The sequence below is a fragment of the Heteronotia binoei genome, unplaced genomic scaffold, assembly GCF_032191835.1.
Source record: "Heteronotia binoei isolate CCM8104 ecotype False Entrance Well unplaced genomic scaffold, APGP_CSIRO_Hbin_v1 ptg001786l, whole genome shotgun sequence".
NCBI classification, from domain to species: domain Eukaryota; kingdom Metazoa; phylum Chordata; class Lepidosauria; order Squamata; family Gekkonidae; genus Heteronotia; species Heteronotia binoei.
The window spans coordinates 1-54,730 of NW_026800403.1; the positions used below are offsets into that span (position 1 = coordinate 1).

At 49.2% G+C, this 54,730-nt stretch overlaps 1 protein-coding gene across 1 annotated transcript; it reads left to right on the forward strand.

The window, feature by feature from the left end:
- Positions 1 to 5,164: 5,164 nt before the first annotated feature.
- Positions 5,165 to 49,417, forward strand: LOC132565873 (signal-regulatory protein beta-1-like; the record flags this gene model as incomplete). The annotated part of the gene is made up of 6 exons (XM_060230535.1): positions 5,165 to 5,506; positions 13,762 to 14,076; positions 23,305 to 23,646; positions 43,969 to 44,082; positions 48,058 to 48,079; positions 49,272 to 49,417. Coding segments are annotated over 6 exons (1,281 nt in total), but the record flags the coding sequence as incomplete, so codon positions are not given.
- Positions 49,418 to 54,730: the final 5,313 nt, after the last annotated feature.

Below are 54,730 nucleotides of genomic sequence, written 5' to 3' on the forward strand. Positions count from 1 at the left end.
TGATCAGGCAGGCAAAAAGGGACTATGAGGAGCATATTGCAAAAAACATAAAGACCAACAATAAAACTTTCTTCAAATATATTAGAAGTAGGAAACCAGCCAGGGAGGCAGTGGGGCCCTTGGATGACCATGGGGTAAAAGGATTACTGAAGGAGGATAGGGAAATGGCTGAAAAGCTAAATGAATTTTTTGCCTCCGTCTTCACTGTAGAAGACGAGAACTTTTTGCCCGCCCCAGAACCACTAATTTTGGAAGGGGTGTTGAAAGACCTGAGTCAGATTGAGGTGACAAATGAGGAGGTCCTACAACTGATAGACAAATTAAAAACTAATAAGTCACCGGGTCCGGATGGCATACATCCGAGAGTTCTGAAGGAACTCAAAGTTGAACTTGTGGATCTTCTAACAAAAATCTGTAATCTTTCATTGAAATCTGCCTCCATTCCTGAGGACTGGAAGGTAGCAAATGTCACCCCCATCTTTAAAAAAGGTTCCAGAGGAGATCCGGGAAACTACAGGCCAGTCAGTCTGACTTCAATACCGGGAAAGTTGGTAGAAACCATTATCAAGGACAGAATGAGTAGGCACATTGATGAACACGGGTTATTGAGGAAGACTCAGCATGGGTTTTGCAAGGGAAGATCTTGCCTCACTAACCTGTTGCATTTCTTTGAGGGGGTGAACAAACATGTGGACAAAGGAGACCCGATAGATGTTGTTTACCTTGACTTCCAGAAAGCTTTTGATAAAGTTCCTCATCAAAGGCTCCTTAGAAAGCTTGAGAATCATGGAGTAAAAGGACAGGTCCTCTTGTGGATCAAAAACTGGCTGAGTAATAGGAAGCAGAGAGTGAGTATAAATGGGCAGTCTTCGCAGTGGAGGACGGTAAGCAGTGGGGTGCCGCAGGGCTCGGTACTGGGTCCCATGCTTTTTAACTTGTTCATAAATGATTTAGAGTTCGGAGTGAGCAGTGAAGTGGCCAAGTTTGCGGATGACACTAAATTGTTCAGGGTGGTGAGAACCAGAGAGGATTGTGAGGAACTCCAAAGGGATCTGTTGAGGCTGGGTGAGTGGGCGTCAACGTGGCAGATGCGGTTCAATGTGGCCAAGTGCAAAGTAATGCACATTGGGGCTAAGAATCCCAGCTACAAATACAAGTTGATGGGGTGTGAACTGGCAGAGACTGATCAAGAGAGAGATCTTGGGGTCATGATAGATAACTCACTGAAAGTGTCAAGACAGTGTGCGTTTGCAATAAAAAAGGCCAATGCCATGCTGGGAATTATTAGGAAGGGAATTGAAAACAAATCAGCCAGTATCATAATGCCCCTGTATAAATCGATGGTGCGGTCTCATTTGGAGTACTGTGTGCAGTTCTGGTCGCCGCACCTCAAAAAGGATATTATAGCTTTAGAGAAGGTGCAGAGAAGGGCAACTAGAATGATTAAAGGGCTGGAGCACTTTCCCTATGAAGAAAGGTTGAAACGCTTGGGACTCTTTAGCTTGGAGAAACGTCGACTGCGGGGTGACATGATAGAGGTTTACAAGATAATGCATGGAATGGAGAAAGTAGAGAAAGAAGTACTTTTCTCCCTTTCTCACAATACAAGAACTCGTGGGCATTCGATGAAATTGCTGAGCAGACAGGTTAAGACGGATAAAAGGAAGTACTTCTTCACCCAAAGGGTGATTAACATGTGGAATTCACTGCCACAGGAGGTGGCGGCGGCCACAAGTATAGCCACCTTCAAGAGGGGTTTAGATAAAAATATGGAGCACAGGTCCATCAGTGGCTATTAGCCACAGTGTATGGAGCACAGGTCCATCAGTGGCTATTAGCCACAGTGTATGTGTGTATATAACATTTTTTGCCACTGTGTGACACAGAGTGTTGGACTTGATGGGCCGTTGGCCTGATCCAACATGGCTTCTCTTATGTTCTTATGTTCTTAAGTGGAGGAGGGGGGAATCAAACCCGGTTCTCCCAGATAACAGAGCTATGGCTGACCCAAGGCCATTCCAGCAGCTGCAAGTGGAGGAGTGGGGAATCAAACCCGGTTCTCCCAGATAAGAGAGCTATGGCTGACCCAAGGCCATTCCAGCAGCTGCAAGTGGAGGAGGGGGGAATCAAACCCGGTTCTCCCAGATAACAGAGCTATGGCTGACCCAAGGCCATTCCAGCAGCTGCAAGTGGAGGAGTGGGGAATCAAACCCGGTTCTCCCAGATAAGAGAGCTCTGGCTGACCCAAGGCCATTCCAGCAGCTGCAAGGGGAGGAGTGGGGAATCAAACCCGGTTCTCCCAGATAAGAGAGCTATGGCTGACCCAAGGCCATTCCAGCAGCTGCAAGGGGAGGAGTGGGGAATCCAACCCGGTTCTCCCAGATAAGAGAGCTATGGCTGACCCCAGGCCATTCCAGCAGCTGCAAGGGGAGGAGTGGGGAATCAAACCCGGTTCTCCCAGATAACAGAGCTATGGCTGACCCCAGGCCATTCCAGCAGCTGCAAGGGGAGGAGTGGGGAATCCAACCCGGTTCTCCCAGATAAGAGAGCTATGGCTGACCCCAGGCCATTCCAGCAGCTGCAAGGGGAGGAGTGGGGAATCAAGCCCGGTGCTCCCAGATAAGAGTCCGCGCACTTAACTACTACACCAAACTGGCCTGGAAGAACACTTGGAATACTTCCCTAAGCCTGGAATTAGTTAGCCAATCCTTCTGGAGCTTAGAGGGCTCTTCGAACACGGCCTACTGTAAGCTCCAGGAGGATTGGCTACATCAGGGGGGCGCAGCCTAATATGCAGAGCAGCCCCTGCTAGGCAAAAAAGAGCCCTGGGCAGAAGTCTCCCCCTTCCGCCATAACAAGTGCCACTAGTCTCACAGGTGTGACCTGTGATGGCCACCCTCTGTTGTGTGTGAGTGGGGGGCCCAGCCGGGGCTGTTAGTGGCTTGGTGTGGAAAGTAGAGCTCTCGGGATGCATATTGAATTAGCACCTAACCCTTGGTGAACGACCTGGTCCAATCTGCCCTCACGGTAACGCTGAAACGATAACGCCGTCTAGGAGAGCGCACTCATGAACTTACGCGCGGCTGCCTTCTGCTGCATCACAGCGTCGGTCCATCGCAGTCGGTATAGTCTACGCCGCCGGTGGCCAAACTCGCTTAACGTAAGAGCCGCATAGAGTAGGCAGATGATACAACAAGAAATTTCTAAAATTTTGGGATACGACTTTAAGAAAGTTGCAGAGACTTTTCTGCTGGGATTACAAATGGAAAAATTTCCAAAAGAACTCTAATTTGGTACTTGCTCTCAGCTGCTAGGACATTATATGCGCAGTTCTGGAAGCAAGAAAAAATACCAGAGAAATGGGATTGGATTGTGTAAGTTTTATTGTGGAGTGAGATGGACAAATTAACAAGAACTTTAAGAGACTATAATTTGGATGTGTTTAAAAAGGAGTGGAAGAAATTTAGAGGATATATAGAGAAAGAGTGGAATGTAAAAAGACATTGGACAATTTTTTAACAAGAATATGGGAAAAGAAAGATATTGAACTTTGATTGGCTAAGGGTACCTTTATAACTGAATTTAAATATATAACCTCGGCGGGAGTCTAGTAACGGAGGGAGGGGGGATTGGAAAATATCATATGGGTTAGAGATAGTAATGATATAATTAGATATTGTTACCATATGTTATTAATAAAATTGTTTAAAACTCAGAGCCGCATAGAGTAAATGTCAGATGTTTGAGAGCCACAAGACATGAACGTCAGATGTTTAATTGCAGGGAAAGGAAGGAAGGCAAATAGATGGGGGAGGGATGGAAAGAAAATAACTTTAATTTTAAATGCATTCTCCAAGCTGCCAGCTGGCTTGGCTGGGGACATGATTTAAAGAGAAAAATGCCTTCTCCATACTGGGGCTGTGGGGGCTTTGAGAGCCACGCAATTTGTGTAGAAGAGCCACATGTGGCTTCCGAGCCACAGTTTGGCTACCCCTGGTCTACACAGTCTGGCAGCCCCTCTCTGAGGTCTGTCTCGGTCAGAGATCTTTCACATCGCTTGTTGCCTGGTCCTTTTAACTGGAGATGCCAGAGATTGAACCTGGGACCTTCTGCATGCCGAGCAGAGGCTCTTCCACTGAGCCATGGCTCCCCCTCCTGGCTCTCCAGGGTCTCAGGCTGAGGTCTTTCCCATCACCTCCCACCTGGTCCTTTTAACTGGAGATGCCGGGGATTGAACCTGGGACCTTCTGCATGCCAAGTAGAGGCTCTTCCACTGAGCCACGGCTCCCCCTCCTGGCTCTCCAGGGTCTCAGGCTGAGGTCTTTCCCATCACCTCCTGCCTGGTCCTTTTAACTGGAGATGCCAGGGATTGAACCTGGGACTTTCTGCATGCCAAGCAGAGGCTCGACCACTGAGCCAGGATCTCAGGTCAAGGTCCTTCCCGTCACCTCCTGCCTGGTCTTTTAACTGGAGATGCTGGGGACTGAACCTGGGACCTTCTGCATGCCAAGCAAAGGCTCTGCCACTGAGCCAGGGTCACAGATCAAGGTCTTTCTTATCACCCCCCACCTGGTTCTTTTAACTGGAGATGCCGGGGACTGAACCTGGGACCTTCTGCATGCCAAGCAGAGGCTCTGCCACTGAGCCAGGGTCACAGGTCAAGGTCTTTCTTATCACCTCCCACCTGGTTCTTTTAACTGGAGATGTCGGGGATTGAACCTGGGACCTTCTGCATGCCAAGCAGAGGCTCTGCCACTGAGCCAGGGTCAAAGGTCAAGGTCTTTCTTATCACCTCCCACCTGGTTCTTTTAACTGGAGATGTCAGGGATTGAACCTGGGACCTTCTGCATGCCAAGCAGATGCTCGACCCCTGAGTTACAGCCACTCCCCAACAAAACTGCTTTAGATTAGGCCGTCGGTCCATCAAGGTCGGTATTGTCTACTCAGACTGGCAGCAGCTCTCCAGGGTCTCAGGCAGAGAAGGGTCTTTCACATCACCTTCTCCTCGCTCCTTTGAAGTGGAGATGGTGGGGATGGAGCCTGGGACCTTCTGCCTGCCAAGCAGACGATCTTCCACCAAGCCGCAGCACCTCTTCCATTGAGAGAGCATTCGTGCCCCATTTGGGGGAGCAAACAGGTAACCAATTCTCCATTTTGGTTGCAGGTGCCAGAGCCCAGGAGCTGGCGGTGCTACAGACCGAGGGACCCTTGAGGCTGACCGCAGGAGAGACCCTCGACCTCAACTGCACGTTGATTGGCTATGGCCCACCAGGGGGCGTCCGATGGTACAAGGGCTCCGACAGAAGCCAGCCTCCCGTTTACTACGATAAAGCAGCACTCCCTCCCCGAGTGACCAGGGTCTTTCCTGGGTCAGACACGGACTACAGCATCCGCATCACCAACATCCAGCCGGAGGACGCCGGGACCTACTACTGTGCGAAATACAAGGCGGGAGTCCAGGAGACGGAATATAAGTCGGGAAAGGGCACTGAGGTTTCGGTGATCGGTGAGTACCATCCAGACCCCGCTGGTGACGGAATGGGCACAGGGCAAGTAGTCCGTGCGCCGTTTCCCTCTCTGAGATGGGCCTTTGAGGGATCTGAACTCTGGATGTGCTGAAGGGCCTTGGGGGAAGGGTCAGCCCTTTTGGTTCAGCAGTTAGAGCCACTAACTGGAAGACAAAGAAAGACTTTTTTTTCCTTCTAAAGGGAAGCCCAGGTATTTTTCTCCTCACCCCTCCTAGACAGCTACTCCTTTATTTGTTTATTTATTTATTTAGATTCCCCACTCCTCCACTTACAGCTGCCGGAATGGCCTTGGGTTAGCCATAGCTCTCACAGAGCTGTCCTTGAAAGGGCAGCCGCTGTGAGAGCTCTCTTAGCCCCATCCACCTCACAGGGTGTCTGTTGTGGGGGAGGAAGATACAGGACATTGTAAGCCGCTCTGAGTCTCTGATTCAGAGAGAAGGCGGGGTATAAATCTGCAGTCGTGTTCTTTCCCACTCCTTCGCTTGCAGCTGCTAGGATGGCCTTGGGTCAGCCATAGCTCTTGCAGAGTTGTCCTTGAAAGGGCAGCTGCTGTAAGAGCTCTCTCAGCCCCACTTACCTCACAGGGTGTCTGTTGTGGGGGAGGAAGGGAAAGGAGATTGTAGGCCGCTCTCTGTCCTTGAAAGGGTAGCTGCTGTAAGAGCTCTCTCAACCCCACTAACCTCACAGGGTGTCTATTGTAGGAGGGAGAAGATATAGGGGATTGTAAGCTGCTCTCTCTGATTCAGAGGGAAGGAAGGGTATAAATCTGCAGTCTTCTTCTTCCCCACTCCTTCGCTTGCAGCAGCTTGGATGGTCTTGGGTCAGCCATAGCTCTTGCAGAGTTGTCCTTGAAAGGGCAGCTGTTGTGAAAGCCCTCTCCAGCCCCACCCACCTCACAGGGTGTCTGTTGTGGGGGAGGAAGGGAAAGGAGATTGTAGGCCGCTCTCTGTCCTTGAAAGGGTAGCTGCTGTAAGAGCTCTCTCAACCCCACTAACCTCACAGGGTGTCTGTTGTAGGAGGGAGAAGATATAGGGGATTGTAAGCCGCTCTCTCTGATTCAGAGGGAAGGAAGGGTATAAATCTGCAGTCTTCTTCTTCCCCACTCCTTTGCTTGCAGCAGCTAGGATGGCCTTGGGTCAGCCATAGCTCTTGCAGAGTTGTCCTTGAAAGGGCAGCTGCTGTGAGAGCCCTCTCCAGCCCCACCCATCTCACAGGGTGTCTGTTGTGGGGGAGGAAGGGAAGGGAGATTGTAGGCCGCTCTCTGTCCTTGAAAGGGTAGCTGCTGTAAGAGCTCTCTCAACCCCACTAACCTCACAGGCTGTCTGTTGTAGGAGGGAGAAGATATAGGGGATTGTAAGCCGCTCTCTCTGATTCAGAGGGAAGGAAGGGTATAAATCTGCAGTCTTCTTCTTCACCACTCCTTCGCTTGCAGCAGCTAGGATGGCCTTGGGTCAGCCATAGCTCTTGCAGAGTTGTCCTTGAAAGGGCAGCTTCTGGGAGAGCTCTCTCAGGCCCACCCACTCTTGCTCTTTTCTACTGCTGCAGACAGGCTAATGGGGTTACCCATCTAAATTAATGAAGTATGAAACTCTCTCACCTAATGTGACCTTAATGAAAGCTTCAATTGGCTTTTGGAAACATTTGTGAAAGAGGAACCTTATTCCTGGCTTGGGGAAGTATTCCAAGAGGCCTGTGTTCTTCCAGGCCAGTTTGGTGTAGTGGTGAAGTGTTCGGACTCTTATCTGGGAGGAACCAGGTTTGATTCCCCACTCCTCCCCTTGCAGCTGCTGGAATGGCCTTGGGTCAGCCATAGCTCTCTTATCTGGGAGAACCGGGTTTGATTCCCCACTCCTCCACTTGCAGCTGCTGGAATGGCCTTGGGTCAGCCATAGCTCTCTTATCTGGGAGAACCGGGTTTGATTCCCCCCTCCTCCACTTGCACCTGCTGGAATGGCCTTGGGTCAACCAGAGCTCTCCTATCTGGGAGAACCGGGTTTGATTCCCCCCTCCTCCACTTGCAGCTGCTGGAATGGCCTTGGGTCAGCCAGAGCTCTCTCATCTGGGAGAACCGGGTTTGATTCCCCCCTCCTCCCCTTGCAGCTGCTGGAATGGCCTTGGGTCAGCCAGAGCTCTCTTATCTGGGAGAACCGGGTTTGATTCCCCACTCCTCCCCTTGCAGCTGCTGGAATGGCCTTGGGTCAGCCACAGCTCTCTTATCTGGGAGAACCAGGTTTGATTCCCCACTCCTCCACTTGCACCTGCTGGAATGGCCTTGGGTCAGCCATAGCTCTTGCAGGAGTTGTCCTCGAAAGGGCAGCTGCTGCGAGAGCTCTCTCAGCCCCACCCACCTCACAGGGTGTCTGCTGTGGGGGGAGAAAATATAGACAATTGGAGCCGCTCTGAGATTCGGAGTGGAGGGCGGGATGTAAATCCAGTATCATCTTCTTCTACTACTACTAATCATCTGAGGGGCCAGTCAGGGGGAAAGTTCTGCACAGATGCTTCATAGAGCGGAAGGGTTGGATCCAATATAAATGTCACCTTGTTGGGCCAGGCCATGTGTGCCATAAAATGCAACCCAAGGTACTGGAAATATAAACGTTATAAAGATGCTTTTAGATGCTGAATGGCAATAGCAGACGGGATTGGGTTAGGTGTGATATGCAGAGGGGAAGGTAGGTATAGATATACCAGCAATGGTAATGAGACAGGAAACCTAGGTCTCAGTTCGGTCCAGGAGGATTCCGTCCAGGAGGATGCAGAGAATAAATGGAAAGGAGTCGAAAGAAGTGAGCGGTGACTCATGAAAGCTCATAGCCTACCACAAATTTTGTTAGTCTATAAGGCGCTGCAGGGCTCATACTTTTTCTACTGCTATTAGAAACCGCAGCATTCAAAAACCAAGTGGAGGAACATTTTAACCTTCCAGAACGTTCAGCTGCTGTTCTCGTACAAAGGAATTTCAGGAGGAGATAAGAGAGATTGCTGAATTGCAACCAGGGCCGCCCCTAGGGTGCGCGGCGCTCCAGGCAGACTCGCCGTGCCCTGCTCCCTCCGCAGCACCACCCTGCAACCCTGTGCCCCACCACCCCTCCCCTCCCCTTTGCCCGCATGTGCCATAGAATCATAGAGTTGGAAGGGACCTCCAGGGCCATCCAGTCCAACCTCCTGCCCAATGCAGGGAACTCACAAACACCCCCCCCCTCCTAAATTCACAGGATCTTCCCCCTCCCCTCTCCTCTCTATTTGTGGCGCTGCAGTGTCCAGAGAGGGAAGTACACTCGGTGAGTCCCAGGACTGTGGGGGCAAATCCCACATTCCATGCAAAGCCATAGAATAGAGCCCAGACTTTGCTACTTTAATAAATGTGCCAGCCTTGGGAGCAGTGTTCCCTGTAAGCTGAGTTAGTGTGAGCTAGCTCACAGTTTTTTAGCCTCTGGCTCACGCTTTTTTTTTTTTTTTTGTCTTAGCTCAGGAAAAGTGGCCCCAGAGCAAACCGATTTATGGCGTAGTTTATATTTTTAATGCCGGTAGCTGACAAAGCAGAATTTTTGCTCACAGGACTCCATAGGCGTAGTGGTTAAGTGTGCAGACTCTTATCTGGGAGAACCGGGTTTGATTCCCCACTCCTCCACTTGCACCTGCTGGAATGGCCTTGGGTCAGCCATAGCTCTGGCAGGGGTTGTCCTTGAAAGGGCAGCTGCTGGGAGAGCCCTCTCAGCCCCACCCACCTCACAGGGTGTCTGTTGTGGGGGAGAAAGGGAAAGGGGATTGTGAGCCGCTCTGAGACTCTTCGGAGTGGAGGGCGGGATATAAATCCAATATCTTCATCTACCTCACAGGGTGTTTGTTGTGGGGGAGGAAGGGAAAGGAGATTGTGAGCCGCTCTGAGACTCTTCGGAGTGGAGGGCGGGATATAAATCCAATATCTTCATCTACCTCACAGGGTGTTTGTTGTGGGGGAGGAAGGGAAAGGAGATTGTGAGCCGCTCTGAGACTCTTCGGAGTGGAGGGCGGGATATAAATCCAATATCTTCATCTACCTCACAGGGTGTCTGTTGTGGGAGAGGAAGGGAAAGGAGATTGTGAGCCGCTCTGAGACTCTTCGGAGTGGAGGGCGGGATATAAATCCAATATCTTCATCTACCTCACAGGGTGTCTGTCGTGGGGGAGGAAGGGAAAGGAGATTGTGAGCCGCTCTGAGACCCTTTGGAGTGGAGGGCGGGATATAAATCCAATATCTTCATCTACCTCACGGGGTGTCTGTTGTGGGGGAGGAAGGGAAAGGAGATTGTGAGCCGCTCTGAGACTCTTCGGAGTGGACGGCGGGATATAAATCCAATATCTTCATCTACCTCACGGGGTGTCTGTTGTGGGGGAGGAAGGGAAAGGAGATTGTGAGCCGCTCTGAGACTCTTCGGAGTGGAGGGCGGGATATAAATCCAATATCTTCATCTACCTCACGGGGTGTCTGTTTTGGGGGAGGAAGGGAAAGGAGATTGTGAGCCGCTCTGAGACTCTTCGGAGTGGAGGGCGGGATATAAATCCATTATCTTCATCTACCTCACAGGGTGTTTGTTGTGGGGGAGGAAGGGAAAGGAGATTGTGAGCCGCTCTGAGACCCTTTGGAGTGGAGGGCGGGATATAAATCCAATATCATAGCTTAGAGGGAGAGAATTGCTTGAGAGGGGCTGATTTTGAAGGTAAAATCCGAAGAATCGTTCCCACTCAAGAGAATTCGTCCCTTAAGTCGTTCAGAGTTGTCATTCGTTACCGCTTGTTGAAAAGTTTGTTTCGTTGTTCGGTGAGGATTCGCTCATTTGTTTTTTGCGGTGAGGCGAAGCGTGTTGAAATTTACCTATCCTTTTCCCCCTCCTTCAGCTAATGCTAACATTTTAAAAATTCTTGACCACTGGGCGACCATACTTGACCACTCCATTGAACTAATCTCCACTAACTGATCTAACATCTTAGCCGGGTTCTGGCTCCTTTTATCTCTGCATGTTGTTCCATAGAGATAAGGCTATTTTGCTGCTTGCTAAAAAGAAAGGCTCTGTGCGGCATTTGCTTCCTTTGCGGCATGGAAAGCAGCCTAATCTGTCAGAAACCCTCTGTACTAATGCTGGCTTTGGCGTTGAACCTTTCCGCGGGGTGGGGGGGAGATGATCCACATAATTAACACATGGAATTCACTGCCATAGGAGGTAGCGGCGGCTACAAGCATAGCCAGCTTCAAGAGGGGATGGGATAAAAATATGGAGCAGAGGTCCATCAGTGGCTATTAGAAACAGTGTGTGTGTGTGTATAAAAAATTTTTGGCCACTGTGTGACACAGAGTGTTGGACTGGATGGGCCACTGGCCTGAACCAACAGGGCTTCCCTTATGTTCTTATGTGACACAGAGTGTTGGACTGGATGGGCCATTGGCCTGATCCAACATGGCTTCTCTGATGTTCTTATGTGACACAGTGTTGGACTGGATGGGCCATTGGCCTGATCCAACAGGGCTTCTCTGATGTTCTTATGTGACACAGAGTGTTGGACTGGAGGGTCCACTGGCCTGATCCAACCTGGCTTCTCTTATGTTCTTATGTGACACAGAGGGTTGGACTGGATGGGCCATTGGCCTGAGCCATCAGGGCTTCTCTTATGTTTTTATGTGACATAGAGTGTTGGACTGGAGGGGCCACTGGCCTGATCCAACCTGGCTTCTCTTATGTTCTTATGTGACACAGAGTGTTGGACTGGATGGGCCATTGGCCTGATCCAACATGGCTTCTCTGATGTTCTTATGTGACACAGAGGGTTGGACTGGATGGGCCATTGGCCTGAGCCATCAGGGCTTCTCTTATGTTCTTATGTGACACAGAGTGTTGGACTGGAGGGGCCACTGGCCTGATCCAACCTGGCTTCTCTTATGTTCTTATGTGACACAGAGTGTTGGACTGGATGGGCCATTGGCCTGATCCAACATGGCTTCTCTGATGTTCTTATGCGACACAGTGTTGGACTGGATGGGCCATTGGCCTGATCCAACAGGGCTTCTCTTATGTTCTTATGTGACACAGAGTGTTGGATTGGATGGGCCATTGGCCTGATCCAGATGGCTTCTCTTATGTTCTTATGTAACACAGAGTGTTGGACTGGAGGGGCCATTGGCCTGATCCAACAGGGCTTCTCTTATGTTCTTATGTGACACAGAATGTTAGACTGGATGGGCCATTGGCCTGATCCAACATGGCTTCTATTATGTTCTTATCCCTGTTCCTAAGCAAGCATTGTGTGGGGATGGAGGAAGTATTCTCTTGTGATGGATTATAGTCAGGCCTCAGATTCAGTGGGAGCTCACAGGAACACAGCTCCTGAACCTTTCTGACAGTTCCTCCTCCTCCTTCCGAGAGTTCCACCTCCTTGTCCATTGAAGAGTAGGTGCAGCTACGTAACAATCCCTAGATGAGCTCCACCACCTATTTTTCTACAAAACGACCCCTGATTATCGTTCCATCTGAGACCCAGTCTTCCCTTTCGCTCTCTCCCATCCCCTGCACAAAGCCCCACATCATCTTGTATTTTCTTCCTTTCCAGTCACACCCAGTCCCATTCTGGTTTGGTGTAGTGGTTGAGTGCACGGACTCTTATCTGGGAGAACCGAGTTTGATTCCCCACTCCTCCACTTGCAGCTGCTAGAATGGCCTTGGGTCAGCCGTAGCTTTCATACCAGTTGTCCTTGAAAGGGTTGTCCTGAAAAGGCAGCTGCTGTGAGAGCCCTCTCAGCCCCACCTACCTCACAGGGTGTCTGTTGTGGGGGGAGAAGATATAGGAGATTGTAAGCCGCTCTGAGTCTCTGATTCAGAGAGAAGGGAGGGTATAAATCGGCGGTCTTCTTCAGTCTTCTTGCCAGTACCCGTGTGACTCTGCCTTTCTCCTCTAATCAGTGGCTTGGAGTAATTCATCTCCCATGAATTAAAATGAGAAATTCAGATTATAAATATAAAACAGTAGGCCCTGTGACCTCTTGGAGGACTGACTACATCAGGGGTGTGTGGTCTAATATGCAAAAGAGTTCCTACTGCGAAAAAAGCCCTGAATAAGACAATGGTCAGATGTGTATTCATTGCAAGTCCAGTGGCCACAGCTTCCGGTATGCTCCCAATGTGTTCAAGACCGGGAGGTGACTATCTGGGTGTCAGTTTGGTGTAATGATGAAGTGTCTGCCCTGACTTGGATGGCCCTGGTTAACTTGACCTTGACAGGTCTAAGAAGCCAAGCAAGGTTGGGCCCTGGTTAATCTTTGGGTGGGCAACCACCATGGAAGTCCAGGGTTGCTATGCAGAGGGAAGCGATATTAAACTACCTCCGTTCAGCTCTTGCCCAAAGGGTGATTAACATGTGGAATTCACTGCCACAGGAGGTGGTAGCAGCTACAAGCTATTAGCCACAGTGTGTATATATGTATGTGTGTGTGTGTGTGTGTGTGTGTGTGTGTATATATATATATATATATATATATATATATATATATAAAAATTTTTTGGCCACTGTGTGACACAGAGTGTTGGACTGGAGGGGCCACTGACCTGATCCAACAGGGCTTCTCTTATGTTCTTATGTGACAGAGTGTTGGACTGGATGGGCCATTGGCGTGATCCAACATTGCTTCTCTTATGTTCTTATGTGACACAGAGTGTTGGACTGTATGGGCCATTGGCCTGATCCAACAGGGCTTCTCTTATGTTCTTATGTGACACAGAGTGTTGGACTGGATGGGCCATTGGCGTGATCCAACATTGCTTCTCTTATGTTCTTATGTGACACAGAGTGTTGGACTGGAGGGGCCACTGGCCTTATCCAACAGGGCTTCTCTTATGTTCTTATGTGACACAGAGTGTTGGACTGGATGGGCCATTGGCGTGATCCAACATGGCTTCTCTTATGCTCTTATGTGACACAGAGTGCTGGACTGTATGGGCCGTTGGCCTGATCCAACATTGCTTCTCTTATGTTCTTATGTGACACAGAGTGTTGGACTGGATGGGCCATTGGCCCGATCCAACATGGCTTCTCTTATGTTCTTATGCCTTGAACACCCTTGAACAAGTCACTTTGACTTGATGGCGCTTTCCATCCCAATTAATCCCTTTGTTGGTTCCATGTTGCAGCTGTGTGATGACTTGCACTGCGATATCCGTTGCTTGGGATACCAGGAAACTCATTTGTTCCTTTCCTCCTCCAGCCACACCGTCCCAGCCCTCAATCACCGGCCCTCCAAGCAGAGTGGATTCGGGGACCTTGGTGACTTTCAGCTGCACCTCGGATGGGTTCTTCCCCCGAGAGATCACGGTCACCTGGCATAAGAACTGGAGGACCATCCATGACTCCCGGACCATGACTCTGCCCCCGACAGAGAGCCCCTCTTATCGAGTTGTGAGCACCGTGGCGGTGACCCTCACGGAGAAGGACGTGAAGTCGGAGCTTTCCTGCCAGATCCAGCACAGCACCTTGAGCGGCCCCTTGTCGCAGAGCTTCAAACTGGGCAATGCCCTTCGAGGTATGAGAAACGTTGCTGCACAGGGGATCACCGTAGAGAAAGGACAAGGTCGTGTCACCCAGAGAGCATGGGAGGGGTCTCTCCATCATGCCCTGTTGACCAGCCTCGGGGGAGAAGCAGATCTTAATTTATTTTGAACCTATGAAGCTGCCTTCTACTGAATCAGACCCTCGGTCCATCAAAGTCAGTATTGTCTTCTCAGACTGGCAATGGCTCTCCAGGGTCTCAAGCTGAGGTTTTTCACACCTATTTGCCTGGACCCTTTTTAGTTGGAGATGCCGGGGGTTGAACCTGGGACCTTCTGCTTCCCAAGCAGATGCTCTACTTCTGAGCCACCATCCCTCCCCTGCCCTCCAGGGTCTCAAGCTGAGGTTTTTCACGCCTACTTGCCTGGACCCTTTTTAGTTGGAGATGCCGGGGATTGAACCTGGGAACTTCTGCTTCCCAAGCAGATGCTCCACCACTGAGCCACCGTCCCTCCCCTTTATTTTATTTTATTTTATTTTTTTTTATATGTATATTTTTTATTATTAATACATTATCCGTTTCTCTACATGGTTTCTGATATCCATTTTACATTTACCCCCAACCCACCCCCCTTAGTCTATACATCCTTTTCTTCTTCCAGCCAGGGACAAAGGACTCGAAGCTTCCACTGAATGTCCACTCTCCTTTCTTCCTTCGCCCATTTCAGATAGGTCAGCCACTTTTCTTTAATTCTTGATCTTCTTTCTTCCCATGATTCTTCTTGCAACATTATAGCGGCTATATCTGACTGGACAAAATCAAAGAGATAGTTATGCCAAGTACTTTCCTTCCATTTACTTTTATCCTTCCATCCTGCCGCTATTACCGCTTTACCCGCTGATATCATTGCTTTTAGTAAATGTTGGTTGTTCTTCCCTATTTTTTCATTCCCTACTAAACTCATCTGCATTAGTTCAAAGTTAATTCTCGGCTCTACCTGAAAGAATTTCTTTATCATTCCCACTACCATATCCCATAGTTTCTTGGCCTCAGGACACTCCCACCACATGTGGGAATACCATCCCTTTTCTTTCTTACAGTGCCAACACTTAGGGCTCAACCCAGGAAACATATTGGCTAAAGTAGCCGGAGTTCTATACCATTTGGTGAAAAATTTCAATTCCATTTCTCTAACCTTATGTATCTTAACTTTTTTTAAACCTTCCGTTATCTTCTCCCCTGTTCGTTTTGTTATTTGGCCTTCTAAACTCCATGACTGTTGAAGGTAGCTTATTGCTCCTTCGTTACCTGAATTCATGCTCCTGTATAGGATGCCTACTAATCCTTTTTTTGTTTTACCCATTAATTTATAAAACTTTTCCATAGGTTCTTCTTCATTTAAGTTACTCTTCTCTACTTCCTTCTTAACTTTAGTGTACAATCCTGTAGCCTTAAGCCAGTATTGTGTTCCTACGACTTCTTGAAATTCATGTAATGGTTTTAACTTATCTAATATTAACAAATCTTCTACCCTTCTAAATCCTTTAGCCTTAAGTAGTTCGCTCCACCTATGCTCCTTGTCTCCTTCCATCAACATTTCTAATGGCGTCCATCTAGATACCCGATTTAGCCATTTCGGTTGCCATTTCTTCCAAACATTTAGCCCATTTTTCCTTGGTCCCACGTTTAAATTAAGTTCCTTCGCCCCCATGTTTGTAAAGATGCCATGTTTTCCTACCCCATTATTAGCTTCATTCTCAAACCTTATCCATTTCTGATCCCCTTCCTTCTCTATTTCTAATAATGCCTTAAGCTGAAATGCTTCATAATAATTGACTATATCTGGGACTCCCCATCCAAGTTCCGATTTATGATTGTATGCCAATTTTTTTGGAAATCTAAGTTTCCTACTACCAAATATCCATTCCCTTATTTTAGTGTTCCAGTTAGTCATTTTTTGCTTATCTAACTCCAATGGTATCGTTTGAAAAAGGTACGACAACCTTGGCATCCAAAACATCGATACACTCTTTATTCTAGTGGTCAGGCTCATCGTCCTTTTCCCCCACTGCTGCATATCCCTCTCTATTTTCTCCCAGATTTTATTATAATTTCCCTCCACTATCCTGTTAATATTTTTATAAATTTCTATCCCTAGATATTTAAATTTCTTAACTCCCATCCCCATATTAGTTACCCTATTAATCTCTTTCCTTTCTTCCAAACCAACATTAAAGTACATTATTTCAGACTTTCCCATATTTATTCTTAAACCTGATACGGCTTCAAAATCTTCTAAAATAATTTTCGTTTCCCTAATGGCTTCTTTCGGGTTAGATATTGTCATGATTATGTCATCTGCAAATAAATTGATTTTTATTTCCTCCTTTCCTATTCTACAGCCTTCTATTCTCCCTGAATTCCTAATCCTTTCTGCTAGTTGCTCTATCGCCATTATAAACAGGGATGGGGAAAGTGGACACCCCTGCCTCACACCTCTCTCAATTGGGAGCTGATCCGTATGTTCGTTGTTTACTCTTACCACTGCTGACCCCTCCCTATAGACCTCTTGAATGGCTTTTAAGAATACTGGCCCAATCCCACACTTCTTCATTATGGACCATAAGAATTCATGGGACAGCGTATCAAATGCCCTGTATACATCTAATTTAAGTAAAGCAAGTTGCCCAGAACGTTTATGGTACAATACATTCAATATATTCCTTATAGGATGTGCAATACTCCTATTCTTTACAAAGCCATATTGATCCTCTTTTATTATATAAGATAATATGTTCCTTAACCTATTTGCTCCTCCCCTTTATTTTATTTAAATCCGCCTCTGTTCATCTGCTCTGACCTGGGTGGCCCAGGATAACTTGACCTTGACAGATCTCAGGAGGTGGTGGGCTCTCCTTCCTTGAGGTTTTTAAACAGAGGCTAGATGGCCCTTTGACAGCAATGAAGATCCTGTGAATTCAGGGGGAGGTATTTGGTAAAGCTGCAGTACTGCGGTCTGAACTCTCTGCTCACGACCTGAGTTCGATCCCAGCGAAAGCTGGTTTCAGGTAGCCGGCTCAGGTTGACTCAGACTTCCATCCTTCCGAGGTGGGTAAAATGAGTGCCCAGCTTGCTTGGGGGGAAAGCGTAGAGGACTGCGGAAGGCAATGGCAAACCACCCCGTAAAATGTCTGCCGTGAAAACGTTGTGAGAGCAACGTCACCCCAGTGTCGGAAACGACAGGTGCTTGCACAGAGGACTACCTTTACCTTTTTTATTTGTGAGTTTCCTGCATGTCCAGGGGGTTGGACTAGATAGCCCTGGAGGTCCCTTCCAACTCTATGATTCTATCATTCTGTTCACACTCTGCCTTTCTCAATGAAGAAGATATTGGTTTTATATCCCACCCTCCAGTCCGAAGAGTCTCAGAGCGGCTCACAATCTCCTTTACCTTCCTCTCCCACAACAGACACCCTGTGAGGTAGATGAAGATATTGGATTTATATCCCGCCCTCCACTCCGAAGAGTCTCAGAGCGGCTCACAATCTCCTTTCCCTTCCTCCCCCACAACAGACACCCTGTGAGGCAGGTGGGGCTGAGAGGGCTCTCACAGCAGCTGCCCTTTCAAGGACAACCTCTGCCAGAGCTATGGCTGACCCAAGGCCATGCTAGCAGGTGCAAGTGGAGGAGTGGGGAATCAAACCCGGTTCTTCCAGGTAAGAGAGCTATGGCTGACCCAAGGCCATTCCAGCAGCTGCGAGTGGAGGAGTGGGGAATCAAACCCAGTTCTCCTAGATAAGAGTCCTCACACTTAACCACTACACCAAACTGGCTCTCACGGCGGATTCCACAACATAAATCCATGCAATCCGTAGAATGATCCACCTAATAAGCAATGCAGTAGGAACTGAGGAAACTTGGAAAGGATCTGTCATCTGAACAAAGCACAAACACTAAAATGTGACATGTTAGACCAGGGGTGTCGAACTCCTTTGCTATGAGGGCCAGATCTTGACTTTGTCAGGCCAGGCCATGTGCGTCATCAAATGTAATGCCAGGTCACGGAGATATAGACTGATTTCCCACTCACCTTATGCCGTTCTCACGTTCGTCTTCTCAGTGTGGCTTTCTTCCAGTTTCCTACTATCTGCCCCGGGGCTGACGTATGGATTGTCGTTTTCACGCAGCAAACAGAAACCGCTAAAAACCAGTTTCTGTTTGCTGCGTGAAAACGCCGATCCTTGCTGCAGGCCTGGGGCAGATAGTGGGAAATCGGAAGGAAGCCACGCTGAGAAGACGAACGTGAGAGCGGCGTAAGGTGAGTGCCAAATCGATCATAAACTTTATAAAGGACACAGACAAACACACACGCTCAGCCTAACCCACCTCACTGGCTTGCTGAGCCTCAGCCAACAGAAGGAAGAGAGGCTTGGCTCAGTAGCTCTGCTGCGTGATTGAGAGCATCTGGCAAAGCAAGCTCTCCTTCCCCTACTTCTTCCCCAAGGGGGGAGCTTTGCTCTGTAGCTCCTGTGCGATTGAGCAAGCCTGGCAATGCAAGTTGTGATGCAGAAGGAAGCAAGAGAGGGAGAAGGAAGCCGATGACAGTGAGTTATTGGGGGGCCTGATAGGAGTTTCCGGGGACCTGATTTGGTTCCTGTGCCACATGTTTGACACCCCTGTAGGAATCTATATAACTGAATCAATATTGGTCCCAGGTCTGATGAAGACTGGAAAGAAACAAGTACTTCATCGATTGGCTTGTCACCACACTACTTGGGGACTTGAATGTACATGTTTTGGACATTTGGACTGGTTTCTATATATTTCTTAGTAAATTGTTCACTAGCTTGCATTTTTTGTTCTGTTATCCATTATAGTGACCTATCTCGGATTGTATTCTAATCCCCAGGTGGGGGCAGGTGATCCCCCGGTTGGGAGACCCTCCCCCCGCTTCAGGGTTATCAGAAAGAGGGGGAGGGAAATATCTTCTGGGCACTCCATTATTCTCTATGGAGACTTATTCCCATAGGGTATAATGGAGAAATTAACTACGAAGTTCGGGGGGCGGGGAGGGGGCTGTATTTTGAGGAAGAGACATGAGATTTTCAGCATAGCATCCGATGTCTCTTCTCAAAAGACCCTCCCAAGTTTCAAAAAGATTGGTCCAGTTCTATGAGCCCCAAAAGAAGGTGCCCCTATCCATTATTTCCAGTAGAGGGAAGGCATTGAAAAGGTGTGCGGTCTCTTTGAATGTGAGGGCCAGAACTCCCTTTGGAGTTCAATTCCGCTTGTCACACCTTTGCTCTTGGCTCCACCCCCAGCGTCTCCTGGCTCCACCCCGAAGATATTTCTTGAATTGGACTTGACAACCCTACACCCCTGTGTTAGACAACGCAGAACAAGGCAGTTTGTTTTCCTGGACCAGTCTGCTGTGACGTAGCCTTATTTCCTTTATAAAGCTGCTCCCCCCACCCCTTAATCCTTCTGTTTTGCAAAATGCCAGGGGCACGGCTGACTTCTGACCTGGTGGAGGCGGCCAGATCCAGCCGAGCACTTGTTATTTTCTCAAGAGTAAGGCGCCATCCAGCATGACTTTTGGACAGAGGCAGTTTGACAAAGGAGCAATGTTGGAAGGGCAAGACGGAGATTTCAGCCTCCTGGCCGGAATGCCTGGCTTGAGTTTCTTTCGGGTCTCAGTGGGCCTTGAGGAATATATCTGAGTACAATTTAGAGAATCTCTGTAGCTCGGAAACGGGTCATCTGGATGGCTAGAGGCTCTTTCTTGTGTTTTAACAATTTATTAATAACATATGGGTACAGTAATTAATTGTTTCTTTTCTATACTAACCCATATGGTATTTCAACACCCCCTCCCTCCAATATTTGACTTCCCCGAAGTTATAAATTTAAATTCAATTGTAAAGGTACCACTAACCAATCAAAGTTCAATATTTTTCTTCTCTCATTACTACTAAAAAAATGTCCAATGACTTTTTATATTCCATTCTTTCTCCATGTATCTTTTAAATTTCTTCCACTCCTTTTTGAATATATCTAGAGCATAGTCTTTTAAAGTTTTAGTTAATTTGTCCATCTCACTCCACGATAAACCTTTCACAATCCAGTCCCATTTCTCTGGTATTTTTCCCTGTTTCCACAGCTGCGCATACAATGTCCGAGCAGCTGAGAGCAAGTACCAAATTAAAGTCCTGTCTTCCTTTGGAAATTTTTTCTAATGGTAACCCAAGCCAAAAAGTCTCTGCAGTTTTCTTGAAGTCGTAACCCAAAATTTTGGAGATTTCTTGTATCATCTTCCAATACTCTTCCAATACTCCAGTTTGGTGTAGTGGTTAAGTGTGCGGACTCTTATCTGGGAGAACCGGGTTTGATTCCCCACTCCTCCACTTGCACCTGCTGAGATGGCCTTGGGTCAGCCATAGCTCTGGCAGAGGTTGTCCTCGAAAGGGCAGCTGCTGTGAGAGCCCTCTCCAGCCCCACCCACCTCACAGGGTGTCTGTTGTGGGGGAGGAAGGTAAAGGAGATTGTGAGCCGCTCTGAGACTCTTCGGAGTGGAGGGCGGGATAGAAATCCAATATCTTCTTCTTCTTCTTCTTCTACTCTTTCACTTTTTCACAAGTCCACCGCATGTGAAAAAAAGAACCTTCGTGTGGCTAGAGGCTCTTTCTTAACTGCTTGCTCGTAGTGTGGAGACAGGAGAAGCAGTCAGTGACCTTCTCTGGATTTGCCGTGTGCGGAGATTCCCCACCTAAGGATCGATTGCCGTTTAAGGCTAAACTGCGTCGCGTGGCAAATGCATGCTGCAATAGACTAATGATCCTTTTCTTTGCTTGGAGGGGGTGGGATTGCTTCAGGAGGAAGTAACGAGTGGAGAAGGAAGTGGGGAAAGGTCTTGTGCCCCCCCCTGCTCCTCCACTTGCCCCTCCTGCCCCGCCACTTCCTGCTACCTCCCGAAACAGTTTTTCTTACGGATAAAAGATCAGTCTATCGTTTCTATGCAGTTGCCCTTAAGAGTTTATGTGTAAATAAAATAGCTCACTATTAAGACCAGTGCTTTTTTTGTAGCAGGAACTCCTGTGCATGTTAGGCCACCCCACCCCGATGTAGCCAATGCTCTTGGAGCTTACATTAGACCCTGTGCGCTCTTGGAGGATTGGCTACATCAGGGGTGTGTGGCCTAATAGGCAAAGGAGGTCCTGCTCCAAAAAAAGCCCTGATTAAGACACTGCACAGATGTGCGTTCATTGCAAGTCCAGTGTCCGCAGCTCCCGGTATGCTCCCAATGGGTTCAAGAATGGGAAGCGACTACCTTGGTGTCAGTTTGGTCTAGTGGTGAAGTGTGGGAGAATTGGGTTTGATTCCCCACTCCTCCACCTGCACCTGCTGAGATGGCCTTGGGTCAGCCATAGCTCTGGCAGAGGTTGTCCTCGAAAGGGCAGCTGCTGTGAGAGTCCTCTCAGCCCCACCCACCTCACAGGGTGTCTGCTGTGGGGGAGGAAGGGAAAGGAGATTGTGAGCCGTTCTGAGACGCTCCGGAGTGGAGGGTGGGATATAAATCGAATATCTTCATCTACCTCACAGGGTGTCTGTTGTGGGGGAGAAAGGTAAAGGAGATTGTGAGCCGCTCTGAGACTCTTCGGAGTGGAGGGCGGGATATAAATCGAATATCTTCATCTACCTCACAGGGTGTCTGTTGTGGGGGAGGAAGGGAAAGGAGATTGTAGGCCGCTCTCTGTCCTCGAAAGGGCAGCTGCTGTGAGAGTCCTCTCAGCTCCACCCACCTCACAGGGTATCTGTTGTGGGGGAGGAAGGGAAAGGAGATTGTGAACCACTCTGAGACTCTTCGGAGTGGAGGGTGGGATATAAATTCAATATCTTCTTCTTCTTCTAATGTATCCAATCCTCCAAGACCTTATAGGGCTTACAGAGCCAGTTTGTGAGATATTTTTGTATATTGTGTATTTGGTATCATTGGAAACAAACAGAGACAAAGAAGAGAGACTTTACATATATTGCGTGTTTTGTACACAGTTGGTTTTTTCTGCTCTATGCTGTGTTGCCCCTGTTCTGAGGTGTGACTTAGGTTTGTTGCTAGAGCAGCGTGTACTTCCCAAAACCATGCCTGTCTCAGAAATAGCATTCAGGACGAAAAACAACGCATGAGAGATTTGCCAACTCTGACTTGGGAAATCGTTGGCGATTTGGGGAGGGAGGGATTTGTAGAGGGTTGGGACCTCGGTGGAGTAGGATGCCATGAAGCAGGGCTCCCCAACTAATCAGAACCTGCGGGCATCTACAGAATGCTGACACAGGCTAGTGTGGGTCCAGCAACAAAATGGCTGCTGCAGGAGGAGGAGCCAGACACAAAATGGCTGTTCTGCAGGAGATAGAGACACTCACACAGATGAAGCCTAAGTGCAGGGAAGAAGAAATATCAAGGCTTTTTTTGAGCAGGAGCACAATCCCGGCTGGCTTGGCATCAGGGGGTGTGGCCTAATATGCAAATGAGTCCCTGCTGGGCTTTCCCCACAAAAAAGCCCTGTGTGAAACAGTGGTGGTGTCAGGGGGTGTGGCCTAATATGCAAATGAGTTCCTGCTGGGCTTTTCCCACCCAAAAAGCCCTGTGTGAAACGACGGTGATGTCAGGGGGTGTGGCCTAATATGCAAATGAGTTCCTGCTGGGCTTTCAACATTAAAAAGCCCTGTGTGAGACAATGGTGATGTCAGGGGGGTGTGGCCTAATATGCAAATGAGTCCCTGCTGGGCTTTACCCACAAAAAAGCCCTGTGTGAAACAACGGCGATGTCAGGGGGGGTGACCTAATATGCAAATGAGTTCCTGCTGGGCTTTCCCCACAAAAAAAGCCCTGTGTGAAACAATGGTGCTGTCAGGGGGTGTGGCCTAATATGCAAATGAGTCCCTGCTGGGCTTTTCCCACCAAAAAAGCTCTGTGTGAAACAACAGTGATGTCAGGGGTGTGTGACCTAGTATGCAGATGAGTTCCTGCTGGGCCTTTCCCACAAAAAAAGCCCTGAAAGATATAATTAAAAATAAACTGGGAAGGTGGGAGGGCAAGAATGAAACATTGAACCGAATTTTTATCCCCGTCTTCCTCCATGGAGGTCTGGGGAGCATCCACAGTCCTCCCCTCCCAAATTTTATCTTCACCACAATCCCTCGAGGTCTTCCCGAACAGGAACTTCGTTTTCTTGATGTGGTTTTTTTCTGGTTCCCTTCACCCAGTCGCCCCCAAGATGTCCACGGACCTCGGCCCCCAAGTCGACGCCACTGTGAACCAGCAAGTGACCATCACCTGCAGTGCAAAAGGGTTTTATCCCAACGACACAAGCCTGGTGTGGAGGGAGAACGGCAGTGAGACAGATCTCGGAACACCTGAGCCCATGACTCAGGAATCGGATGGGACGTTCTCCGTGAAGAGTTCCCTGGAGGTGAACGCAACAGAGCAGAGGAACCACTCCATATTCACCTGCTATGCTGTGCGCAATTCCCAGACCTCAGATCATCTAAACGTGACGCTGAAAATACACAAAGAAGGAAAGGGAGATTTCTCTTCAGCAGATAAAGGTGGGTTCATCCAGTCACTCATCAGGCTTTTGGGTACCCTTTTCTGTTTCTAGTTTGATGTCCTTAAATGCTAGGTAGCAAGCCTCACGCTTGCGGGGAGGGACGGTGGCTCAGTGGTAGAGCATCTCCTTGGTAAGCAGAAGATCCCAGGTTCAATCCCTGGCATCTCCCAACTAAAAAGGGTCCAGGCAAGTAGGCGTGAAAAACGTCAACTTGAGACCCTGGAGAGCCGCTGCCAGTCTGAGTAGACAATACTGACTTTGATGGACCGAGGGTCTGATTCAGTCTAAGGCAGCTTCATATGTTCTCCCAGGGGTCCCTAGCCCTTTTGAGCCTGTGGGCACTTTTAAAATTCTGACAAAACAACAACAGAATGGCTGTCACAAAATGGCCGCCACTGAAGGCAGAACCAGCTGCAAAATGGCTGCCACTAAATGGCCACCACTGGAGGCAGAACCAGCTACAAAATGGCTGCCACTAAATGGCCGCCACTGGAGGCAGAACCAGCTACAAAATGGCTGCCACTAAATGGCCACCACTGGAGGCAGAACCAGCTACAAAATGGCTGCCACTGGAGGCAGAACCAGCTACAAAACAGCTTTCACAGCTTAACTTCAGTAACATAGGATAGATACTTGGCTGTTGTGGCAGTTATTGCCAAAGCAACATTTTTAATAAGTCTGCATAGCCAATCAAATCTCCAGTGGCCAGTCAAAAGCTTTGCTGGGCAAAAGCCCTACCTGGCCCCACCCACTTCCTAAAAACACCTGGCAGTGCCGGGAAAGTTGCCAGAGGGCACCTCAGCACCCATTGGCCCCGTGTTGCAGACTCCTGCTAGAGGGCATCTCATGAGCATTTGGGAGCATCTGCAGCTTGACCCAGTTTCGCAAGAGGGAGACTTCTTAGCAGTAGTGTGTGCAAAAAAGGAACTAGGGGTCTTAGTGGATCATTCGCTGAACATGAGTCAACAGTGTGATGTGGTGGCTAAAAAGGCAAATGCAATTTGGGGCTGTATCAACAGAAGTATAGTGTCCAGATCACATGAAGTGATGGTATCGCTTTGCTCTGCTCTGGTAAGACCTCAGCTGGAGTCTTGTGTTCAGGTGGTGGCAGCTACAAGCATAGCCAGCTTCAAGAGGGGAATGTATAAACATATGGAGCAGAGGTTCATCAGTGGCTATTAGCCAAAACTTATTATTGGAGCTCTCTGTCTGGGGCAAGTGATGCTCTGTGTTCTTGGTGCTTGTGGGGCAGCACAGTGGGAGGGCTTCTAGCCCCACTTGTGGACCTCCTGATGGCACTTGGGTTTTGGGGGGGTTTTCGTTTTTTGTGGCCACTGTGTGACACAGAGTGTTGGACTGGATGGGCCATTGTCCTGATCCAACAGGGCTTCTCTTATGTTCTTATGTGACACAGAGTGTTGGACTGGATGGGCCATTGGCCTGATCCAACATGACTTCTCTTATGTTCTTCTGTGACACAGAGTGTTGGACTGGATGGGCCACTGACCTGATCCAACATGGCTTCTCTTATGTTCTTCTGTGACACAGAGTGTTGGACTGGATGGGCCATTGACCTGATCCAACATGGCTTCTCTTATGTTCTTCTGTGACACAGAGTGTTGGACTGGATGAGCCATTGACCTGATCCAACATGGCTTCTCTTATGTTCTTCTGTGACACAGAGTGTTGGACTGGATGGGCCATTGGCCTGATCCAACATGTCTTCTCTTATGTTCAGAGCAAAATTTCAACATTGGCACAAACAGTTGAAATATACGTGTTACAATTCACACACACTCAGATATCCAATGTATACTAATTTAACGTGGAGGGTTTTCAACAGAGGCTAGATGGCCATCTGAGAGCAGTGCGAATGTGAATTTAGGGGGAGGGATTTGTGAACTTCCTGCATTGTGCAGGGGGTTGGGCTAGATGACCCTAGAGGTCCCTTCCAACTCTATGATTCTATGAGAAACTCTTCACAAAACCTCCTTAGCATTATTCCGCCACCATGGAAGGCCTATGAGCGGGGCCATGGCTCGGTGGTAGAGCATCTGCCTGGCATGCAGAAGGTTCCAGGTTCAGTCCCTGGCATCTCCGGTTTAAAAGATCAGGTAGGAGGTGATATGAAAGACCTCAGCCTGAGACCCTGCAGGACCACTGCCAGTCCAGGGGTGTCAAACTCATTTGTTATGTGGGCCGGATCGGACATAAATGAGACCTTGTTGGGCCAGGCCATGTCGTGTGTGTTCCTATTCAAGATAAGGTAGCCAAGGTGGAAACTTTATAAAGGACACCAACAAACACAATTAAAAATAAAACATGCTTATAGCATTAGTGTTCATTGGTCTTAAAGATGCTTTCTTTGTATTTCTTCAGCGGAATCCAGGGAACCGGGCAAAGGAAGCTCTGGCTCTTTCCTTCCTTCCTCAGGGGACCAGGAGGGGGAGGAGCCTCAGCCAATCGAAGGAAGAGAGGCTTGGCTCAGTAGTACTGCTGTGCAATTGAGAGAGCCTGGCAAAGCAAGCTCCGCCTCCCCCCCCTTCCTCCCCAACGGAGGAGCTTCAGACAATGGAGAAAAGAGAGGCTTGGCTCTGTAGCTCCTGTGTGATTGAGCCAGCTTGGCAAAGCAAACTGTTATGCAGAAGGGAGCAAGAGAGAGGAAGCAGATGACAGCCAGTTGCTCAGGGGCCTGATAGGAGCCCTCTGGGGGCCTCATTCAGCCCCTGGGCCGTATGTTTGACACCACTGGAGTAGACAATACTGACCTTGATGGACCAGTGGTCGGATTCAGTATAAAGGCAGCTTCATGCGTTTGTGAGTGCATCTTGGAACCCGTTTCTTAGCACATGGCAAAGAGCCAGTTTGGTGTAGTGGTTAAGTGTTCAGACTCTTCCCTGGGAGAACCGGGTTTGATTCCCCACTCCTCCGCTTGCACCTGCTGGAATGGCCTTGGGTCAGCCATAGCTCTCTTAGGAGCTGTCATTGAAAGGGCAGCATCTGTCAGAGCTCTCTCAGCCCCATCCACTTCACAGCGTGTCTGCTGTGGTGAGGGAGAAGGTAAAGGAGATTGTGACCGCTCTGAGACTCTGAGTTTCAGAGTATGGGGCGGGATATAAATCCAGTATCATCATCTTCTCCTTCGAGACATTTTGTTCCAGACCACAGAGGTTGATAAAGATTTTGGAAATCAAATAGGCGATTTGGATGCAGCGTTGTTTGATACTTTGAATGGATGTGCCATGTATTCTGGTAATTCACAGAAAGAGATACTGGAAACTATTTAGGGAACGTTAAAGAAAAACAATCGTGTGCATTTCTTAACAGGCTTTGGTTGACAAGTGTTTTGTGCTGCAATTATTTCTCCTTCTCATGTGTTTTCTTGGTAAAAGAGAGAGGCAGGCTGAGGGGGCAAGAGCACACTATGGAATCTTTCTCTTAAAGTGCCAGAAGTAGAAAATTTGTATATCGGGGTTTCCGATGAGATTTTGTTTTTCCTGTAAATAATCCTTATCCGATATATGGTATCAAACGGCGGGGAGATATCGATGGTTTCTTTGTATCTCTTGTACGTTCGCTTCTTTTGTTTGGTTCACTACCGCAATCCCGCAGTTAGACGAAACTTTCATAAACTATTGGGATATTAAGGCCGTGAAAAGACAGAAAGAGATTTCAGATCATGCCACATCGAAAGCCTGCAGATTGTAACATGTATCCGTGTTTTCAAAAGTCAATATTCCAGCTGCTTGAAAGAGAATATCACGACGGGGTAATTTTTGAGTACTTGTTAAGATCATGCAGATCTCAAAGGAAGAGCGTCAGAATTAGGAGAGGGGGACGCGTTTTATACAGAAGATCTCTGATTGATATCCCACCTCGCCTCAGGCATCCGTCGGAGCCCTAGCAGTTTCTTAACGGTGAGATATTGGCTTCCAGAGGCAGACCAGGAGTAGACAAAAGTAACAAGTCTCTCTTTTTTAATCTCAAAATTGTTTTTATTGAAAATTCAAACAGCTGGCATAAAATCAGACAGCTTCAAGGTACGGTGCAACTTCAATGCCACGCGTAGATAATAACACAAAAAAATTAAATCTGAGTTAAATAGTTGGCGAAATGAATTCTTAAAAAAGGCGACCGCTTTTCCATTACAGACTTACATTGAGGTGTAATGGCGCGTGACTGCGCCTCGTCTGTGATCTTATCAATAGTAAAATAATCCCAAGCTTTGAGATACCAAGCCTGAATACCAAGCCTGAGAGCCAGTTTGGTGTAGTGGTTAAGTGTGCGGACTCTTATCTGGAAGAACCGGGTTTGATTCCCCACTCCTCCACTTGCACCTGCTGGAATGGCCTTGGGTCAGTCATAGCTCTGGCAGAGGTTGTCCTTGAAAGAGCAGCTGCTGTGAGAGCTCTCTCAGCCCCACCCACCTCACAGGGTGACTGTTGTGGGGGAGGAAGGTAAAGGAGATTGTGAGCCGCTCTGAGACTCTTCGGGGTGGAGGGTGGGATATAAATCCAATATCTTCATCTACCTCACAGGGTGTTTGTTTTGGGGGAGGAAGGTAAAGGAGATTGTGAGCCGCTCTGAGACTCTTCGGAGTGGAGGGTGGGATATAAATCCAATATCTTCATCTACCTCACAGGGTGTCTGTTGTGAGGGAGGAAGGTAAAGGAGATTGTGAGCCGCTCTGAGACTCTTCGGAGTGGAGGGTGGGATATAAATCCAATATCTTCATCCACCTCACAGGGTGTCTGTTGTGAGGGAGGAAGGGAAAGGAGATTGTGAGCCGCTCTGAGACTCTTCGGAGTGGAGGGCGGGATATAAATCTAATATCTTCATCTATCTCACAGGGTGTCTGTCATGGGGGAGGAAGGGAAAGGAGATTGTGAGCCGCTCTGAGACTCTTCGGAGTGGAGGGCGGGATATAAATCCAATATCTTCTTCTTATTATTATTATCAATAGTAAAATAATCCCAAACTTTGAGATACCAAGCCTGAATATTAGGAGAATGCGCATCTTTCCATTTACAAGCGATGACCGCTTTAGCTGCTGTAAGTAAAGTCATTATAAGCTCTCCATCTTGTTTTGAGGCAGAACCAGATTCCCATAGATTTAGAAGAACCAAAGTTGGAGAAAATGGAATCTTAAGACCTGTGATCTTGAAAATTTCCTTAATCACCTGTTTCCAAAAAATGGGAATCACGGGGCAAGACCACCAAGCATGAAAAAAGGTTGCCCCAGAACCACAACCTTTCCAACAATGCGGGGGCAGGTCAGGGATTGAGTGCGAGAGCTGAGCAGGGGTTCGGTACCATCTAGAAATCACTTTATACGACAGGGCTGGGGAACCTTTTTTCTTCCAAGGGCCATATGGATATTTATAACATCATTCGCGGGCCATAAAAAATTATCAACTTAAAAAACAGTGCTCCGCCGAGGGAGAATGATTCGGGCCAGCAAAATCAATGCAAATAATTTTTTCTATTTGAAGTCATGTGGGGAGAGCCTAATCTGGCAAAAACACACACACACCTGGCCTGCCACCCTAGGCAAATGCATAGGTCTAGGGCTTTTTTGTAGAAAAAGCCCGGCAGGAACTCAGTAGCATATTAGACCACATCCCCTAATATTAGTATATTACGTCACACACTCATTAGCATATTAGGCCACACCCTCTGGGATAATCAAGTGCAAACTGAACTGGGACAGTAACTTTTCCAGGCCCTGCAGCAATTCTGGCCGGCCAGCCAGGCCCCAGGGAGGCTGCCGCACAGTACGTCTGGGCCCTGTGATCCCTGCCTGGCCCTGGGGAGGCTGCTGCACAGCGCGGCTGGGCCCCACGATCCTTGCTGCCTAGCCAGGCCCCAGGGAGGCTGCCACCTGCCAATCCATGTATCCGTCCAGCAATCTCCGAGGGCCACACCAAGTACGGCCCTTGGGATGGAGGTTCCCCACTCCTGTTATTTGATAATAAGTAATAAGTCTCGACAAGTTTGCCATCTCCAATAATAGAGTTCACATGTGACCCCCTTTATGAATCCTAGAATGCTAGAGTTGGAAGGGGCCATACGGACCATCTAGTCCAACCCCCTGTTCCATCCATGCAGGATCAGCCTCAAGCATCTCCAACGAATAATCAGCCAGAGCCGGATTAACAATTAGGCAAAGTACATAAGGACATAACAGAAGCCATGTTGGATCACGCCAATGGCCCATCCAGTCCAACTCTCTGTGTCACACAATGGCCAAAAAAATTATACATATATATATATACACACACACACACACATATATATACACACTGTGGCTATTAGCCACTGATGGACCTCTGCTCCATATTTTTATCTAACCCCCTCTTGAAGCTGGCTATGCTTGTAGCTGCTACCACCTCCTGTGGCAGTGAATTCCACATGTTAATCACCCTTTGGGTGAAGAGGTACCTCCTTTTATCCGTTCTAACCCGACTGCTCAGCAATTTCATTGAATGCCCACGAGTTCTTGTATTGTGAGAAATGGAGAAAAGGACTTCTTTCTCTACCTTCTCCATCCCATGCATAATCTTGTAAACCTCTCTCATGTCACCCCGCAGTCGACGTTTCTCCAAGCTAAAGAGCCCCAAGCGTTTTAACCTTTCTTCATAGGGAAAGTGTTCCAACCCTTTAATCATTCTAGTTGCCCTTTTCTGCACTTTTTCCAGTGCTATGATATCCTTTTTGAGGTGCGGTGAACAGAATTGCACACAGAATTCCAAATGAGACCGCACCATCGATTTATACAGGGGCATTATGATACTGGCTGATTTGCTTTCAATTCCCTTCCTAATAATTCCCAGCATGGTGTTGGCCTTTTTTATTGCAATCGAACACTGTCTTGATATTTTCAGTGAGTTCTCTACCATGACCCCAAGATCTCTCTCTTGGTCAGTCTCTACCAGTTCACACCCCATCAACTTGTATTTGTAGCTGGGATTCTTGGCCCCAATGCGCATTACTTTGCACTTGGCCACACTGAACCTCATCTGCCACGTTGACGCCCACTCACCCAGCCTCAACAGATCCCTTTGGAGTGCCTCACAATCCTCTCTGGTTCTCACTACCCTGAACAATTTAGTGTCATCTGCAAACTTGGCCACTTCATTGCTCACTCCCAACTCCAAATCATTTATGAACAAGTTAAAGAGCATGGGACCCAGTACTGAGCCCTGCAGCACCCCACTGCTTACCGTGCTCCACTGCATAAGCACTGGCCTATGGGCCTCCATGCCTTTAGGGGCCCTGGGCCAGCTCCACCCCCCCATTATTCCCCCTGCTCCCAGCCCTCCCAGCCTGCACGTTCGGCCAGCAACTGAGCTGCTCTTTGCCCAGCTTGCGTGGCGCGGCTGCTGCTGGCATCGTCGCCAAGTTTGCCTCTCTCTGCCTCTCCCCCGCAGCTTAGTCAAAGGGGCTGTCATGATCCTGGGCCTAGCGGGGCCTGCAGGTCCCAGGGAAGCCTGCTTAGGAGTTACTGGGGAAAGCCTACATCTCCCATGATCCCCCCTGTCCTTTAAGCTGCGCCTTGCCAAAGGCTGAGCACATCTCACAGAGGTCTGAGAGGAGCAGAGCAGAGCAGCTCTGATAGCTGAGACAGCTGGAGAAATTGCTGAGAATTTCTGAGTTTTGAAGGACTACATTCTAAGGTTTGTGGGGCTGCCTAAAATTCTAAGGTGTGATAGCTAGGGAACTGCTCTTTGTTTGGTTGACTGCTCTTTGTTTGGTTGACTGCCTTAAGGGTGAAAGAGATTGAGAGTGATTGCTGCTGATTGAGAGTGATTGCTGAGGAGTGCCTCTGCTCCACCTCTTTGCATTTTAAGCTGCGCCTTGCCAAAGGCGCGAGCCTTTGGCGCGAGCCGAAGGGCGAGAGCTAAAGGGCTCTTGGCCTAGGGGCTCCCTAAGGAGCAGGAACCCAGATCCCTGCCTTCCTTGTTCTCCAAATAAGTTCCCAATAAGGTAAGTTGAGGTAAGGTAAGTTGGCCCGCCAGAAGGGGAGCCACTTAAACAGCATTTAAAGAGGACTGTATATTTTAATATATATATATATATATACAATGAAGATAGAATGCCAGCAGGGGGTTGGGGGCTTTCCAGTGTTTTGCACTGAGTGTCACATGTATGACTATCTGCCCAAAGGACAGAAGTCTTGGGTGTGTGCTCGATGCAAGGAGCTCCTGGTCCTCAGGGAACGAGTTCGTACCCTTGAGGCCGAGGTGACTGCCCTGGAGAAGCAGAGACGGTCAGTTAGGCACTTGGGGAAGACTCTCGGGGGCGTATTAGATGAGCCCCGCTCTGAACGTAGCAGCCCCGTTGCTGCCAGAGAGCGTGAGGGTCGAGAGGGAACAGGGCACCGTGCTGAGGATAAGGGGAATGCGCCCTCAGAAGGGACCTCTTCTTCGGTTGGTGAGCAGGAATCCTTTCGCGCCAAGGAACCATCCCTGAGCAGGGGGAGAGGGGGGGTATTGGTAGTTGGTGATTCGATCATTAGGCAAGTAGACAGCCGGGTGGCGAAACCGCGTACTGACCGTATGGTGACTTGCCTGCCTGGTGCGAAGGTAGCGGACATTACGCGTGTAGTAGATAGACTGATAGACAGTGCTGGGGAGGAGCCTGTGGTCGTGGTGCATGTTGGCACCAACGATGTGGGGAAATGTAGTCGTGAGGTCCTGGAGGAAAAATTTAGGCTGCTAGGCAGGAGACTTAAGGCCAGGACCTCCAAGGTAGCCTTCTCGGAAGTGCTACCTGTTCCACGTGCAGGGCAGGAGAGGCAGGCACAAATTAGAAGTCTCAATGTGTGGATGAGACGATGGTGTAAGGAGGAAGGGTTTAAGTTTGTTAGGCACTGGGATGCTTTCTGGAACAAGCGGGAGCTGTACAAAAGAGACGGTCTCCACTTGTCCCCGGATGGAACCAGGCTGCTGGCGCTTAAAATCAAAAAGGTGGCAGAGCAGTTTTTAAACTAAATCTTGGGGGAAAGCCGACAGGAGATGAAATGTCTCTGGTTCGGGAGGACTCGTCTCAAAGAGATGAAGGGTTAGCTACTATTTTTCTACCGGGTAACGGACCGGAGTTGTCCACTGTGAAGGTGACAAACAATATGGACTGTCTGCCAGTGTCTCGAGGCGGCAGGAGGAAGGTGGCGGGCCTAGCTCGCCTGGGAAATTATAGATGTTTGTATGCAAATGCTAGAAGTGTTCAAAGTAAAATTGGTGAATTGGAATGTTTAGTGTTGGGAGAAAACATAGACATTGTGGGAATTTCAGAAACTTGGTGGAATGAGGAGAATCAGTGGGACACGGTGATTCCTGGATATAAGCTATATCGGAAGGATAGGGAGGGAAGGGTTGGAGGTGGGGTGGCTCTGTATGTCAGAGAGGATATACGGTCCAGTAAGGCTGAGATCAGAGAATTAGATTCACTTTTAGAAATGCTTTGGGTTGAAATAGAGGGCCCAAAAGGAAATTTAACTATGGGAGTTTGTTATCGCCCACCAAATCAAAAGAGAGAGGACGATTATAATATGATGGAAGGCTTAAAGATAGCGGCTAAACGTAAAAACTGTGTTGTAATAGGTGATTTTAACTACCCGCAGATTGATTGGGTCAATATGTGTTCTGGTCGAGAGAAAGAGATTGAGTTTCTTGATGCTCTCAATGACTGTGCTATGGAGCAGATGGTCTCAGAACCTACCAGGGGTGGGGCGATCCTGGATTTGGTCCTAAGTAATGCCCAAGACTTGGTGAGAGATGTAAAAGTGATTGCGCCGCTTGGGAGCAGTGACCATAATGTTATTGATTTCACCGTTTGTATAAATAGGGAGTTGTCCAAAAAGACCACCACAACCACGTTTAACTTTAAAAGGGGTAAATACACTGAGATGAGGAGGCATGTGAGGAAGAAACTGAAAGGAAAGGTACAGACGGTCAAAACCCTTGGGGAAGCTTGGACGCTATTTAAAACTATAATCCTAGAAGCTCAGATAAAATACATACCACAAGTTAGGAAAGGCACAAACAGGCATAAGAAAAGGCCTGCGTGGTTAACAAACAAAGTAATGGAAGCTGTAAAAGGTAAGAAGGACTCCTTTAAGCGGTGGAAAACCAGTCCAAGTGAGATTAGTAAAAGGGAACACAGGCTGTGGCAAATCAAATGCAAGACTGTGATCAGGCAGGCAAAAAGGGACTATGAGGAGCATATTGCAAAAAACATAAAGACCAACAATAAAACTTTCTTCAAATATATTAGAAGTAGGAAACCAGCCAGGGAGGTAGTGGGGCCCTTGGATGACCATGGGGTAAAAGGATTACTGAAGGAGGATAGGGAAATGGCTGAGAAGCTAAATGAATTTTTTCCCTCCGTCTTCACTGTAGAAGACGAGAACTTTTTGCCCGCCCCAGAACCACTAATTTTGGAAGGGGTGTTGAAAGACCTGAGTCAGATTGAGGTGACAAATGAGGAGGTCCTACAACTGATAGACAAATTAAAAACTAATAAGTCACTGGGTCCGGATGGCATACATCCGAGTTGAACTTGTGGATCTTCTAACAAAAATCTGTAATCTTTCATTGAAATCTGCCTCCATTCCTGAGGACTGGAAGGTAGCAAATGTCACCCCCATCTTTAAAAAAGGTTCCAGAGGAGATCCGGGAAATTACAGGCCAGTCAGTCTGACTTCAATACCGGGAAAGTTGGTAGAAACCATTATCAAGGACAGAATGAGTAGGCACATTGATGAACACGGGTTATTGAGGAAGACTCAGCATGGGTTCTGCAAGGGAAGATCTTGCCTCACTAACCTGTTGCATTTCTTTGAGGGGGTGAACAAACATGTGGACAAAGGAGACCCGATAGATGTTGTTTACCTTGACTTCCAGAAAGCTTTTGATAAAGTTCCTCATCAAAGGCTCCTTAGAAAGCTTGAGAATCATGGAGTAAAAGGACAGGTCCTCTTGTGGATCAAAAACTGGCTGAGTAATAGGAAGCAGAGAGTGAGTATAAATGGGCAGTCTTCGCAGTGGAGGACGGTAAGCAGTGGGGTGCCACAGGGCTCGGTACTGGGTCCCATGCTCTTTAACTTGTTCATAAATGATTTAGAGTTGGGAGTGAGCAGTGAAGTGGCCAAGTTTGCGGATGACACTAAATTGTTCAGGGTGGTGAGAACCAGAGAGGATTGTGAGGAACTCCAAAGGGATCTGTTGAGGCTGGGTGAGTGGGCGTCAACGTGGCAGATGCGGTTCAATGTGGCCAAGTGCAAAGTAATGCACATTGGGGCTAAGAATCCCAGCTACAAATACAAGTTGATGGGGTGTGAACTGGCAGAGACTGATCAAGAGAGAGATCTTGGGGTCATGATAGATAACTCACTGAAAGTGTCAAGACAGTGTGCGTTTGCAATAAAAAAGGCCAATGCCATGGTGGGAATTATTAGGAAGGGAATTGAAAACAAATCAGCCAGTATCATAATGCCCCTGTATAAATCGATGGTGCGGTCTCATTTGGAGTACTGTGTGCAGTTCTGGTCGCCGCACCTCAAAAAGGATATTATAGCTTTAGAGAAGGTGCAGAGAAGGGCAACTAGAATGATTAAAGGGCTGGAGCACTTTCCCTATGAAGAAAGGTTGAAACGCTTGGGACTCTTTAGCTTGGAGAAACGTCGACTGCGGGGTGACATGATAGAGGTTTACAAGATAATGCATGGAATGGAGAAAGTAGAGAAAGAAGTACTTTTCTCCCTTTCTCACAATACAAGAACTCGTGGGCATTCGATGAAATTGCTGAGCAGACAGGTTAAAACGGATAAAAGGAAGTACTTCTTCACCCAAAGGGTGATTAACATGTGGAATTCACTGCCACAGGAGGTGGTGGCGGCCACAAGTATAGCCACCTTCAAGAGGGGTTTAGATAAAAATATGGAGCACAGGTCCATCAGTGGCTATTAGCCACAGTGTATGTGTGTATATAACATTTTTTGCCACTGTGTGACACAGAGTGTTGGACTTGATGGGCCGTTGGCCTGATCCAACATGGCTTCTCTTATGTTCTTATGTTCTTATGTCCCTCTGATTGGGTAGCGAGGGCTTTGGAGGGAAACAGGCCCAGAGAGGGGTGGAGCCTGGGAAGACAATATATAAAGACCAAGCCCAGGAAGGGGGTGTTCTTTTCCCTGGAAGGCTTAGCTGGAAGCAGGCTGCAGCCTTGAGAGCTGGAAGCAGGGCAGAGACCCCTTACCCAAGGGGGTAAGTGATGGTAAGAGTAGGGACAGTAAGATAGACGAGTTAAGGCATTTGTTTATTTTCCCTTTACCCTTTTACTGGCTCATTCCCCTTGTTAATTTATATTGCACTGGAATAAACCTTTTTTGTTTTTGTTCCCTCTGCCTGGTCCCCACGCCCAATATTTGGCCTAGCTAAGGGAGGCTTAAAGGGCTTGGGAGGGGACTCTGGGCCTTCTCAAGGGGAACCCTTAACCCAGAGTGGTGCCAGCAATTTGGTAAGACCCCCCCCCCCCGAGTTGTGACAGGGGCTTTTAAGAAGGTGCCTGAAGGCTGCAGTGGAAATCATGGGCCGTGGGGCAGGTGCTCAGACACTGAGATAAGCTGTGAGGCCCCCCCTCAAGATTTCGACTGCCTGGGGACTTCCACAGGGTTTAATCCGGCACTGCATCCAGCCACGTTTTGAAGACTGCCAATGAAGGGGAGCTCGCCACCTTCCTAGGCAGCTGGTCCCACCCCTGAACGACTCTGACTGTAAAAAAAACCCCTTCCTAATATCCAGTCGGTACCTTTCTCCATCACTCCGTCAAGGAAGCCGTGGCTGAAGGAGCAGCCCTGTCGCTAGGCAAACTAAGCAATTGCCTAAGGCACCTGCCTTCTTGGGGCAATGGATTGGTTGCCCCCCATGTGACTCAGTGATGTTAGCTGTACGGGGAGGAGACGTAAGCCTTGCCTTCGATGCCAGGCAGTCTAGGACTGGCCCTGTGTTGTCCTCAGTTTTAAGATCTGAGCAACATGTGTTACCAATGAACCTGTTACCTGTGAACAAAAGACCTCCAAAATATCCTATTGAATCATTGAATTATAAGAACATGAGAAGCCATGTTGGATCAGGCCAAAGGCCCATCCAGTCCAACACTCTGGCGTTTTCGCACTGACCTTAATCGGTAGCGACGCCCCTCTTCACTGCGCAGGATCTGCGTGGATTTCGCACTAATTGCCGCGGAGCACCCGGAAGAGCCAGAAAGTCCCACGGCTTTTGCAGCGCAAACGGAAACCGCCAAAAACCAGTTTCCATTTGCGCCGCAAAAGCCGCGGGACTTTCTGGCTCTTCCGGGTGCTCCGCGGCAATTAGTGCAAAATCCACGCAGATCCTGCGCAGTGAAGAGGGGCGTCGCTACCGATTAAGGTTAGTGCGAAAACGCCCTCTGTGTCACATAAGAACATAAGAGAAGCCATGTTGGATCAGGCCAATGGCCCATCCAGTTCAACACTCTGTGTCACATAAGAACATGAGAGAAGCCATGTTGGATCAGGCCAAAGGCCCATCCAGTCCAACACTCTGTGTCACATAAGAACATAAGAGAAGCCATGTTGGATCAGGCCAATGGCCCATCCAGTTCAACACTCTGTGTCACATAAGAACATAAGAGAAGCCATGTTGGATCAGGCCAATGGCCCATCCAGTTCAACACTCTGTGTCACATAAGAACATGAGAGAAGCCATGTTGGATCAGGCCAAAGGCCCATCCAGTCCAACACTCTGTGTCACATAAGAACATAAGAGAAGCCATGTTGGATCAGGCCAATGGCCCATCCAGTTCAACACTCTGTGTCACATAAGAACATAAGAGAAGCCATGTTGGATCAGGCCAAAGGCCCATCCAGTCCAACACTCTGTGTCACATAAGAACATGAGAGAAGCCATGTTGGATCAGGCCAAAGGCCCATCCAGTCCAACACTCTGTGTCACATAAGAACATGAGAGAAGCCATGTTGGATCAGGCCAAAGGCCCATCCAGTCCAACACTCTGTGTCACATAAGAACATGAGAGAAGCCATGTTGGATCAGGCCAAAGGCCCATCCAGTCCAACACTCTGTGTCACATAAGAACATAAGAGAAGCCATGTTGGATCAGGCCAATGGCCCATCCAGTTCAACACTCTGTGTCACATAAGAACATAAGAGAAGCCATGTTGGATCAGGCCAATGGCCCATCCAGTTCAACACTCTGTGTCACATAAGAACATAAGAGAAGCCATGTTGTATCAGGCCAATGGCTCATCCAGTCCAACTCTCTGTGTATATATACACACTGTGGCTAATAGCCACTGATGGACCTCTGCTAGAATTATAGAGTTGGAAGGGACCTCCAGGGTCATCTAGTCCAACCCCCTGCACAATGCAGGAAACTCACAAATACCTCCCCCTAAATTCACAGGATCTTCATTGCTGTCAGATGGCCATCCAGCCTCTACTGAAAAACCACCAAGGAAGGGGAGCCCACCACCTCCCGAGGAGGAAGCCTGTTCCACTGAGGAACCGCTCTAACGGTCAGGACGTTCTTCCTAATGTCTAGCCGGAAACAATTTTGATTTAATTTCAACAAATTGGTTCTGGTGCTACCTTCTTGGGGCCACAGGAGGTAGGACTAGAACCAATGGGTTGAAATTAAATCAAAAGAGTTTCCGGCTCAACCTTAGGAAGAAATTCCTGACAGGTAGAACGGTTCCTCAGTGGAACAGGCTTCCTCCTCGGGAGGTGGTGGGCTCTCCTTCCTTGGAGGTTTTTAAACAGAGGCTAGATGGCCTAGATGGCTAGATCTGACAGCAATGAAGATCCTGTGAATTTAGGGAGAGATATTTGTGAGTTTCCTGCATTGTGCACAGGGTCGGACTAGATCACCCTGGAGGTCCCTTCCAACTCTATGATTCAGTAGGACGTTTTGGAGATCTTTTGTTCATAGGGTCACCAGAACGCCAAGGTGATGTGACAGTGCTTAACGCACACACATGTAAGAGAGCGACAGAACTTCCGGTTCAACCGTGGGCTTTTTTTTTTTATATCATAGACGTAATTTGATTGTGAGTCGACGCCAACAGTTAGAAAAGAGGTATACAAGAAGAGGGCGGCGTTGAAGTCAGAGCTCTGTTCTTCTAATGCTATCTGTGACTTTCGTAACACGCGTTATTTTAAGAATTTCAATTATTCCAGGTAATTCTCAGCCCTGAGGGATTCTGGTAATTTGGGGCGCCCCTTCGGTTGTCATTAAAAAAAAAAAACCCAGAGTCACTCGAACAGCCTTTCGACACCCTTAGGTGTGAATAGATAGCGATAGAATGCTTTTCTCCGGCTTTAATTGCGTATCCGTTTTAACAAAGTATATCCCGGGGCAACCTCCACGTATCAGAATCCGCAGGAATCCCATCGTGAGATCAAAATAGGGACAGGTGTTCTAGGAGATAATCCGTCAGTCAGCCAAAGAGGCTTAGCTCTCCTTCACTTCGCCTGGGGAAGAAGCTGTCTGCGGGGCCGTGGAGCCGGTTCTTAAAGAAGCTGCGTAATGAGGGTTCTAAAAGGGATTTTTTTTAAAATGAGGGTTAGACGGTGGCAGGAGGAGATGAGATCCTCATTGGGTAAGAATTGTTTTCAGTTTGCGCAAGCCGTTTCCTAAGAACGCAGCTTTCAGTGAGACCGTGAAGAGTTTATTCCTCTTTTTAAAAAGGAAATCAAATTAAGGACAGCGCCTGTGTGATGCTGCGGTTTCCGTCTGGAAACTCCAGGTGTGTATTTTACCTTTTGTTTTAAAAAAATAGATGGGGAGAAGTGGTGCGCTGGATTCCTCCCCATCCCCTCCCACTGGGTTCCCAGTGTTTTGTGGCAGAGCATCTGCCTGGCATGCAGAAGGTCTCATGTTCAATCCCCGGCAGCTCCAGTTAAAAGGACAAAGCAGAAGGTGATGTGAAAGATCTCTGCCACAGACTCTGCTGTATCAACAGAAGTACAGTGTCCAGATCATATGAAGAAGTGATGGTATCACTTTACTCTGCTCTGGTAAGACCTCGCCCGGAGTCTTGTGTTCAGTTTTGGGCACCACACTTTAAGAAGGATATAGACAAACTGGAACGGGTCCAGAGGAGGGTGACGAAGATGGTGAGGGGTCTGGAGACCAAGTCCTACGAGGAAAGGTTGAAGGAGCTGGGGATGTTTAGCCTGAAGAGGAGGTGGCTGAGAGGTGATACGATCACCATCTTCAAGCCCTTGAAGGGCTGTCATATAGAGGATGGCGCGGAATTGTTTTCTGTGGCTCCAGAAGGTCGGACCAGAATCAACGGGTTGAAATTAAATCAAGAATTTCCAGCTCAACATTAGGAAGAACCCCCTGACTGTTAGAGGGGTTCCTCAGTGGAACAGGCTTCCTCGGGAGGTGGTGGGCTCTCCTTCCTTGGACATAAGAACATAAGAGAAGCCATGTTGGATCAGACCAATGGCCCCTCCAGTCCAACACTCTGTGTCACATAAGTGAAGCCATGTTGGATCAGACCAATGGCCCCTCCAGTCCAACACTCTGTGTCACATAAGAACATAAGAGGAGCCATGTTGGATCAGGCCAATGGCCCATCCAGTCCAACACTCTGTGTCACATAAGAACATAAGAGGAGCCATGTTGGATCAGGCCAATGGCCCATCCAGTCCAACACTCTGTGTCACATAAGAACATAAGAGAAGCCATGTTGGATCAGGCCAATGGCCCCTCCAGTCCAACACTCTGTGTCACATAAGAACATAAGAGGAGCCATGTTGGATCAGGCCAATGGCCCATCCAGTCCAACACTCTGTGTCACATAAGAGAAGCCCTGTTGGATCAGGCCAATGGCCCCTCCAGTCCAACACTCTGTGTCACATAAGAACAAAAGAGAAGCCATGTTGGATCAGGCCAATGGCCCCTCCAGTCCAACACTCTGTGTCACATAAGAACATAAGAGGAGCCATGTTGGATCAGGCCAATGGCCCCTCCAGTCCAACACTCTGTGTCACATAAGAACATAAGAGAAGCCATGTTGGATCAGGACAATGGCCCCTCCAGTCCAACACTCTGTGTCACATGAGAGAAGCCATGTTGGATCAGGCCAATGGCCCATCCATTCCAACGCTCTGTGTCACACAGTGGCCAAAGAAAAAAAAAACCCAAGTGCTATCAGGAGGTTTGGGTCTAGAAGCCCTTCCACTTTGCCCCCCTCCCCAGCACGAAGAATACAGAGCATCACTGCCCCAGACAGTTCTAATAAAATGCTATGGCTAATAGCCGCTGATGGACATAACCTGTCACATTATTGATTAATCTGCTGTCAACAGGGGCAGCTTGACGCCCAATGGTGCCCTAGGTAGACATGCTGCCTGGAGCCCCCCAAGAGCCCCCGCGCCTTCCCCTCCCTGCCGTGGCTGCAAGCCCCTCCCCCTCCTCACCGCGCCTCCTCCCTCCCTTCAGACCCTTTCCCACCCCGGTGTGTTAATTTCAACACCCGAACCGGCTTCAGCGCCGCGTTCCGGCTCTCTAAAGCGCCCCCCCTCCCCGGCCAAACACTCCAGTCGCTGTTAAAACCGCGTGGCCGGGCTGTGCTCACCGTCTGTCCCTCAGGAACGGCGTCCTGAAAGGGTGACCCCCGCTGCAGCTGACTCCTCCCCTCCCGACTTCCTGGATGGGAGGGGCGGAGTTCAGCGGGGGTCGCCCTTTCAGGACGCTGTTCCTGAGGGACGGACGGTGAGCGCAGCCCGGCCCCACGGCGCGGTTTTAACTGTGACTGAAGTGTTCGGCTGGGGGGGGGGACTTTAGAGAGCCGGAACGCGGCGCTAGAGCCAGTTCCGGCGTTGAAATTGATACACTGGGTTGGCAAAGGGTCCGAAGGGAGGGAGGAGGAGGAGGTGTGGGGGAGAGGAAATGGAGGGGCGGGCGGCGGTATCCGGGGGGGGAGGGGCGAAAGGCAAACTAGGTGCTTGCCTGGGGCACCGGGAGGCGGGTGGGAAGCCCAATTTTGCGCCCCCACCTTCCCGGCCCGCTAGGCAGCCACCTAGTTTGCCTAGCGGGAGGGACGGTCCTGGCTGTCCATATAATTTATATATTCCGCTTAAAAAAGTGAACGGACATAGTGAAGGTATGGCGTATGAATTTGGACCGATCCACACTTTTCCAAGACTGATTGCTTTGTGGTAAAATAAACTGGATTTACACGACGAAAGTGTTGATTAGACTTTTTTGCAAGATATTAGTACGAGTGTTTGGATAATTGCATTGAGAAGCTGATTTTAGACAGAGCCCGCTGGGATTATCTTCACTGTCTCGGATCTAAATCTGCCGCTGCAGGCTGTGACGCGGTGGCTCAGACTTGAATAGGTTGAAGTTGAATCCAGCGAAGACAGAGGTCCTTTGCCTGGGTCGGGGCGGTCCAGGAGGAGAAATTCCCCTACCAATGCTTGACGGTGAGCCACTGGAAGTGGCGCACAAGGTCAAGAGCTTGGGGGTACTATTGGAGCCTGCCCTGACAATGGAAGCCCAGATAGCAGCCACTGCTAGATCCGCTTTTTTTCATATTAGGCGGGTGAGGCAGTTGGTCCCCTTCCTGGATCGCGACGACCTGGCAACCGTGATCCACGCAACAGTCACCTTGAGGCTGGACTACTGTAATGCCCTCTACATGGGGCTGCCCCTGCGCCGAACCCGGAAACTGCAGCTAGTGCAGAACGCGGCGGCTAGGCTGTTATTGGGGTTTCCTAAGTGGGAGCACATGGAGCCGGGGCTGCGGGAACTGCACTGGTTGCCAGTAGTGTACCGGATTTGTTACAAGGTGCTGGTTATTACCTATAAAGCCCTATATGGTCGAGGTCCTGTCTACCTTAGGGACCGTCTCTCCCCATATGTTCCCCAGAGGGTCCTTCGATCTGGCTCTCAAAACTTACTGGTAATCCCCGGGCCGAAAGAGGCCAAACTGAAAGTCACCAGGGAAAGGGCCTTTTCGATCGCCGCCCCCCACTGGTGGAACCAGCTACCAGAAGAAATACGGGCCTTGCAGACTTGAATAGGTTGAAGTTGAATCCAGCGAAGACAGAGGTCTTCCTTGTGAGCCGCCCTGAGCCTGCTCCAGCGGGGAGGGTGGGATATAAATTAAATAAAATAAATACAATAAAAATAAAAATAAAAAATTGTCTACTCAGACTGGCAGCAGGTATCCAGGGTCTCAAGCTGAGGTTTTTCACGCCTACTTGCCTGGACCCTTTTGAGTTGGAGATGCCGGGGATTGAACCTGGGACCTTCTGCTTCCCAAGCAGATGCTCTACCACTGAGCCACCGTCCCTCCCCTGCTCTCCAGGGTCTCAAGCGGAGGTTTTTCATGCCTACTTGCCTGGAGCCTTTTTAGTTGGAGATGCCGGGGATTGAACCTGGGACCTTCTGCTTACCAAGCAGATGCTCTACCACTGAGCCACCGTCCCTCCCCTGCTCTCCAGGGTCTCAAGCTGAGGTTTTTCACCCCTACTTGCCTGGACCCTTTTTAGTTGGAGATGCCAGGGATTGAACCTGGGACCTCCTTCTTACCAAGCAGATGCTCTACCACTGAACATATGTAGCTGCCTTATACTGAATCAGACCTTTGGTCCATCAAAGTCAGTATTGTCTTCTCAGACTGGCAGAGGCTCTCCAGGGTCTCAAGCTGAGATTTTTCACACCTATTTGCCTGGACCCTTTTTTGGAGATGCCGGGGTTTGAACCTGGGACCTTCTGCTTCCCAAGCAGATGCTCTACCACTGAGCCACCGTCCCTCCCCTGCTCCCCAGGATCTCAAGCTGAGGTTTTTCACACCTACTTGCCTGGACTCTTTTTAGTTGGAGATGCTGGGGATTGAACCTGGGACCTCCTTCTTACTAAGCAGATGCTCTTCCACTGTAAGCTACTCTGAGACTCCTTTGGTTAGCGAAGAGTGGGCTATAAATCCAATCTCCTCTTCTTCTTTAAACTACTGAGTGAGTAGCATAGTTCATAAACCTGGTTTGTCTTGAGGAGATAAATCTAGTGCAACTGCCTCTCCACTGTCAGACTATTCATCTGCGAAGTCCATTGTTGCCTACTTCAAAAAGATACAGCTCCCCAGTATCACAGGCCGAGAAAGGTCTTACCTGATCTTGCGGCCTAAGGCCCTATAGGGGCCAGAGGTTTGAACCCAGAGTCTTCTGCACTCAACTTGTGACCAGTGTGACTCCGGTGGAATAGAAGGCGTGACTTTCACATTCTCTCCAATCTGCGACAGGGAACTTCTTTACGGAACACGCCCCTTTGTCGTATATCCTTGTGCTGATTTGCGTGCTCATCGTTGTCTTGGTGGCTGCTGTCCTCTACTTCGTCTGGGCCAAACAGAGGAAAGGTACGAAATCGTCGTTGTTGTGCGGTTGTCATTCGAACCTGGTTTGTGGACTTGGTGGGCCCTGGGGAGGCAACCAGCCCCTGAGGCCTGTGCACCCGGTCGTTAAGTCCTGCACAATGACTGTGGCTGAAAAAAAAGATCTGCCACAACTTGTAGCCACCTCTTAGAGAGGCTTAGGGTTGCCTAACTCAGAAAATAACTGGGGACTTGGGAGGTGGGACCAGGAGACTGGGGGTGGAGCTAGGAGACTTTGGGGTGGAGCCAGGAGACTCTCTCATTCCCTAAAATAAATAAATAAAAATTCAGCAGTGCCATTCCCCTGAATACAGTCTTCATTTCCTCATCCCCCAGCAGCTGTTTGCACTTCCACATTTTCTGTCTGTCTGTCTGTCTCTCTCTCTCTCACACACACACACACACACACACAGAGGCACACAGCAGCCAAAATAAACATGGTTTTGAAGCACACACTTTGTGGTCACAGTGGGGCAATTTACTCAGCGTGGGGGTTGCTGAGTGCCTTATACTCAACCCAGTTCACCAGACTAACACAGGGAAACCAGAGGTTACTATATCAGTGTGCAAACAGCTTCTTAAGGACCGTAAAACAAATGGAGGCTCTGGGATCCCTCCCTTCCCTTTTCAACAGGCATGTTGTTCTGCAGGCTCGCCCCGCCCTCATTCAGCCAGGCTCGAAGATTTAAAGGCACACGCACCTTTCTAGAAGCAAGTTGTTCCCGGTGTCTTCTTAAGCCTTCCGAGGTTTGAAGGCACTTGGAGGCTGTTGGGGTGGGGCTTCCCTCCCACTGGCCAGCTGACCGGGGGCGGGAAAGAGCCTACCAATCCGGGACATCCCCTGCCGGGACGTGGGAATTGGCAAGCCTAGAGAGGCTCATGGATAATCATTGCTTCCTTGTGATTCCCCACCAGCTCGTGAATTTCCTGGCAGCCGCAAGTCGCCAAGCGCAGCCTTCTGAGAGTGTGAATGGGGCCTTTGTCTGCCCGTTATCGACGCGATAGCAATGATCACTCATTTCCCAGAGGAATAAACACTGACAGTTTTTAATAAGTATCGTAGCGGAGAAGTCCTTGCGATCAACCAAAACATTCATCAGTGTTAGAACAAAATTGAAATCTGGCAGCCGGGGAATAGAACTTGTTTGGAAATTGTAACAAACGACCCTGAGAGATGGCAGAGAGCTGTGGAGAGGCCTTTCCCCCTAATTCCTAGAGAACGGGCAAGACAGGTTGCCCTCTTGCTGGGTTGATTGGCACCCTGGCATCTGCTCAAAGGCAGGGGGAACGTCGCCCAGCGTGGAGTGTAGAAGCTGGACGTAGAAGAACTGGTTCAAAAGCAGGTGGCGATCGAAGGGAACTGGGGAATGAGAGAGCCTGGGAGCAGGCCTCAGATTCAGCAGGAGCTCACAGGAGCACAGCTCCTGAACCTTTCGGAGGGTTCCCCCCTCTTCCTCCCCACCCACCTTGTCCATTGAATAGGAGCTGCAGCTGCATAACAATACCTGGATTAGGAGAGCGGGCGGGCAGCCAGCTAGCCAGCCACCACGGGCTTTGCCAGACCCCCAGCAGCCCTCATTAACCCTTGGAGAAGCCCACGCCACCCTTTCTCCATTTCTTATGTTATTTTGGATGGTGGGTGGCTTGCTGGCTTTGACTGTGGCGGGGGGGGGGGCAGCCCAGGAGAGCCCCAGGCGAGCGAGACCTGCTTAGACTGGCTGAATCTCTAGCCAGCCCAAGCAGGCCTCGCTCACCCGGGGCTCTCCTTTCTTGCACCGGGTTGCTTTTGGCTGGGGGGGCGGGTGGGGTGGCATGTTCTAATGAGCTCCACCACCTGTTTTTCTACAAAATGACTCCCGCATGGGAGCAAACTGGAACTCATGCATTCTAGCACCGGTGATGTCCGTGCTGGATTAGCGCTGAGAGCTGGATTGACTCCTTTGCCCTGTTCTCCTTTGGTTGCCATAATAAGCGAGAGTCGCAGGGCCCCCATCTACAGCAGCAATGAAAGTGGCCCAGGGCTTTTCTTTTTGTTGCAGAGACCCCTTTGCATATCGGGCCACACACCCCTGATGTAGCCAATCCTCCAGGAGTTTCCCGGGCTCTTACTACAGGGCCTGCTGTAAGCTCCAGGAGGATTGGCTACATCAGGGGGCGTGGCCTAATATGCAAAGGCGCTTCTGCTAGAATTCCACCCCTGGGCCACGCCTCTCTGATGTAGCCAATCCTCCTGGAGTTTCCCGGGCTCTTAGTACAGGGCCTGCTGTAAGCTCCAGGAGGATTGGCTACATCAGAGGGGCGTGGCCTAATATGCAAAGGCGCTTCTGCTAGAATTCCACCCCTGGGCCACGCCTCTCTGATGTAGCCAATCCTCCTGGAGTTTCCCGGGCTCTTAGTACAGGGCCTGCTGTAAGCTCCAGGAGGATTGGCTACATCAGAGGGGCGTGGCCTAATATGCAAAGGCGCTTCTGCTAGAATTCCACCCCTGGGCCACGCCTCTCTGATGTAGCCAATCCTCCTGGAGTTTCTCGGGCTCTTAGTACAGGGCCTGCTGTAAGCTCCAGGAGGATTGGCTACATCAGGGAGGCGTGGCCTAATATGCAAAGGCGCTTCTGCTAGAATTCCACCCGTGGGCCACGCCTCTCTGATGTAGCCAGTCCTCCTGGAGTTTCCCGGGCTCTTAATACAGGGCCTGCTGTAAGCTCCAGGAGGATTGGCTGCATCAAGGGGGTGTGGACTTGGCAGTCCTACTCTTTCGTTCACTTTCATTCCCCCCCCCCCCCAAGGTTGCCCATCATTGGGACCCTGGAGCGCTGCTTTGTGATTTATTTAGCAACGTGGTTCATTGAGCCTTAACTTGGGCCACTTCTGGGGTTTTGAGCAGGAGATGGAGGGGAGAGGCGGCCTTCACGAAAGAGATCTTGCAACATTCTTGGAGACTTCTCTCCGTTGGAAATCCCAATATTCTCTTCTCACCGCCAGTGGTCAGCAGAATTTGTGTCTGTAGCAAATACCGGGTTGCCAGATAGGGTTGCCAAGTTCAATTCAAGAAATATCTGGGGACTTTGGGGGTGGAGCCAGGAGACATTGGGGGTGGAGCCAGGAGCAAGGTTGCGACAAGCCTGATTGAACTCCAAAGGGAGTTCTGGCAATCACGTTTAAAGGGACGGCACACCTTTTCAATGCCTTCTTCTCATTGGAAATAATGGATAGGGGCACCTTCTTTTGGGCCTCATAGAATTGGACCCCCTGGTCCAGTCTTTTTGAAACATGGCGAGTATTTTGAGGAGAGGTAATGGATGCTGTGCTGCAAATTCAGTGCTGCTGTCTCAAAAAACAGACCCGAGCCCCAGATACCTACCAATCATTTCTCCATTATACCCTACGGGAATCAGTCTCCATAGGGAATAATGGAGTGCCCTGCAGACATTTCCCTCCCCCTCCACTTTCTGATGACCCAGAAGCGGCAGAAGGGCCTTTATACTGGGGGATCCCCTGCCCCGAACTGGGGCGTGGCAACCCTATTGCCAGATCTGATCGTCACGGGGGAGGGGGAGGGATTTTCCGGGAGCGGGGAGGAGCGTCGTAACGTGCCTACATAAACCGGAAGTGGCGTAAGCACGTCAGGGATGTTGGGAGGCGACGCTCTGGTTTTGGGGATCTATGGTAAGATTCGCTTCAAATCATAGAGTTTTGCCCAAAAAGCAAGAGTGTCACCCCACCCCTAATGTCCCTGACATGCCTACATCACTTCTGGTTTTGGTAGACACATCGCAATGATTTCTGGGTTCCTGCCGATAAAAGGGGGTGATTTGGGGGAGAGAAGAGCGTCCAAAACTGGGAGACTCCCAGCCCCATTGTGGGGGGAGAGGCGGTTTGAAAGCCCTAGTAGCAGGTCAGGAGTTGATAGAAGTCCAGGGAGATTCCATCGAAACTCATGCCTGTTTCTTTTCTCTGTAGGTAAAGGTTCTACATCCGTAAGGTAAGCCGACCGTCCTGCTTTTTTGTAAATTAACCTTTTGTTAAGGGGTTTTTTTTAAAGGAAAGAAAAAATTGCAAACACAAATCAAAACGCCATGTATCAACAGCGCTTAAAAGCCCCAGAACGGAGAAATCAGTAGGAATTCAATGCACTTCGACATTCACAAAAGTGATTCGAATATATTCAGTCCATTATTACAACCCGATTGATTACCAAAGACCCTAAATCGTTAATACGTGTGGGTCTTTCATTCTGAACAGTGAGGTACTCTAGAATGGGAAACCATTTGGAAACAAAGTTGGAAGTTATCTCTCTACCATCAATATGTTCTAGGTCAGCGGTGGCCAACGGTAGCTCTCCAGATGTTTTTTTGCCTACAGCTCCCATCAGCCCCAGCCAACATGGCCGATGGCTGGGGCTGATGGGAGTTGTAGGCAAAAAAACATCTGGAGAGCTACCGTTGGCCACGCCTGTTCGAGGTTATCTGTCAATTTTGCCATTGCTCCCGAGGTTATTTGCCAATTTTGCTCCCGAATTTTATTGTGCCATTGCTGAACTGAAGGGGTGATGGTACTTTTCCAGTTCTTAGCAATGTCAGTCTTTGCCACATATGGCGGTAAGCGTATTTACGTGAGACCCAACAATTTAGGAAACAGTGTCTGCGAGGCGGAAGTGTTTTGATGTGAGGAGCGGTTGGATGCTTTCTTAACAACGTCTGCTAATTTCACGTAGCAAATAACAGACCTGGCTTTGTTCAGGATGTAGCGTTTCTGGGTCTCCCGCTGAGGTGGGCGACCTTCTCCTGGTGACCCCTTCACCCAAAAACCCCACCGCCATTCAGTAGGCTGTCAGGGTGAAAACGAAGGGGGGGGGGGAAATTGTCAGGAGGCTATGACATCACTTCCAGGTTTGCCCAGAAGTGACATCATGCTGTTACGTTGACGACACTTCCCTCTGTCCCCTCCCCCCGTAGTCTCCCATTGGGCGGCCGCCCAACCCCGCATCCAAGCGCCTTTCCCAGTCCTTCTTTGAACAAACCAGACCTGCCAAATATACAAAATGCAGTGGCTCAAGGTGGGGGGGGGGGGTGAGCCGCCAGTTCTGAAAGGAATCGCAGAGGTGTGAGAAATACGTTCTTCTGACTCGCTCAGGTGTTTGAATTTAATTGGGGGTTCGGCTTTTTCTTGGCGAGAGGGAAGCGGCGAAAGCCGAAAGTGCTGCGGTTCCGCCTCGTAATCCGCCCGTGTTCTTCGGCGGCGATCTTAAACGACGCCAGCTCGTTAATGGAGGCGGCACAGAACGATGAGCACAGCCTGTTCCAGTGCCAGCTGAACCAGAGTAACGTGTTTTTTTTTTTAAAAAAAAATCCATGTGGCCTGGGTGGAGAGTGTTACATTAAGCAAGGTCTGAAATGGAGGCTGTTCTTCGCTTCCCCCCACCCCTTCCCTGCTCGCTCGCAACGGGTGTCTTCTCCGGAAACGGCTTGCACCTTTGCTTTCAAGTATGCAATTAAAGGTCTCAGCAGTTAATTGCGCTGATTGATCTATTAAAGCTTGCATTTCCAGCGCGGACCTTTAACTCCTCTCGTTCCCGTGTTAAAAACAAAACATGAGCGTACAAGAAAAGCCCCTTTGGATCAGACCAAAGATTCCACTAGGGGGGTGCCCTGGGCCTGGATTCCCACAACGGCCAACCGGCGTTCCCTCTAGGCTGAGTTAGTGTGAGCTAGCCCACAATACTTTAGCCTCTGGCTCGCATGTTTTTGTCCCAGCTCAGGAAAAAATGATCCTAGAGCGAGCTAATTGATGCAGTAGCTCCCAGCTTGAATGCTGGTAGCTCTTTTAGGGAGAGCCAGTTTGGTGTAGGGGTTAAGTGTGCGGACTCTTATCTGGGAGAACCGGGTTTGATTCCCCACTCCTCCACTTGCACCTGCTAGCATGGCCTTGGGTCAGCCATAGCTCTGGCAGAGGTTGTCCTTGAAAGGGCAGCTGCTGTGAGAGCCCTCTCCAGCCCCACCCACCTCACAGGGTGTCTGTTGTGGGGGAGGAAGGTAAAGGAGAGTGTGAGCCGCTCTGAGACTCTTCGGAGTAGAGGGCGGGATATAAATCCAATATCTTCTTCTACCTCACAGGGTGTCTGTTGTGGGGGAGGAAGGTAAAGGAGATTGTGAGCAGCTCTGAGACTCTTCGGAGTGGAGGGCGGGATATAAATCCAATATCTTCTTCTACCTCACAGGGTGTCTGTTGTGGGGGAGGAAGGGAAAGGAGATTGTGAGCCGCTCTGAGACTCTTCGGAGTGGAGGGCAGGATATAAATCCAATATCTTCATCTACCTCACAGGGTGTCTGTTGTGGGGGGGGGAAGGGAAAGGAGATTGTAGGCCGCTCTGAGACTCTTCGGAGTGGAGGGCGGGATATAAATCCAATATCTTCTTCTTCTTCTCTTTTGCTCACAAGACTACAGCTTAGAGCGCGCGTGTCGAACTCATTCGTTATGAGGGCCGGTTCTTTCATAAATGAGACCTTGTTGGGCCGGGCCATGTCAGGTTGGGCCGGGCCATGTGGGGCCAGGCCTATTTCTGACCAAGTAGCAGAGATACAAACTTTATAAAGGACACAGACAAACACAATTAATTTTAAAAAACAAAAAAACCCTGAAAACATGCTATAATATAACGGGTTCTATGCAACGATGAGGCGAGGTGGTAGCGAACAACGCTCTTTTATTGAATACAGCAGGGGTGGCCAACGGTAGCTCTCCAGATGTTGGGGTTTTTGCCTACAACTCCCATCAGCCCCAGCCAGCATGGCCAATGGCTGGGGCTGATGGGAGTCGTAGGCGAAAAAAAAGCGTCTGGGGAGCTACCGTTGGCCATCCCTGGAATACAACATGGTGTAGAGCTGCCTCAAAAGACTGAAGACTGGGCCAAGAGATCCCAACTATATATACACACAAAGTTCCCGCACTAGCATGCTATTGGACCATTCAAACCAGCAGGGGGGCTCATGATTGGAGCAGGGCAGTGGAATTTAGATCCTACTGCCTATTGTTCCTGAGGCCCCAAGCTCAGTTCTGCAGGCTCCGGTGAGCCAGGTAAGAACTCCATATCATAGATACAGTTCTAGTCACATATACGACACACGCTTAAAATGTTTGCCCTTGGTCTTAAAGATGCTTCCTTTGTATTTCTCGCATGGGGCCCAGGGAACTGGGCAAAGGAAGCTCTGGCTCTTTCCTTCCTCCCCCAGGGGACCAGGGCGGGGGGGGAGGAGCCTCAGCCAATAGAAGGAAGAGAGACTTTGCTAAGCAGCTCCGCTGTGCGATTGAGAGAGCCCTGGAAAACAAGCTCTCCCTTAGCACCACCCCCTGAGGGAGGAGCCTCAGCCAATGGAGAAAACAGAGGTTTTGCTCTGTCGCAGAGGGACGGTGGCTCAGTGGTAGAGCATCTGCTTGGGAAGCAGAAGGCCCCAGGTTCAATCCCCGGCACCTCCAAAAAAGGGTCCAGGCAAATAGGTGTGAAAAACCTCAGCTTGAGACCCTGGAGAGCCGCTGCCAGTCTGAGAAGACAATACTGACTTTGATGGACCAAGGGTCTGATTCAGTAAAAGGCAGCTTCATATGTTCATATGTCGCTCCTGTGCGATTGAGAGAGCCTGGCAAAGCATGCTGCGCTGCAGAAGGAAGCAAGAGAGAGGGAGAAGGAAGCAGACGACAGCCAGTTGCTCAGGGGCCTGATAGGAAAACAAGGTATACTATCCCCCTGACATCACCACTGTTTCACACAGGGCCTTTCAGTAGGCCGCACCCCGTGATGCCAAGCCAGCCTGAACTGCGTTGCTCTGCGATCCTGCTCCAAAAAAAAGCTGTTACTATCACACACACAGGAGCTTTTACAGATGGCAAGAGCAACTCATGTCCATAACAAGCAACAGGGGTTTTTTTTAAAGCAGGAGCACAGTTCCAGCTTACTTAGCATCAGGGGGTGTGGCCCAATATGCAAATGAATTCCTGCTGGGCTTTTCCTACAAAAACCAAGCCCTGTGTGAAACAATGGTGGTGTCAGGGGGTGTGGCCTAATATGCAAATGAGTTCCTGCTGGGCTTTTCCGACAAAAACAAGCCCTGCGTGAAACGATTGTGATGTCGGGGTGTGTGGCCTAATATGCAAATGAGTTCCTGCTGGGCTTTTCCGACAAAAACAGGCCCTGTGTGAAACGATTGTGATGTTGGGGGGTGTGGCCTAATAGGCAAATGAGTTCCTGCTGGGCTTTTCCTACAAGAACAAGCCCTGTGTGAAACAATGGTGGTGTCAGGGGTGTGGCCTAATATGCAGACGAGTTCTTGCTGGGCTTTTCCAACAAAGACAAGCCCTGCGTGAAATGATTGTGATGTCAGGGGTGTGTGGCCTAATATGCAAATGAGTTCCTGCTGGGCTTTTCCTACAAAAACAGGCCCTGGGTGAAACAATAGTGATGTCAGGGGGTGTGACTTAATATACAAATGAGTCCCTGCTGGGCTTTTCCCACAAAAAAGCCCTGTGTGAAACAATGGTGGTGTCAGGGGGTGTGGCCTAATATGCAAATGAGTTCCTGCTGGGCTTTTCCTGCAAAACAAGCCCTGTGTGAGCCAATGGTGGTGTCAGAGGGTGTGGCCTAATATACAAATGAGTTCCTGCTGGGCTTTTCCCACAAAAAAGCCGTGTGAAACAATGGTGTTGTCAGGGGGTGTGGCCTAATATGCAAATGAGTTCCTGCTGGGCTTTTCCTGCAAAACAAGCCCTGTGTGAGCCAATGGTGGTGTCAGAGGGTGTGGCCTAATATACAAATGAGTTCCTGCTGGGCTTTTCCTACAAAAACAAGCCCTGTGCGAAACAATAGTGATGTCAGGGGTGTGGCCTAATATGCAAATGAGTTCCTGCTGGGCTTTTCCTACAAAACAAGCCCTGTGTGAGCCAATGGTGGTGTCAGAGGGTGTGGCCTAATATACAAATGAGTTCCTGCTGGGCTTTTCCTACAAAAACAAGCCCTGTGTGAAACAATAGTGATGTCAGGGGTGTGGCCTAATATGCAAATGAGTTCCTGCTGGGCTTTTCTTCAAAAACAAGTCCTGCGTGAAACAATGGTGATGTCAGGGGGTGTGGCCTAATATGCAAATGAATTCCCGCTGGGTTGTTTCTACAAAGGAAAGCCGTTACTATCACACACACAGGAGCTTTTACAGATGGCAGGAGCAACTCATGTTCATAACAAGCAACGGTTTTTTTTAAAAAAGCAGGAGCACAGTTCCAGCTGACTTAGCATCAGTGAGTGTGGCCTAATATGCAAATGAGTTCCTGCTGGGCTTTTTCTACAAAAAAAAGCCCTGTCTGAAACAATGGTGATGTCAGGGAATGTGGCCTGATATGCAAATGGATTCCCGCTGGGCTGTTTCTACAAAAAGAAAACCCCTCTGTGTGTGAAATAATGGTGTCATCAGGGGGTGTGACCTAATATGCAAATGAATTCTTGCTGGGCTTTTTTTTTGTAATATTGTGATGAGCAGCATCCCATTAAAGAGAATGAGCAAAAAGAAAAGAAAAGGGAAAAGGCAGAGGAGCGATAAAGGTTTTAAAAGAAGGCAGTAAAAAGCAGAGTATACGGAAAGAAGGAAGCAAAACCGCATATGAGTCTTGTCTCAGCATTTTCCGTTTTGTGGAATTCACTGCCACAGGAGGTGGCGGCGGCTGCAAGCATAGCCAGCTTCAAGAGGGGGTTACATAAAAATATGGAGCAGAGGTCCTTCAGTGGCTATTAGCCATAGCATATTGATGGAACTCTATGTCTGGGGTGATGATGTTCTGTATTCTTGGTGCTTGCAGGGGGGCAACACTTGGAGGGCTTCTAGTGTCCTGGCCCCACTGGTGGACGTCCTGATGCCACCTGGGTTTTTTGGTCACTGTGTGACACATTGTGTTGGGCTGGATGGGCCATTGGCCTGATCCAACATGGCTTCTCTTATGTTCTTATATCTGAGGCAGTGATGCTCTGTATTATTGGTGCTTGGGGGGGGGGCAACCGTGGGAGGGCTTCTAGTGTCCTGTCCCCACTGGTGGATCTCCTGATGGCACCTGGGTTTTTTGGCCACTGTGTGACAGAGTGTTGGACTGGATGGGCCACTGGCCTGATCCAACAGGGCTTCTCTTATGTTCTTATGTGACACAGAGTGTTGGACTGGATGGGCCACTGGCCTGATCCAACAGGGCTTCTCTTATGTTCTTATGTGACACAGAGTGTTGGACTGGATGGGCCATTGGCCTGATCCAACAGGGCTTCTCTTATGTTCTTATGTGACTCAGAGTGTTGGGCTGGAGGGGCCACTGGCCTGATCCAACATGGCTTCTCTTACGTTCTTAAGAACAGAACAAAAAGGGGATGATTACTTGAACATTCCTAAGTGATGAAACCCAACATGTAAAGAAGGCTGCTGAGAAAAAGGATGTGGTAGGCTTCAACATGGCACAGCTCGTGCTAGAAGGAGTAGAGATAGGATTGCCAGGTTTTGTTGGCCGGCAGCGGATTGGAGCTCCTGAAATTGGGGGGAGCCCCCACCCTGATCAGGCGTTGGGCAACCCTTAACAGAGAAAGCAACGGAAGAAGAGTACCAGAAAATGCTTG